The sequence below is a fragment of the Cryptomeria japonica genome, chromosome 3, assembly GCF_030272615.1.
Source record: "Cryptomeria japonica chromosome 3, Sugi_1.0, whole genome shotgun sequence".
Classification (NCBI taxonomy): domain Eukaryota; kingdom Viridiplantae; phylum Streptophyta; class Pinopsida; order Cupressales; family Cupressaceae; genus Cryptomeria; species Cryptomeria japonica.
In genome coordinates, this window is record NC_081407.1 from 159,962,851 (window position 1) to 160,034,939 (window position 72,089).

The window sequence follows — 72,089 nt, forward strand, 5'->3', positions numbered from 1 at the left end:
GATATTCCAAACCCTAGAAGAGAGATACACTCTAATCACGTTGATAACGAACAATCTCCTCAAAGTTCTAGACAAATAATCCCTGAATTTCTTCTTAGAGAGGAACATATAGGAGATGAAGAGGAACCTTCCACACTTGAGGTGGAAGAAATCGCCCAAATTTATGCTAGACTAGAGCCAGAAGTCCAGAGGGTGGTTTCCTTCAGGGACTTCTATTAGTCTAAGACTAATGAAGGGGGAAGGAGAAAACCTATGAGTAAAGACCTCAAAGATAAAGTCAACAAAATGTCTCTACCATGCTTTGATGGGTCAGGGAAGGATATCGCCCAAGCTTGGGTCCAAAACTAGATACATACCTTTCATGCAACCCATGACTGAAGGAGATGCTATAAAATTTGCCATACTCCATTTAATCAGAACAACCCATAATTGGTGGAATAACGGTCTCATTACCCTAGGACACAAAATTGTCTCCACCTATAACGAGTTTACCCAAAAGCTCATCAGCTAGTTTGACCAGAAAGACTCCAAATGGTACTTCCAAGAGTTAACACACCTTAAGCAATTAGGAACCATTGAAGACTATATAGACCAATTCCAAAACCTATCAATAATGGTCTGTGACCTATCCCAAAGAAGACTTACTTACATGTTTTTAGAAGGCTTGAAAGAATCCATTAAAAAATTTGTAAAACCCTTGGAACCACAAAATTTAGTAGAGGTCATTAAGAAAACTAGGAGGGTCGATTTTAGTGCTCCCAAGAACACCTCCATCAAAACACCACATAGGAATGAGGGACCACCAGGAGAGGCCTTGTCGCTTTTGCAAGAAATCTTGGAGTTTGAATCACCAATGTAAGGAGAGAGTGGAACTCATGGAGAAGGGGTTAGGTTTCAAATGCAAGGCCCCATGGAGAAAAGGCCATGAATGTAAAAGGGGATAGTTAAATAACACAAAAGAAATATGGGATGAGGAAAGACCCTATAAAAGGGCCAGGTTTGAAAACAACAAACCAAGTACCTTGGTAGTCATCACTCAAGGAAGTGAGAATAGATGCTTCAAACTCAAAGGGACTATCAAAGGACATAAAGTAATCGCATTGGTAGACACAGGAGCCTCACATGATTTCATTAGCAAACACTTAGAAACAAAGAGAAGGTTAAAAACTCAAGAGTTTGGAGGGTTTGAAGTGATCATGGGCAACAGAGTCATAGACAGGTGCACTAAAATTATACCTCAATTGGAACTCACTCTGGGGGGCATACAATTAAGAGGAACTTCTTTGTGGTGAACCTTGAAAATGAAATAATTTTGGGGATGCCATGGATAAACTCATTGGGACGGTTCACCATGGGTAGTCCAAATCAGGAAATATGCTTCCAACATGAAGGAAGAGAAATAAAATTGAAAGGGATTCCCGATGGCTCTCCAAAGATAGTATCATGTAATAAAATGGAGAAAATCCTTAGGCATGATCAAGGAGAGTGGGTCACCCAATGTATGGTCTTGGACAAATCTCTGAGCGAAGGTCAAATCGTTCTTAGCGAGATACAACCCATCCTCATGAGACACAAAAAGGTCTTTGAAGACATTCATCTGGGTTTACCACCAAAAAGGGGATTTGAACACTATTGAATTAGAAGAAGGAGCAAAACCTGTCATTACCACTCATTACCACCACCCCCACAAATTCAAAGTGGAGATTGAAAAAACCATAAAAGAGTTATTAGAAATGGGACATATCCAACCAAGCAGCAATTCTTTTGCTTCATCAATGGTATTGGTCAAGAAGAAAGATGGGACGATGAGAATGTGTATATATTACCAGGCCCTGAATAAAAGACTATAAAAAATAGATACCCCATTCCGAGAATTGATGAACTAATGGACAAGCTACACGGAGAAATATATTTCTCTAAAATTGATCTAAGTTCAAGTTACCATTAGATTAGAATGAGGGAAGAAGATATTCCCAAAACAACATTCACATGTCACTATGGGCATTTCGAGTTCTTGGTCCTCCCATTTGGACTCACTAACGCCCCAACCACCTTTTAGTCATGCATGAATCATAAGTTCAGGCAACAATTGAGGAAATTTCTTCTGATATTCTTTAATGGTATACTTATTTACAGCAAGACATGGGAAGAACATCTCCAACATATTGAGGAGGTATTAAATATTCTTGAGTCTAAATCATTATATGCCAAAGTCTCCAAATGTGAATTTGGGATGAAGGAAATCATCTACCTAGGACACAAAATTAGTGAGGCAAGAGTAAGTGTGGATGAAGAAAAGATCAAAGCCATCAAGGAATGGCCCACCCCTAGAACCTTAACACAATTAAGGGGATTTGTGGCGCTATGCAGCTACTATAGACATTTTGTAGAAGGTTTATCCAAGATTGCAGCACCCCTTACCGATCTAACTAAGAAAGGGGCTTTCGCGTTGAATGAGTAGGCACAACAGGTCTTTGAGAAACTTAAAATAACCATGAGCACTTGTCCAGTATTAGCCATCCTCGTTTTCTCTATACCCTTTGAACTACAATGTGATGAATTTGGGGAGGGAATTTGGGCAATACTCATGCAAAAGAAACATCCCATAGCTTTTGAGAGTCGTAAAATTACTGACGCAAAAAGACACTACTCTATCTATGACAAAGAAATGCTAGCCATAATGCATGCCTTGGCCAAATTCCGTCAATACCTTGTCTATGGGAAGTTTGGAAACCATCATAACAGTTTACACTTCTTCTTGAGCCTAAAGGATCTTAATGATAGGCAAAAAAAATGGGTGAGCAAAATACAAGCCTATGACTTTGATATAGAATATGTAAAAGAGGTGAATAACGGGGCAGCAGATGCATTGTCCCGCAGGGCCCATCTCAATACCATTACCAGCATTTCAAAAGACTGGAAGGAAGAAATCCTTAATGAATATGATGAAGATCCACAAGCAAAGGAAATCTTGGAGGGAAATCTTCTAAATGAAAATTTTAAAGTTAAAGGAAATCTCATCTTGTACAAAGGAAGGGTATACTTGACCCCTCAAACCAGATTCAAAAGAAAAATCCTCAAAGAATTCCATGATAACCCCCTAGCAAGACACCCAAGATACTATAAAACCTATAAACACATTAGGGGAAGGTAGCATGGAAAGACCAAAAAAGAGATATCCAAAAATATGTACAAGAGTGCCTAACATGTCAACGCAATAAAACTAAACTCACCCACCCCGCTGGGTTGCTTCAGCCATTACCTATTCCTAATCAAAAGTGGGAGAGTATTTCTATGGATTTCATAACTGGATTGCCAAGGACACAAGGGAAGGATAGCGTTTTTGTGGTGGTAGACAGACTCACAAAGTATGCCCATTTCCTTGCACTCTCCATAGAATACAAAGCCTACCAAATAGCAGATCTATTCTTCAGGGAAATTTTCAGACTCCACAGGCTCCCTCTGAATATTGTTACTAACAGAGATAGCAAGTTTATTAGCCAAATTTGGCAAGAACTCTTCAGAATGGCTGGGACAGTCTTGACCCCTAGTACTAGTTACCATCCTCAAATCGATGGGCAAACTGAAATACTGAACAAATGGATAGAGGGCTACCTAGGGAATTATGTTACAAGACAACAAACTAATTGGGTTAAGTGGTTACACTCAAGAGAACATCGTTACAACACGACACACCACATGTCAATAGGGATGAGTCCTTTCCAAGCCTTGTACGAATATGAAGCCACAAGCTTTGGGGAACTAATAACCCAAGAAAGCAAGGTACCAAAAGCACAAGACTTTGTTCAATAGACTAGGGACATCATGAAGACCTTGAAAGAGAATTTACAACAACCCCAAAATCAGCAAAAGATCTATGCAGACAAGAAGCGTACAGAATGGACATTCAAGATAGGAGATCTAGTGTTTCTAAGACTACAACCATATAAGCAATCTTCCCTCAAGAAGAATGGTGCTAAAAAATTGAAACCCTAGTTCTATGGACCCTAGAAGGTAATTCAAAGGATTGGAGAAGTGGCTTATGAGATCGAACTTCCCAAAAGAAATAAAATACATAATGTGTTCCATATCTCCCGACTTAAGAAGGTTCTTGAACAACACTTGGTTCTATGTAGTGAACTACCCCCCCCCCCCCCTAGATGGCGAAGGGAAACTCACGTTGTACCCAGAGATCATTCTGGATATGAGGAATAAAGAGCCTAGACCATTATCGAATACCTGATAAAATGGAGGAATCTTCCAAATAAGGATTCTACTTGGGAAAAAGAGGAAGATCTGAAAATGCTTGAGGATAAGCAAATTTGAGATGGAGGGATTGTGATAACCCTACCTCACTACCTGATGTAAGCCTTATAATGAGGTAATGAATTAAAAGACAATTATTAAAATGATGGAATTAAAACATTAAATAATATTAATATATTATTTCCAAAGAATAAATTATTATATTTTAAAGTATTACATATTATTATTTACAAAGAATAATATTAATGATGGAATGACATAGATATATTTAAATATCTTAAAATAGGCAATGATATATTTAAATATATTAAAATATGTAGATCTGTTTAATTAAGGGAAGGTCACGTGGACCACCCCTCCCCCCCCCCCCCCCAACGAGAAGTGGTGGGATGGAGGCCACAGCATAGGCTGCGACTATCGTCACACCTTTTCCCTCGAAAGGGAAGTGGTGTGATGGTAGCCTTAGCCTAGGCTCATCACACCCCTTCCCATGGAAGGGGCCCCGTGGAGGGTCACATCTATCCCTCTCCACAGGTATAAAACCCACACAACCACAAGATCAAGGGGGTACCACAAAAGATAAAGAGGCTACTACGTGGTAAGAAACGAGGGTCAGAAGCTACGATAGCAGGTTACAGGTAAGTTGTATGAATATTTTATTATATATGTTAATAAATATATAGAATGAAAATGATATTACATATGTTAATAAATACTGAATACCTTAATACATATATTAATGGATATAGTAATAGTGTAATACATATGTTAATGAATGATTTTCAGATATTAATGAAAATGTATAGACGTGTGTTAAGAAATATATATCAATGAATAGTAGGAATATAAATTAATAAATGTAGACATTTGATAATGGACATTTTCATTATATATATTATGGAATACATGTCAAGTTAGGAATATGTAAATATAAATGGAAATTAGCAATCAATTATGAAGATGTGTTATAAATGTGATTATATGATGGAGGCTATAGGGAGGAAACTCCCTTAGCCTAATGGAGGGATTATGACAATCCTTGGTAGGCAGTATATATTGAATGTCTATATGCATATAAATGGCTTGGTTGACTAAGTTCATCCAAGAAGAGACGGATCTGGTCGGTCCCCTCTGGTAGACTTGGATGATGAGATGCATCATCCAAGGCAAGGAATTGACATATGGTCATTCTTTGGATGGCTTGGGTGTAATAAATTACACCCAAGATAGGAATCGAATTAACCTTTGATTTCTTGGATAGCTTGGGTGTAAGAAATTACATCCAAGACAGGAATCGAATTAACCTTCGATTTCTAGATGACTTGGAACAAAGATGGGTTCGAAGAAGGCGAGTTTCATAACCACCTAAGGACATGTCTCAGTACTGCACTTGTATCCTTTTTTTAAAATAAGAATTGAGATTAGCATTAATTAAGTAATTCAAGTTTATTGTAGATTAGAATTAGCTATATATATGCATATTTGTTGTATCTCTAACAATCTATTTTGCAGGAGAATGGTCTCTAAATAGTAGGGACATTATAGTCTAAGGGTAAAAGTACTAACTTGTGTCTCACTTTTATAAAAGAAAAGGCTAACAACAACAACAAAAAGTTCAACTTCAATGGCACAAAAGTGATATTTCTATTTGGTATTTAAAGGTGATGTAAACTAATGAAATGTGTAAAACTGGATGAAGTTTATGCCTATTATTTTTAAAACAAAATTGGAACAAGAATTGAAATGTTTTTTTAATTATTAAAGTCAATTTTTTAATTCTTGAAAAATACTGCAAATTAGGGGTTTCACCTCCCACCACAAAACTATATGTAAATAGTCTTGTTTTCCTCTGATTTTGAAATATGTGTTAGATGGCGTCTATAACCAGTGCAGAAGAAAAAAATCTGATTTCGATCTATGTTTTCACCGTTATAACAATTCAAAGTCAAACTTTTCCGAATCAATAGTTTTCGTCTCCCACCAAATTTTCCCTATCGAAACTATAGCAATCCCCCCAAAAATTATATATTCTTGAAGATGATTCTCTCCTCTAGTGTTATGTATAATTTTTAGATTTTTTTTATATGATTTACTATTTTTTTTGTTTTTCCGAATCAAAGTCTTCTCGAATGTTAATATATCTACTTATAGTATTTTGTAATTTTCATATACTAAGTCTAATTGAAATTCTATAAAAATTATATGTCAACGTTCCTCACTCCGAGCTCTCAAAAAGGGTTTAAAATACATTTTGTATGACCTTTCATTGAATCATCCCTTATCCTTAAGAAAAAAATCATCTCCTTTGGAAATAATCACCTCCTTGATAAAAAATCACCTCCTTCGAAAAAATTGCCTCCTTCCTTGAAAAAAATCAACTTCCTACAAAAAAAATTCAAGATTTCATAAATTGTTTTTTGCTTTTTGTTTTTAAAAAATTAAAAAATCACCTCATTCATATATGAGGGAAAGGGTGGCGGTCGCTTCCCCACATGACCACTCACGAAGGATTCCGCCGTTTCGGGGACTCGGTCAAATCCCACTAGGTCAAGGCTGCCTATGTGGTATCCCACATGGCAGCATACTCAGCAAAACCACATAATAGTGTTCAACTACCGATCTTCACCTTGCCTAGTTTAGAACCAGTAAAGATATACGAAACTGATGAATCTAAAGACTAGAACAAACCAAATGAACTCATTAGACGCTGTTAGTTAGAATGTCATGATTGATAACTTATTAAAAATATTTGTTGAACAAGCTGAAGAATTATATGCAAGTTAATAACATACCAAGCCAGTAAAAAAAATGGAACAGAGGCTACTTAAATTTGTATGTGAATATTTCAGCTACTTAAATTTAAGCAGAAAACACATTTAAACAGAGCCTTCAAGATATGAATAAGCTATGCAATATCATTTTTGAAACATCAAGACACTGCACACTACCCTACTTCAAATATTTGCAACTTTATTTGTGCTTACAGGAATACATATTTCCTTTCAGATCATGCCAATTGCAATTCTATTGTCAAATTGCCCGTGATTAGAGACTACACCTCTGAAAACAAAATTGATCTCTACATTTTGTTAACTGTTAATGGCATCTAGCATAAAAAATAATAATAATAATATGGAATAAACTTCAAACATAAAAAGTAAACTTCACTGACTTCAAAAATGTATAACCTATCCACCAATAAATTCTCAGCATATATAGGGGAAAGGACCCAGTAGTCGTGCACCCTAACTTCACGCTTCTCAAAATCCTACTTGGAAATTTCGAATCACTCCGATTTTTTTACAGCAGCTTACTTGGCAAGTCCCCTGCTTATAACTAAGGTTTCAGGGCCACATCATCAAATATGATGCCACATCAGCATGCTTTTTGCCAAGGTGTCCAAAACAGCCCCCAAAAAAAGTGAGACCAATAGGCGTGCAAAAAAGACCCCAATAGTTGTGCAGCCGATGTGGCATCACCTGATTGGTTACTTTTTACAATATTAGTACATTTCTTAACAACTATTGGTACATTTCCTAACAACTGTTGGTACATTTCCTAACAAAAATTGATATTTTTTGTTTCAAACAATAGGTTTTATTTGTTCAATTTTTGGAACAAAAGGTATCAACAACCCTCACAACAATTGCAACATGCTCAACTACTGGGGCCTTTCCCCTAGTTTTTTTAAATACTTAAGAGTGTCTATTGAGGATTCTGCCCAAATCCAGGTGTACTTTGGTCATATATCACTCAAAACTGAAAAACAGTCAAAGATGTAAGGTAGCAGCATGTATAGCAGAACCCTGGAGGCCCAATGGTGTCTCAATGCCAATCAACTTGAATGTTTCTCCTTTCTCACTTGGAGGTTCCAACATACAGAACTCTTGACCTTGAACCATTTCCCTGCACACAAAGATTTTATTGCCAACTACTACACCGAAGTTAATAAATCGGGCCCAATCCTCCGTAGGAAGAGACCCTAGAAACTGTAGCTTATCTTGGCTATAGTCATATTCAATCAATCCCCTACCAGACAAGCAGTAAAAGTGCCCAAATGCACTTACATAACGCCAACTGTTGAATCTATTCTCCATAGTTTTCCAGCTTCTTGTGTATGAATTGAAAACCTCAATGCTGTCGGAATATCCCATTACATAAAACTTGCCCTCAGCAAAAAGACCTATAGAGTAGGGCTCCATGTAGGTGTTCATGTCGGGGAGAACATCCCACTTGTCCTCCACATTGTAAACTGAAGCGCTACGGACTGGGTTACCAAAGTAAAAAATCCTGTCATGCCCTCCACCAACATAAATTAGTCCCCCGTCTTCATCCGCTGCCGAGGCAAATGCATTCTGCCATCTTGGCATTTTGGCACACTGCCGCCATTTCGAACAAGCAAAATCGTATAACCACACACAATTTTTTGTAGAGTCCGCAAGCAAAACCGGGATCAAAACCAGCTTTTGTTTCACGAAATGGCAGTGAAAGATGCTGTTATATTCTGTGGGAATGGGCGGTAGAATTCTACACGAGTTCTTCTCCAAGTCGTAAACCGCTACTCTGTTGCAAATGCCGTCTATTTCCTGGAGCATACAAACCCGTTGCTCAGAAATATTCAATCTTTTTCTTTCTTGATAAAAGTGGGGGCTTTTCAATGCGGCGTTCCAGCTTTTGCAGACACACCTGAGTTTGTCATGAGAATTCAATTCCACTCGCACCAGGCATTCCCACCCAAGTTCATCTGGAAGACAAGGAAAGAGAGATCCCATTGCAATTACAGCTCAAGTTGTACGTTAGTCAAAATCTGCACTTTTTAAGGATTTATGGCAGAGAAGAATCTAAATTGTGATGTCTTTTTACGCCCGATGTTCTCTATTTATATCCAGCAAGTTCAATTTTTTTTTTTTAGGTCGAAGGGGTTTCTTATGTGAAGGGGTGAGATTCTTTGTCCATTTACATAGAGTGTCATTTGTTTAAATCTTGTGGTTTATACATAGGTTATTATTTTATTTATACTTTCAAATGGACAAGGATGTGTAATATGAGAATGTGTTGTTGAAATTCATTGAAAACCTTCATAGCCATCTTTGGAGGGAGCTCTCCAAACCTTAATACATTAATGTGGCATGCTTACATGCCCACTACCTTGAAGGGGATAGTCTACCTTCCTCTTTAAACACCCATGGAGAAACTAAGTAAAAAAAAAAGTGAATGCCACATTCAATACCTACAAGAGGTTGCAACCATTGTAATATCAATGGTCATATAGATTCAAAATCTATTGGAACCTACATCTAGAGAAGTGTCCACATTAGAATAGAGAGAAAGGTTAAAAAACACTATTTCTAGCATCAAAAAACTTGATTTTATTTCATAAGTGCCTTTAAGATTTCTTGCACTTAAAAGAAGGATAGTTTCTATATTTAGGCACAAGAGAAAAACAAGCGTATATGATTATTTAGCATTAATATTTAACTCATAATTGGTAAAATGTATGTACTTGTCTACTCTTGTTCCCAAGCTAACCTCATTTGTGGATATTTGGTTGAAATTCTTGTTTTAAAAACTATTCAACACCCCAAGCCATATTTTTGGGTTGCTTCAAAATGGCCATTAATTTTCTCATTTCTAACTAATGAAGTATTGGTAGATGTTGTCCCATTAGATATATGTAGAGTTTTTTTTTTGCAACCCTTACATGTTTGTTGGTGTAAATAAATATTCATTATGGATATTATTACACTTTACTTAAGTTAACTTAGGATAATGCATCTTTTCTTAGTTTGGATTTGAGACACTTAGGGAAGTGTGCACATAGGGATATAGCTTGTAGAAGAAATTCCACCTTTTATGGTTTTATTTTGCTGTTACACTCCACATTCGGTGGGTTATCCACCTCTTGTGGAATATTATATTATTTCTCCTACCTACCCCTAGTATTTCTTACCTACCCTTGTTTCTCATTGAGCCACATGTCATGATTGTATGCTCATATATCCATATGGTCTTGCCTACATAAGCAGGTCCATATTCATTGTATTGGTTAATCCAGTTGATCATTTGCATATTGATGAGAATACAGTTTGTTCTTGTCATCTTTTGTCTCTCTTTTATAATTTTCATTGTGCCCTTGATCTTGGCAAAATCTCACATGGTATCAGAGCCATTGGGGCTTCATTGATTGGTTTTTGGAGACATCTTGGAAGGCTTCTATTTTTGGATTTGAGGAACTGCGCTTTTTGGAGGCATCTTAGAGCGTTTTTTACCTCACCATTGCGTCCAGGAGGCCATTTTCATAAAAATCAAGTATAAACTCGACCTATTTTGGCGAAAATCTAATTTTGGGTGTTGGAGGAATTTTTTGCTGAATTCGGGTGGTACGGTACGGAATTTTTGGATCTCAAAAAGAAAATATTTATTTTCTAAAAAATTTATTCTTTTTTCAGTTTTTAAAAAAAAAATTTGAAGAAAGAAAAAATATTTAGAGAAAGGGTTTCTTTTATTTTCCAAAAAAAAATATAATAAAAAAAAACCATTTTTTGGGGATCCGTAGACCCCCCCAACCCCTTGTCCCACTGTACTTTCTATAGCATGCAAGTGCTATGAAGACCGCCATCATATAGAGTCGTCAAGTCAGCCCCGCCCGTGCCTCCTATCTCCCGTAGTCAGCCCTCCACCACCGACCCCGGCAACCACCACCCCACAGCTCCCCGGTGGTAGATCTCCTGTGCAACAGTGCCCCTAGCCATTGGCAGCCACCGCTCTGGCCGCGCCGGCCACCGTGACCTCCACATCGGCCCCTCTGGCCCCACCACCACCGCCCATGCCGGCCCCCAATGGCAGCAACCCAGCTCTCCACTTCGGCAGCAGCGACCGGCAATCGAACCCCAACGGCCCAACCACCATCGACAGCAACCCGGCTCTTTGCTCCGGCAGCCATTGCCAGACCTCCGGCAATCTCTTTCCAGCTGCCGAACATTTTTCTGGCGACCGTCGACAGAGCCTGTCTGCCTGCCACGTCACCCACCTTCACTTGCCATGTCACTGGCAAGTCCAATCACTTGCCATTTTTTTGCACAGTTAGCACCCAGTCAGTGCCCAGTCAACATTTTTTGAAAATCTTTTAGACCCCTTTCCTTTGAGCAATTTGGATTTTTGAACTTTGGAGGCTCATAACTTGCTCAATTTTGCTCCTTTTTGGGTGCAATTTTCTTTTATTTGGGCTAATTTTTGATGCTCTTCACAATGGTGTGGTTATTTTTTTATTTTCGTACACAGAGTTTTCAGAATTTTTGGATTCTCTCAGCAGTACCTGTCCAATCCTCATTTCTACAACTTCAAAGGCTTCATTTGAGCTCACATGGCCTCCTTTTTGATGTGCCATTGTTTTTTAAAGTGGATTTTTTTTGTCTACTTTTATAGTCGATGATTAGTTTCCAGAGATTTTGAGTGGAAACTATACTTTTAGATATTGGTCTTATTTGGCCTAATCAGTACTTGTAATTTGCTTGAATCTTAGTTTAGATCTGTTGCATTATTAGTTTGTGTCTCTTTTGGCCTTATTGAAGCAGTTGTAAAATTGAAATCAAAAGTCCACTTTGCCATTTTTTGCAAGTGGCCCATTGTACACACACTAAGTATAAAGTGCCAAATTATCACTTTTGGGGGGGTTCTTTGATTGAGTAAATTTTTTTTTTTTTTTTTGGGGGGGGGGGGTGTCTTGTGTGATTGTGCCTCTCTTTCCTTGTGCTCTTTCATTTTTGTTGCAATGAGTCCTTATAAATTTCCACCTTTAACTCCATATAATTATGCCTCATGGAAAATTAAAGTATGGAGCAAATTAATGAAAAAAGGTCTCACACATTACATAGATGGAACAATAGCAGTACCAACTGATCCTAAGGTTGATCCTAATGCTCAGTTAGAATGGCTCACTAAGAATTGCATGGCTCTTGAAATTTTGCGTATGTATCAGATGACCTCATTTTTCACATTGAGAAGCGTACTACAATCAAAGAGGCTTGGGATATGTTTCAGAAATTGTATGGTCAAATTGATAAAAACAAAGGTTACAAGATTGACAATGAGCTCACCAACTTGGATCCCAAGACTTTTGATACAATCCAAGATTATGTCACCAAAGAAAATGAGCTAAGAGAAAAGCTTAAGGATTGTGGAATTGACAAAAATGGATGCTCAATTGATATTCAACTTGTTGGACAAGCTTGCACTAGAATATGCAGCATTTGTGTCTAGCTTCCAAACTCATCGTTTGACAGTGGGGAGTTCCTACATTATGCCTTCATTTGATGCTTTCATTGAAATGTTAATATTGGAACAATCTAAGTTGTTGAACATGGGGCTTCTCAAGTCTTCAAAATCCAAGGCTTTGGTGGCTAATCAAGAGAATCAAGGAGGTCAAGGCAAAGATTCCAACAAGAAGAAGAAGCAATCTAAGTCAAAGCCACAGCAGGAAAAAGGACAATTATCCTCTCCATCACAAGGTGATTTTTCATACTCTTCCAAGAAGGGGATTCCACCTAAGAAGGATAAACCAACTCGTGCATGTTGCAAGAAGTATGGTCATGATGAGCATCGATGCCACACCAAGCAAGTTGATAAGTTGACAAATCTTCTTAAGAAAAACAATATCAACTTTCCATCTGCCTACACAAAGAAGGATTCATCTCCTTCCTCTTCCTCACAGTCTAAGGGAAAAGGGAAAGCATTTGTGGAAACAACAGGTTCTTCACAGCAGTGGATACTTGACTCGGGTGCCTCCTATCACATGGGTTCTACAAAGGAGCAATTTTCTTCATTGGAGCCATCTAAGGTACCTCACATTTACATAGGTGATGATACACAAGTAGAGGTTGAAGGGAAAGGTTCAATTGATATGGATGATGGAACATTTGAGAATGTTCTTTATGTTCCTAACTTGTCTACCATGCTTTTCTCTATCTACCAAATCACTCACTATGAGAATGGGAAAAAGGTTGAGTTTACACCTGATTCAGTTGTGGTAAAGGAACTTGATGATGATGCCTTGGTAGCAGTAGGACAAGTCAATGACAACTCAAGGCTTTATTCATTCTCCCACTTTGGGCCAAGTTCTCCTTCTAGGGCCTTGCTTACTCATTCAAATTCAGAAAGTAAGCTATGGCATGAGCGGTTTGGTCACCTCAACTACCGCTATCTTTAGTAGCTCAACACTAAAGACATGGTCATAGTTCTACCTCGAATCAGTTTTCCAGAGGGTGTATATTTAGGTTGTTCCATGGGCAACCATCCCGAGGAGAAGTTTGATAAGGGGAAAGCTTGGAGAGCTTTGGAAGTTCTTCAACTTGTTCACAGCGATGTAGCAGGTCCATTTCCAACACCTTCATTTAGTAAGGCCTGCTATGTCCTCACCTTCATTGATGACTACTCCTGCTTCACTTGGGTCTACTTTCTCATTCATAAGAGTGAAGTATTTGATAGATTTTAGGACTTCAAGACTCGTGTGGAGAAGCAATCTAGGAAAGTGGTCAAGATTCTTTGTACAAATAATGGAAGGGAATATGTGAACAAAAGATTTGAGGATTTTTGTACATTTGAGGGGATTGATCTTCAGCATTATGTTGCATACACTCCATAGCAGAACAGAGTTGCAAAATGAAAGAATAGAACTTTCAAAGAAATGGCTAGCTATATGATACATGCACATTCTCTTGATCTTGCCTTTTGGGAAGAGGCTATCAATTGTGCCACACACATCCAAAATCGCATTCCTCACACATCTTTGCAAGGTATTACTCCTTTTGAGGCTTGGGATGGTAGGAAACCGATTGTGAAATATTTCAGAGTCTTTGGGTGTCCCGCATGGGCTCGCATACCTCTACAAAAACGCAAGGCATTGGAACCTCAGAATCAGCCTTGCATATTTGTTGGATATCCTGAGGGTGTTAAGGCATATAGACTGATGGATCCTTAGACACAGGAGGTGTTCATTGAGAGGAGTGTTCATTTTGAGGAAAGCTCTCCTAGCTTAGCCTCTCTACCTCCTCCACCTTCCTCCATTGTGGATAGTGATGCTAGTGATTCATATGGTGAGACTCCTTCAACTCTGACTTGCAGGGTTACACCTCTGCAGGGTCCACTTGCAGTTGCGGAGCCTCATTCTCCACCTCCACCTAGACCTCGTTGGGCTCGCCAAACACTTGAGTCAGCGGGATCTCTTGTTGGGGATCCTACAGATACACAGAGGACTTGATCACCGCATCAGGATCTTCCACATGCATTCATTACTACAGCTTCTGATCCATAGACATTTCAGGAAGCATCAGGGGTTCCTGAGTGGGACCAAGCTATGGAGGAAGAGTATAGTTCCTTGATGAGGAACAACACATGGGATTTAGTCCATCTCCCTAAGGGGAGAAAGATGGTTTGATGTAAGTGGATCTATCAAACCAAATTTGCAGCAGATGGTAGTGTGGATAAGTATAAGGCTCATCTTGCTACGAAAGGTTTCTCTTAGGTTCCAGGTGTTGACTATACTGAGACCTTTGCACCCGTAGGCAAGATGAACTCCACTTGCTTGACACTTTCTATTGTTGTAGCTCATGGTTGGGTTGTACATCAGATGGATGTGAAGAGTGTTTTTCTTCATAGGGATTTTGATGAGGAGATTTATATGGAGCAGCCACAAGGTTTCATCCAAGATACTTCCTTGGTTTGCAGACTAAGGAAATCTCTCTATGGCCTTAAGCAGGCCCTCAAGGATTGGTATGCCAAGATGGATTCCTTTCTTCTCTCCGTAGGGTTCACCAGGTGTCATTTTGATCCGAATGTCTACAGTTTGCGATAGGATGACTCTCACTTGATACTTGTTCTCTATGTTGATGATTTGATCATTACAGGGAGCATCACATCCATCATTAGTAGGGTCAAATTTTCTTTGCATGACAAATTTGCTATGACTGAATTGGGTCTTTTGCACTACTTTTTTGAGAAATGTATTTCACATTCACCTTCTGGGATTACACTATCGCTACCCAAGTATACTCTTGATCTACTTGCATGCTTTCATATGCCTAATTGTAAGCTTGCCCTGACTCCCTTTCTTTTAGGAGTCAAGCTTGAGGGTCAGTGTTCTACTCCATGAGTTGATGCCACATTGTATCGTCTGCTTGTGGGTAGTCTCATCTACTTGACTCATACACGTCCCGATATTTCATTTGCAGTTGGCATGGTTTCCTGCTTCATGTAGGAACCACATGAGCTTCATTGGAAAGCTGCCAAACGCATCCTTCATTACATCCAGGGTACACATCACTATGGGATTCACTATGCAGCAGGCATAGGACTTTGCTTGGTTGGTTACACAGACTCCGATTGGGTTGGCGATCTTGATGATCGTAAGTTTACTTCAGGTTACAGTTTTCACCTTGGTTTAGGCCCCATTTGTTGGCAGAGCAAGAACCAACATGCTATTGCTCTCTCTTCAACTGAGGCTAAGTATTGAGGAGCAGGTAATGTAGGGACTGAGACCATTTGGCTTTAGCAGATTCTCACAAAGTTTGGGTTCACCACTCCATGGCCGATAGTTCTACATTGCGACAATTAGAGTGCTATTGCAATCTCAAAGAACCCGATCCAACACCAACGGACCAAACACATCGAGATCCATATGCACTATTTCCGAGAGTTGATTTAGGAGTAGGTCATTGATTTGTAGTATTGTCCTACAACGAAGCAGGTTGCAGAAATATTCACCAAACCTTGCACCAAGAGTAAGTTCCAGCAGTTGCGAGCTCTCTTGGGGGTGCGGGATGTCTCATTAGGGGGGGTCAGCTGACTTCTCCTTCCTCTCTTATGTGCGAGAATTTTTCCTCTTTGAGGTTTTCTCCTTCTTCTTTGAGAGTCTTTTGTACATTCATCTCTCTTTTGGGGGGGATTATTTTCACACTAGGTTTTCTCCCTTTCTCCATTTGTGAGAGATTGCATTGCATAGTTTTTCTTGCATTTGCATATTGTACATGGGTACCTATCATGGTCTTGTAGCCGAGACCCATCTTGCATTGTTGACTTGAGTCTTCATTCCCCTAAGTTGAACTTAAGTGGGGGTGTTGGTGTAAATAAATATTCATTATGGATATTATTAATCCTTACTTAAGTTAACTTAGGATAATGCATCTCTTCGTAGTTTGGATTTGAGACACTTAGGGAAGTGTGCACATAGGGATATACCTTGTAGGAGAAATTCCACCTTTTGTGGTCTTATTTTTCTTTTACACTCCACATTCAGTGGGTCATCCACCTCTTATGGAATATTATATTATTTTTCCTACCTGCCCCTAGTATTTCTTACCTACCCTTATTTCTCATTGAGCCACATGTCATGATTGTGTGCTCGTATATCCATATGGCCTTGCCTATATAAGCAGGTCCATATTCATTGTATTGGTTAATCTAGTTGATCATTTGCATATTGATGAGAATACAGTTTGTTCTTGTCATTCTTTTGTCTCTCTTTTCTACTTTTCATTGTGCCCTTGATCTTGACAAAATCTCACAATGTTCAAGAGAAACAATGTTTTTCTATAGATAGGAAAATAAGTACCACTTAGTCAAGGAAGGTTTGCCACTTCATTTTGCATGCCCATGATGTCACATTCAAAAAATGTTGGGTCCCTAATCTTAAATAAAGGAAGATGCTCAACAGAAGAACTATGATCATTCCCCTCGAGTAGAGGAGAAATAGCATTGATGCACCAACTGCATCTAGTTCAAGTACTTTGACAATTCAAGCATCTTCAAATACATATTGACAAATAAATTTAGGTTTTTGGCTAGAGTGATGTTGGGTTGGGTGGTATGCATGTCATTCAATATGGAGTCATCACTCATTTGTGTGTCTTCATAGCTTCCGAGAACCAAAATTCTCCATATTTGAAAGGTGTGATTTATAAAAAGATTTGAAAATGTGTTCGATCCATGACAAAGTGAATCACAACTTTTGATATAAGAATGTGGGGCAAAAAATTAATTGTGGTCATCTATGTGAAATTTCCAATTGTGACAAGGGTGATTACACAACCATTGCAACAATTATGAAACCAATAACTTGTTGCAAGCAGTGGTTGTATCCCAACTTTTCTTTCAAAATTTGAGTTCTTATGTATAAAACTCTTATCTCTTCAATTCTTATGTAGTTGATTCTTATACCTTTTGTTCATTTGATTAGAAGAGTCATATAGTAAGTCAATTCCTCTTATTAAGTAAAATTTGAGATATGGTGGAGTGGAATTTCTACACCTATTTAAGAGATTGCCGTTTGCAAAGCATTGATGGAGGAAAGAGGTGGGGAGTGTGGGTTAATATAGCTGCTAGCTTGTGTCATCTAAAGTAAACAAAATCTGAGGTTGTTATAGTGAAAATAAATCAAATTCTACATTAAAAAAACTTTGACAGACTTGTTTGACTTACTGTTTTTGCTTCAATGGTTCAGCAGGTTGAAACTATCTTCCTTCATTTCAGAAAGTTAAGGAAGCCATTGACGAAAACTTATTTGGTCTCCTAGCTCTGGACATTTGAATAAGGATGTTAAGGACATTTCCTTCAAATCTATCTTCTCTTGAAACTGTTGTACCACTCAAGAGTCCCCTCTTCTGGCATCTTTGTTATTGACTGAGTAATATATTTTGATGAATCAAATCATCTTTGGTCAATGAAATTCTGAAATCCCATGCTCTATAGAAATGTTGGTGGAATTTAAGCGTTTATCATCTATATTCTAAATTTGCATTGTGAAAAAACTATTTTGCATCTGTAAATTTCATATGTTCTATGCAATTTACTAGCGCAGGTAATTCATTTAAGGCTAGTTCATCCTTCCCCTTGTTCTAAAACAATCTTATTATGCATAATTAACAATTTATCAAGGTTGGCACTTCCAAATGATTGATTATGCATTATAAGGTTTGATATTAAAACTGGAAGCATGCCATCTTTCAAATCACATTTTTATATAAAAAATTGTTTTTAAGGTTATCTTTGCAAAAAAAAAAAAAAAATTTATTGTATTAAAAAATATTTTTATGTTGAAGTTATCAACTTAACAATATGGTTTAATTAAAAGTTTAAGTTTTCAATTTTAAGAAATATGGTGGAATGAATTGTAAGTACAAAGATAAAAATGAATAAATTAAGTAATTTTTTTTTCAATTCTTTTTTATACGAATCTAAAATTTCAAATGATTGAAAAGTGTCAGAAAATTTTTCCAAACTGATGGAACAATTTTTAATCCTACAGCTCTAATAAGTATTGGGGAAAAGATTTTACTTAACCCTGTTGGCTTCATGAGTCCCCTTAAATACAGTAACTACTACATTAAAATAGGAAAATTATTATCTTATTTTTCATAATTAAAAATTTGTATGTGAATATTTCAGCTACTTAAATTTAAGCAGAAAACACATTTAAACAGACCCTTCAAGATATGAATAAGCTATGCAATATCATTTTTGAAAACATCAAGACACTGCACACTAACCTACTTCAAAAATTTGCAACTTTATTTGTCCTTACAGGAATACATATTTCCTTTCAGATCATGCCACATTGCAATGCTATTGTCAAATTGCCCGTGATTAGAGACTACACCTTTGAAGACCATATGGATCTCTACATTTTGTTAACTGTTAATGGCATCTAGCATAAAAATTAATAATAATAATATGGAATAAACTTCAAACATAAAAAGTAAACTTCACTGACTTCAAAAATGTATAACCTATCCACCAATATGTTCTCAGCTTATATAGTTTTTTTATATACTTGAGAGTTACTGTAGTTAATGAGTGTCTATTGAGGATTCTGCACAAATCCAGGTGTGATTTGGTCACATATCACTCAAAACTGAAAAACAGTCAAAGATGTAAGGTAGCAGCATGTATAGCAGAACCCTGGAGGCCCAATGGTGTCTCAATGCCAATCAACTTGAATGTTTCTCCTTTCTCACTTGGAGGTTCCAACATACAGAACTCTTGACCTTGAACCATTTCCCTGCACACAAAGATTTTATTGCCAACTACTACACCAAAGTTAATAAATCGGGCCCAATCCTCCGTTGGAAAAGACCCTAGAAACTGTAGCTTATCTTGGCTATAGTCGTATTCAATCAATCCCCTACCAGACAAGCAGTAAAAGCGCTCAAATGCACTTACATAACGCCAACTTTTGAATCTATTCTCCATAGTTTTCCAGCTTCTTGTGTATGAATCGAAAACCTCAATGCTGTCGGAATATCCCATTACATAAAACTTGCCCTCAGCAAAAAGACCTATAGAGTAGGGCTCCATGTAGGTGTTCATGTCGGGGAGAACATCCCACTTGTCCTCCTCCACATTGTAAACTGAAGCGCTACGGACTGGGTTACCAAAGTAAAAAATCCTGTCATGCCCTCCACCAACATAAATTAGTCCCCCGTCTTCATCCGCTGCCGAGGCAAATGCATTCTGCCATCTTGGCATTTTGGCACCCTGCCGCCATTTCGAACAAGCAAAATCGTATAACCACACACAATTTTTTGTGGAGTCCGCAAGCAAAACCGGGATCAAAACCAGCTTTTGTTTCACGAAATGGCAGTGAAAGATGCTGTTATATTCTGTGGGAATGGGCGGTAGAATTTTACACGAGTTCTTCTCCAGGTCGTAAACCGCTACTCTGTTGCAAATGCCGTCTATTTCCTGGAGCATACAAACCCGTTGCTCAGAAATATTCAATCTTTTTCTTTCTTGATAAAAGTGGGGGCTTTTCAATGCGGCGTTCCAGCTTTTGCAGACACACCTGAGTTTGTCATGAGAATTCAATTCCAGTCTCACCAGGCATTCCCACCCAAGTTCATCTGGAAGACCAGGAAAGAGAGATCCCATTGCAGTTACAGCTCAAGTTATACGTTAGTCAAAATCTGCACTTTTTAAGGATTTATGACAGAGAAGAATCTAAATTGTGATGTCTTTTTACGCCCGATGTTCTCTATTTATATCCAGCAAGTTCAATTTTTTTTTATGTCGAAGGGGTTTCTTATGTGAAGGGGTGCGATTCTTTGTCCATTATAGAACGCCTATCCATGTAATTAACCGCTAGTTTGTAATAATAGCAACGTGTTGGGAATGTGAAGCCCCTATGAAATCCACCTGTTATTGACTTAATTCAAAAAGCTGAAATTTATTTATCGAAATAAATTTAATTAAGGATAAGAATATTAATGTTCTTAAATAAATATCTTTTACATATGTAATATCACTTATAATGTTATACATATCTAGTAAATTAATATAATGTAAGTTCAATATTAAATTAAGGAAAGAATAAATAAATTTAAATTGTACATATAATATTTATTTTTATTTTTTATTTTTAATTTGATAGGTAATGGGTTGAAGCCTATAAGGTGTACATACCCTACCCCCTTGTAAGATTTGAACTTGTGACCTCTCTTTCAAGAGCACAAGTTCTCCACCACTAGGCCAACTCAAGTTGTACTTATAATATTTATTTAGATTTAATATTATAGATTAAATATTTGTAAATATTAAAGATTAAGTATGTAAATATCAAATGCGCATTAGTATATATTAGATATTAAATTATGTATATTAATATATTAATTGAAAATCCTCAAATGTTGACGCATAAATTTGTTGCCATTGTAGAAGGCAGAAGTCTTTTGATTATATACTCTTATTCTAAATATTAATATAGACTTGTAATATCTTTAGTGGTGGATATTTCCCTTAAAACATTTGTCCATGTACATAGAGTGTCATTTGTTTAAATCTTGTGGTTTATACATAGGTTATTATTTTATTTATACTTTCAAATGAACAAGGATGTGTAATATGAGAATGTGTTGATGAAATTCATTGAAAACCTTCATAGCCATCTTTGGAGGAAACTCTCCAAACCTTAATACATCAATGTGGCATGCTTACATGCCCAGTACCTTGAAGGGGATAGTCCACCTTCCTCTTTAAACACCCATGGAGAAACTAATTAAAAAAAAAGTGAATGCCACATTCAATACCTACAAGAGGTTGCAACCATTGTAATATCAATGGTCATATAGATTCAAAATCTATTGGAACCTACGTCTAGAGAAGTTTCCACATTAGAATAGAGAGAAAGGTTAAAAAACACTATTTCTACCATCAAAGAACTTGATTTTATTTCATAAGTGACTTTAAGATCTCTTGCACTTAAAAGAAGGATAGTTTCTATATTTAGGCACAAGAGAAAAATGAGCGTATATGATTATTTAGCATTGATATTTAACTCGTAATTGTTAAAATATATGTGCTTGTCTACTCTTGTTCCCAAGCAAACCTCATTTATGGAGATTTGGTTGAAATCCTTGTTTTAAATACTATTCAACACCCCAAGCCATATTTTTGGGTTGCTTCAAAATGGCCATTAATTTTCTCATTTCTAACTAATGAATTATTGGTAGATGTTTTCCCATTAGATATATGTAGAGTTTTTTTTTTTTTCATCCCTTACATGTTCAAGAGAAACAATGTTTTTCTATAGATAGGAGAATAAGCACCACTTAGTCAAGGAAGGTTTGCCACTTCATTTTGCATGCCCATGAGGTCACATTCAAAAAATATTGGGTCCCTAATCTTAAATAAAGGAAGATACTCAACAAAAGAACTATGATCATTCCCCTTGAGTAGAGGAGAAATAGCATTGATGCACCAACTGCATCTAATTCAAATACTTTGACAATTCAAGTATCTTCAAATATATATTGACAAAGAAATTAAGGATAAGAATATTAGTCTTTTTAAATAAATATCTTTTATATATGTAATATCACTTATAATGTTATAGATATCTAATAAATTAATATAATGTAAGTTCAATTTTAAATTAAGCAAAGAATAAATAAATTTAAATTGTACATATAATATTTATTTAGATTTAATATTATAGATTAAATATTTGTAAATATTAAAGATTAAATATGTAAATATTAAATGTGTATTAGTATATTTTAGATATTAAATTATGGATATTAATACTAAAAAAGATGGCAAGGGATTAAGAGAATATGTAAAAAAGCATAGAACGGTAGTATAACCTATACTTTGAAGGAATGTCAATTACATATTCATAATACCGCTACAACTATTATCTCCAATGAAGCCTTGATGATGTGGGGTTGATGGAGGAATTAGCAATAATTTTTCATTTCATTGGCCCAAGATCTGATAGGAAAAATATTAAGGCTTGGATCTTTGACAATCGGAGGACAATGCTAATTATCAAATTTCTCCCTGAAGATTTCTTCGTCACTTTTTTTGTTTCAATAGAAGAGAGAGAGAGTGTGCTACAAGGCGGCTTAGGGAAAGGGGTCCATATCCATTGTATATGCAAAAATGGCATCCCAATTTTAATCTGATCAAGTTAGCCCCTTATGAGTTATGACAAACCAATTTGGATAAGTCTTTATAATTTTCCATTGGAATACTGGTAGGAGGATTGTTTGGAGAAGATTGGGTGTTCATTGGGCACCCTAATGGAAATCGATATTGAGATTGTTGAAGGAGATTCTTAATTTTTTTCTTGACTTCAAATAGCTATAGTGAGACAAATTCCAAAAGAAATTGTCCTTTGTGTTGATAGTGATCACTAATTTCAATCAATTGAAGTTGAGAAGGAAAATTTTTTATGCCTAAAGTACAAGAGGAGAAATTATCATGAGGATGGATGCAATAAGAAATCTAAGACTATCAAAGTCTAGAAAGAAAAAATGCAAAACCCTAATTTTGGCCTTTCAGTGGTGGAGAAACAACTGTTAGCAAAGACAAATGACACAAGTGAAGAAGTCAGCTCCCATAAATCCAAAGCTAACTGTTTGGAACAAATAAGCACTAAGACAAGAAAAGATACTATTAATGTTGATATCCTCCCAAGGAAAAATCAGATTGCAATTAGAACCGAAAGGAAAAGTAAGGAAGACAATCACCCTAAGCAATCTCAATCTATAATAGAGAATAAAAGAAAGGGAGTCACAACTGAAAGTGATCATTGTGATAAGAATGAGATTAAAGTGGAAGAGAAAGAGGATGACGCAAATGGATGGGGTGAATTAGATTATGATGATCTAAGAATCATAGATCAAAGATACATAAGTCAGTCCACATTGAAATCTCTTGTTATTGCAAAAACTGAAAAAAGGTAAAGGAAGTCTGAAAAAAAATTGAAGAAGCAGTTGAAAAGATATCCATTAGTATAAGAAAATTTATAACTAAATCTTAGGGAGGAGCCTCCCTTGGATAACAATAAATGTTAGGGGCTTAAATTCCCCTAACAAACAACACTATATTAAGCATCACTTAGAAAATATTTTAGTAGATATAGTCATGTTTCAAGAAAAAAAATAGATAATTCAAAGGCCAAAAAATTTGTCAAGTACTGTAAGACCTAATCTAGGTTGTTTCATGAGGCATTTGAATTGACACATGGGCTGGGAATCCTTTGCAAAGATATTTATCTATCAATCAAGCTCGTGGAATCTCAATCGAATTGGATGATGTGTTAGGTATTTAGTATTAATCTTAATATGCATTTTTCTTGTTCAACACATATTTCCCTACCAAAACAAAAGATAAGCTAGCTACTTGGAAATTAATAACAAATAAAATCAAGGATGCAAATGGCCAATCCTTTGTTCTTGGTTGAGACTTTAATCCCATTCTGGATCTTGGCAAGGAGAGTGAAGATCTTAAAAAACTAACTGATCAATCCAAGATTTTGGGGATTTTTTTGGAGGAAATGGGAGTGATTGATTTCCCTACAATGAACAATACCTTCACTTAAACGAATAGAAGAATTGGGTTCAAAAATATTTCTGAGAGACTTGAAGATTTCTAATCTCTCTATACTAGTTAGGTAGTACAATGCACATAGAATAAAAGATTCTTCCCCTCTCAGCGTTGGACCATTTTCCAACTAATTTGGTTTTAAAAGTGGATGAGAAACCCACCTGCTCTTCTTTGAAGTTAAAGAACATGTAGTGGAGGGACATTAAGATTCTTAGGAACCTATAATAATGGTGGATAGAATGATAGGTAGATGGTACAATTGTAAATTCTAAAACAAAGAAAACAAACAAATAGAAATTACAGAAATAAAGATATCATAATTTAGATTAAAAAAACCGAGTGCCTTGTTTTCAAAGACTGCACACACCCAAATTCTTTATTGTAGCTAAGGAAAAATAATACAACGCTTTTGAATATATAGATTACTACCTGCTTGAAAAAGAAAAGTCTCTAAATAAAGAATGACAACTTACTGCTACAAACAACAGCTTATTACATGCATTGTTCGAACTATTTTATACATCAAAAATCTAAACTAAGATCTAGCTGACTAAAAATATTAACAAAAAATTAGTCCAAATTATATCTAATAAAGAATGAAAAAATCTTTGACTCCAATCTTGACAGTGAATGAGGCAGTGAAATGAACTCCTCACTAGAGCTGCATGATTGCAACATCAATTGTCTACCTACTCCCCCTTGATGCTGAGAGTCACAATCTAATCTTGAAACTTTGACTAATTAAATCTTTGCAACTTGATGTGACCTTGTTAATACAAGATAATTCAATGTGACAAAGTCGAAACCCATGCAACTCATTGTGCAGCTTATTTTTCTCATCCATGAGAGATCACAAAGCCTTCCCTTCCTTTAGCTATCATGGAGAAGACTCATGATACTTCAATGTGCCAATCATAGCAAGCAGTCATCAGCTACTTGACTTGAACATACAAAATGTGTCCAATCACTTCTTATGTTCACATGCGAACATTTCTAAGGCTTATACAACCTTCTAAACATATTCATTAACTTTTGCCAACAAGATCAACCGATCCAACCATAATCAATCTACATACAACCTTTCTTAGATTGTTCATTCATCTCTCTATTCCAACATGACTTTTCACAATTATTCTTCAACCCACAAATTGAACAAGGGTGAAGATCCCAACAATTCTCTGCTCTATTTCCTTCTCTATGACAATGCGAACATTGAATTCTTTCAAGTGATTTGCACGAGCTTATAACACTAGCAATATCAAATCTCTCTTTCTTACAATATCTGAGACCTTCATTCTTTGGTCTTAACTAGCTTAATGGGCTCTCTTATTCCTTGCTCATGCTTTTCTAGTCCTCTTCCTTTGTAACCCATTTTTTGCATCATCTTCCAACCAACATTATTTTCAAAACAACCTTTGTCATTACAAATCACACCTGAATATTTACACATATCGTTACCTTCAAATTGACCATCTTCACCTAAACAAACTTTAGGTACACCATCCATATCAACTGAAGGACACAAATAACTTGTATCACATGTGGCATCACACACTATTGGTTTTGATTTCAAAATCTCATTTTCTTTTTCTAACTATTTTTACTTATTTTCCAGGTCTTCATTCATCTTCTTGATTTTCTACAATTCCTTTTCAAGATTATCATTTTCATGAAAACTTTCATAGACATCTCTTCTCAATTGCTTTACAATTTCTATCAATTCTGAATTACACTTTTTCAATTTCATCAATTCATCTTTCAAACAATATTTTTCACATATTAAACTTACATTTTCTTTCTTCACCTTTTTACCAATCTTGCCCACCTAATACTTCACTTGATTGTAACTGCACAATTTGCCAAGATCTCACAAATTTCCTTCACTTGTTTGGTTGACTTCAGACATGCATGTAAATTGCCTTCTAACTACAACAATATTCAATCTTCTAAATTTTTTTGTTTTGGTTTTTGATCGATAAACTGCAAAGCCAGATAATTATATTAAAATTTGTCTAGATACATAGCAAGTATTCTGTATTAATCCATGCTAAAAGAAAAAAACAGAGTCCCCTTAGGAAACTAAATTCCACCTCTAATAAGGTCTAGATAGACAAGCGAGATTTTCATAAAAATATGAAAAAGAGACTTCTGATAGTCTCTATAGTCTATTGCTAAAGGCCATTCTACATATCTACATATCTAAATTCCTATCTGTGTCATGGATTTGACCAGCCCTAAGTTGGAGCTGTAGCCTGAGTATGTCCGCTACCACGTGGTCGACCCCTTCTTCTTCCTGGCATAGCCCACCTCCCATGACGATGGACCCTTCGATGACCATCCCTTTTGTTTGCAGCATTCACCCGCTCCTGCTACTCAATTTTTGGCAGAAGAAATCCATTCAATATTGCAAAATCCACAAATTCCTCCTCCCTATCTTTATTGTCAAGTTCATCCGACAAGAGCCTCCAATTTAGGAACCTAATTGCCATAGCTGCAAATGCCTTGTGATGCCTTAAAGCGGGACCTTTGAGATCCAGAAGAAATGGGTAGTAATTAATTACTTCCCCGGGGACAGAGAAGAGAACCATATCTCCAGGGTGTGGTATACCAGAATCAAGAAGCGCTCGATTGAGGACAGTTTCCAAGCCTCCCAGGACACCTTGGCTAAATAATGGTCTTGTAATTGAAAAAACCTCCTCTTTAGCTACTTGGTTATCCAGGAGAGATGCCACAAACCTTGAGAAAATGAAAGTGTTATCCCTCGGATACTTATTCCTTCTCAGATGCCCGCTTCCTAAAATTAACTTAACTGTGAGGATTATTTTCAAACCTGATCAAATTTTTTTACTAGGGCAGCTGACATAAACTTCACCATAACTTTGACTAGGCAAACTTTAAGGTCGTAACCTTTATTTCGTCAACTGGCAATTGAAAAAATTCATGACAACAGTCTCCTTTTCAAACTGATGACAACTAAAATCTTCTATAAACCCTCTTTTGTTTGTGGTATTTTCTCTCCTCTCTAACGGTTGTTGCAAATACAGCGACTGCATTATCAAATTTTTCTTTGACAGGTTTTTATAGATATGGAAGAGGTCTACATGCCTTCAATCTTCTTTGCTTCAATCCTCTACTACACTCTTAACACAAAATAATCATCAACATCCTTATGGTGGCTTCAACAAGATGCCCTTTCACGAACCTTCACCTCTCACAAATTTTGCACACTTCGGTGGTGGAAAAACTTACAACAATTTGACTTTCACGAACCTTCACCTCTCACAATTTTTGAACACTTCGGTGGTGGAAAAACTTACAGCAATTTTATTCAAAACTTCAACAATCCCTGGATCTTCTACTATGCTCTGATATGTAAATTAGAAATCTAAACTAAGATACTACAACTATCACCGAACAAGCTAATTGAATAATTGCATGCACAACATGCTTTATTTGCTAGAAAAAACAAACTGGCTGACTAAAAATACTTTGAAATATTTTAGTTTAGTGCGATGGTCATATATAGTCTAGTGCATTGAACATCCCATTATAAATGAGGCTCCTAATATTTGGTTGGTATTAGATCTAGGACACTACAAACGAGAATATGTAAGTTTATAAATTGATATTTAAGACAATCTTATTAAAAATATTTCAAAAAATAAATTGATTAAATTTCTAAATTCATTTAAGAAAATCTATACTATTCTGAAAAATTCATATTACTATACTATAAAATTAGGAACAATTATATTCTATCATTTCAACATATTCTAAATAGATTTATGTTTTTATAATAAATATTATAAAATAATATCTATCAATATTATAAATTATAATACAATATAATATATATTACTAAAATTTATTATTTTTTTATGATTTATTAATAATGTGAAATGCCATATATAAAATTTTATTAAAAAATAGCATGTCAATAAATGTAATCCAATGATTTTTTTAAACTTTCATATATGATGTAAAATGAAAAAATGTCCATATAGAGAGTCAAATTACAAGCCCACTAATATCATTCGTTTGAAGATTCATGATAATCTTATGTTAACTTTTAGTTTTCTCTTGTATACTGAAAGTTCAAAACTCAATATGTTGACCATGCACTACACATGGCATCAATATGGTAATTGAAAGCACATGGAAAAGCCAAGCTTGAACATGTAGATTGAATTACAGTCACAAAAACTGATAACGATGGAATTATATAAATATCCAATAGGATATTATTGACTTATCCTATTGACTTGTAACTGGAACTTAGACAAAAGATATATGAAGTTTAACTTCATTAGATTTGCACAAATTAATTTTAATTTAATGTACAAAATCATCAATATTATAAAGAAAATTTGTGATTTATTTCACAATAATTAATACAAAGAAAATTTGTGAATTAGATTTATTTTTCTTAATGTTGAATATAAAGTTGTATAAAAGATGAAGATTAGAAAATATCTTATCTTGTATAATACAATTTTATTTTGAATGAAAGAAAAAGAGAATCAATAATATCATCCACAAATATCAAGTATTTTGTATTCGAAGATTTGCTGAAGTACAACATCCAAATTAAAACTAAAAACATAAATGCACAACAATTTGTTAATAAGTTTAAAGCACGACTCGGTAGAAAGTCTCTCAAGTACTTGGCATTGATTACATTGAGATATTCAAGTATCTTTCAATAAAATTAACTCCATTTGCTTGACTCTTTCTATTACCATTGTTTATGTTTAGGCTAGGTATTAGACAAAGGGTGTTGAATGTTTATGTTTCATACAAATATTATGCACTTCAAATCACCTTTATTTTTTTAATAATCTCATCATTGGCAAGAGTTATCCATCCATTATTTTGTGGTGAAATTTTCTTTATAGGACATATGTTTCATGATTAACTTGGGCCTTTTGCATTTCTTTCTTAACATTGAGGTCACTTTGTCCTATTTTGGGATTATTTTTAGACAATGCTAGTTTTCTCTTGATCTCTTGCATTCTCTTAGCTAAAAAATTGTAATCCTTCATCTACTCATTTTTTCTATAGCCAATCTTGAGGCCAAGTAATGTATTCCATTAGTTGATGTCACTTTATTATGTCAAATTATTGTTGACGTCATTAGCTCACACTTGTACTAATATTTCCCATGTTATTGGCATGGTTTATAACTTGACACAAGAACCATATGAGAGTCTAAAAATATATTATGGATATTTATTATATTCAATGCACACAGCGGAATGAGGTTCAATATTATATGGATAGAGATTGATTTGGTAAGGCATAAAAACTTAGAATTTGCATGCAATTTTGATGATCACAAGGTCATATATGGCTTCATATTTCATCTTGTGTTTTCTTTCATTGTTCAAGAAATAAGTTCTATTTTATTGCTCTATGCTCCATAGATGCTTACTATTGGGACCTAGTTAATACGACGACAAATAATATCTATCTATAATAGATTCTAACTATATTTGGTATTCTTCTTTGATGAGCTTTAGTCATTCATTGTGAGAGCTAGAGTGGCATTCATATATCCCAAGTAATTGAGTGCACAATTATTAAACCAAGCACATCAAGTTTCACGAGTATACATGATCATTTATAATTAATATTCAACTTATGAATGTTAAAATAGATATTCTTTTTTATTCTTATTCCTAAGCTAACCTCATTTATCAAGAGTTGGTTGAAAACCTTGTTTCAAAAATCATTCAACACGCCAAGCCATATTTTTGAGGTTGTTTCAAGATGGTCATTAATTTTCTCATTTCTAAGAAGTGTAGATTGAAGTTTGTTGTTGCATGCAGTGGAGCGTAGTTGTGTTCTCGATTGGAATCAGATTATTTGTGGGTTAGATTCTCAAATGATGGTGACTTTGTTGAATGAGCATTGGTTTGATGAGGTTAATTGGCATTTAGCTATGGTGATTAGGTGGATTCTTTGACTGTGCAATTCTTTGGAATCTGTTACTTTTTTCTATATTCCTAGGGAGTGGAATGGAGTTGCTAATTGTTTTCCCAAATGGGCTTCCAATCATAGGCAAGGCTAGAATATAGTGGATAGGGGGCAGTTATCTTAAATGCCTCATGTGTTGGATACTTTAGTAGATGTTGGCAGGGTTGTGTAGTTTTTTCTCTGCTTGAATTAATTTTGAAACTATCTTCCTTCAATTGAGAAAGTTAAGGAAACCATTTAATCTGAAATATAAGATTGCTCTTGGGCATACTGCAACTTATTTGCTCCCTTGGCTCTGGATGTTAAAGACATGGTTTGAAATGATTGGAATTCATGAAAAGGGGGTGACATTTGATAAGGATGGTTGTTGTAACTGAGAAAGGTGTTTCCTGATCACTAACATTGGATGGTGAGCTAATGCCCCACTGCTTGAATCAAAGACACTATATCCCATAAATACATGATAAGTTGATCGGTATGAGATCTTTTGCATTACCTATTATCTTAGCTCTAACAATGATTATGTTGGTTAAAAAATTCTATATCCCCTTGTTTTTTTAAAAATAGATCTTGAAGCACTTCCAATTAATCTTTCTATTATTCAAAAAATAGATTCTAATTAATAAAGTAGCTGCTTCATTAAAATGGAGAAAGCATTATCTTTTTTCATAATTAAAAATTTGTATGAGAACATTCCAACTGCTTAAAAATTTAAGCATAGAACACATTTAAGCAACTCGATGAAAATATGATAAACCACAACTTCAAGGCACTCTTCCAAATATTTGTAACATATTTTCTTTTAAATCATGCCAACATTGCAATGTTGTCGTCATTTTTCTTAACAAGAAACACTGCAACAGTAAGATACAAAATTGAATAAAATAAAGACAGAAACCCATCACAAACATTATATGCATAATGCCATGCAAAGAGGACACACAAATGAAACAATATTTTAAAGATTCACATTTTGAATAGCCATTTGTAAGTCATCTAAGACACTACCAGTTAGAATATTATGATTGCAAAACTGATAACTCATAAATGATATATCAGATTTTTATTTGTAAAAAGATTTGTTGAACAAGCTCAGCTATATTCAAATTCATAACATACCAAAACTAGTTTAAAAAAAAAAGCAGATGTTACAAACATACAAACTTTACCCTCCAGACCATATTGATCTCTTCATTTTGTTAACAGTATCTAATATAGAAATTAATAATAATATAGAATAAACTTCAAACATACAAAGTAAACTTCACTGACTTCAAAAACATATAACCTATCCACCAGCGTAAATAATTTTTTGAATACTTAAAAAGTTACTGTAAATGAGTGTCTATTGAGGTCCCTGTGTGATAAATCATATATTACCGGGCCTCAGCAAATCTCAAAAACAGTCAAAGATCCAGGGTAGCAACATGTATAGTAGAACCCTGGAGCTCCGATGGTCCCAAAGTGTTAATCAACTTGAATGTTCCTCCTCTCTCACTTGGAGGTTCGATCATCCAGTAATGTTGACCTTGAATGATATTCCGTTTGCTCACAAAGATTTTATTGCTAACCACTACAGCGAAGTCAATAGATCGAGCCCAATCAATAGATCGGGCCCAATCTTGCGTGAGAATAGGCCCTAGAGAGTGGAGCTCATCTTGGGTATAGTCATATTCAATCAATCCCCTACCAGACAAACAATAAAAGCGCCCAGATACACATACATAACACCAACTGTTGAATCTGTTCTCCATAGTTTTCCAGCTTCTCGTGTAGGAATCAAAAACGTCAAAGGTGCCATACCCAGAATATCCCATTACATAAAACTTGCCGTCAGCAAAAACACCTCTAATGGAGGACTCCATTGAGGTATTCATGTTGGGGAGAACATCCCATTTGTCCTCCTCCACGTTGTAAACAAAAGCGCTACGGGACAGCCTACGGAAAATGCAACCCTGTGCAAACCCTCCACCAATATAAATCAGTCCCCCGTGTTCATCTGCTGCGGAGGCAAATCCATTCAACCATTTTGGCATTTTCGCACCCTGTCGCCATTTCAAACAAGCAAAATCGTACAACCACACATAACTTCTTGCAGTGTCGAGAAAAAAATCCGGGATCAAAACCAGTTTTTGTTTCACAAAATGGCAGTGAAAGGTGTTCTTAATTTCTGCCGGAATGGGCGGTAGAAATTTAAAGGAGTTCTTCTCCAGGTCGTAAACCGCTACTCTGTTGCAAATGTCATCTATTTTCAGCAGCATACAAATCCATTGCTCGGAAATATTCAATCTTTTTCTTTGTTGATAAAAGTGGGGGCTTTTCAAAGCGGCGTTCCAGCTTTTGCAGACACACCTGAGATTGTGATGAGAGTTCAGCTTCACTCTCAGCAGACATTCCCACCCAATTTCATCTGGAAGACCAGGAAAAAGAGATCCCATTGCAATTACAGCAAGTTGTATGTTAACTCCAAATTTGTACATTTTAGGATTTATAGCACAGAAGTGTTGAATCTCAAATTGCATGTTTTATTTACATCCGATCTTCTTTATTTATACCTAAGCATGAAGTTCAAATTATATTTTTGGGGGTTTTCTTTTTAGTTTGCCGACACAATGTTATGAGTTTTTTATTTTATTTTAAAACTTCTTATTTATTTAAATAATTAAATATTATTTTTAGGTCCCAGAGGTTTCTTATGTGAAGGGGTGAGATTCTAGAAAGCTTATTCATAATTAATGTAAGGAAAAAAAAATAACATAAGATTGAGACTCAAAATATTGTCAAGAAGGATAAAAAAGGACTATAGTCTACCATGTTCATACAAGCAACAGAAGACAATGCATCATGCACCAACTGAGTACAACATAACATTAGCAAGCTAGCTGAGTACAACAACAGTTAATAGAATGAACTCGTTCGGTTGTACTAAGTAACAAAATTAAATAAGAGTATTACATAGCCGCATCACATATGATTGAATCATGGATAAACAACTGAATAATAGAGCAACAGCTAGAAAAGAAACTAGCCATAACACAGCTGGGAGAAAAGCAATGAGCTGAGATGTTGATTCAGAAGGAAAGGCCTTAGACCTTGAACAATGCAGATCTTCTGATTCCTAAGCAGTTGGGTCACTTGGCATTTGATGCTACGAATTTGAAAAACCAACTTTAAATTCTTCTTGGAGTCCTCTTGAAGATGAGAGAAAAGAGATGTCAGACAATAAAATATGTCAAAGTAAAACTTTAAAACTACAAATTCCTGATGATCGTGAGGATTATTAAATATTTCTTTACATCTGATTCTCCATAAATGCAACAAAATAACATGACGATCTCCATCAACAATAACATTATTATCAAGTCTGACCCCAAGCAAGGCCTCGATCCAACTAAGATTATGTTCAAAAATGGTTGGAACTCCTTAAAAACAGAATTCCATAGTTTCTTAACAAACTGGCAACCCCCAAAAATGTGTTTAATATCTTCCTGTCCATGGCAAAAAGGGCAATTAAAAGGTTGGACCATTATACAATTGAACCGGCTCCCAATGGGCAGTTTGCAATGTAGTATCTTCCAAGCCATTAATTGGCCCTCAACATTGATTTTTTATTTTCATATTCGAGCAGAACTTTTTGCCCAAAATCTTTCACTAAATTTGCAATTTCATTTAATGTTGAGTCGAAATTTCAAAGGCAAATCATGAAGCAACTGTAAGTAAATCTTTTTTAAGGGAAAAAATGGGAAAAGATAAGTTGATAACCATAGGTAGTCTTTGAAAAAATTACATTGAATAGGAGTACATAGCTTCATAGATACCTCAAGTGGCACCAAGGATTGAACACAAATCACAAATGGTCTGAATTTGTTACTTAGATTGAATTGAGATTTAAAAATATGCCAAGGTAACCAATTCAAGACAGTAAAATCCCAAAGGTCCCCAATTGTATTGATCTCTTTCTTATGCAAGGAATAAGATTGTTTTAAAAAGCTTAAAGCTAATGGCTGCCCATGGTACAAGATATGTTTGTTCCACCAAATAGACAAAGAGGAAAAATTGAACCCATGTTGAAGTGAAGCATCTTTCCACCTTAGAAGTTGACAAGTACATTGCCAAGCCTTTCAAATGGACTGAAAAGAAGGAGAGGCTTTAATGGAGAAAAAACATGCATAAAGGATTTTATCTAACCAGCCCATGGCCTGTCGTTTGCCTTTAATTGAGGCAAGGTTAATTCTATTTCATATAAGTATTTTCCATGGTTCATCTCCTTTTATAGCTCTTATAATCCATTTTGTTGCTAAACAAATCCCTTGAGTTTTTGGGTCAATTAACTCGAACCCTCCTTTACATCTACGTTGAATGCAATGAGTCCAAGAAGTGGCAATAAAATCATTGTTGCCATCCATTTAGTCCATAAAAACCATCGAATAATTCTGATTAAGTCCTCATAACCTTTGTTGGAAGGCATCCAACATGAGGAGTAATAAACATGAGTAGCAAGGAAGATTTTATTGGCAACCTGGATTTTTCTTGCTAGAGAAAGGATTATTGCCCTAGTTAAAAAGCTTAGATTTAACTCTATTGAGATACCAACTCCACATATCAGAAAGAGGAACCCTAAGACCAAATGGTATCCTAAGATACCTCACAATTTCCCCATGTTTAATCTATTTCCCTTCTTGAGATATCCAATGAGGAATAGGCCCAACTTATATCATCAAAAATTCAGTCTTATCATGAGCAAGCTTGAATCCAAAAATAACACAATACAGCTCTAAGATATCGATCGTGTTGGAAATATCCTTTTTTTGAGTTTTGCAAAAATAAATAACTATCATCAACATAATGGGAATTAATAACAACAACATATAGAGGGATGGAAATTCCTGAAATGAGCTTCATTTTATGGGCACTTTGAAACATATAACCCAATGCATCAACTGTAAGCACATATAAATATGGAGCTAAAGGACATCCTAGATGAATATATCTCTAAAGAGGAAAGGGATCAATCATCATATTATTGATAATAATTTGTGCATTGACATCTTGAAACAACATTTGAATATGACCTTAAATTTTAGCATCGAACCCCAACCATTGAAGCATGCTAAGGAAGAGATTCCACTTAATCCTGTCATATGCCTTATCAAAATCAAGTTTGATAAGAACAATATTTTGATTAGTTTGTTGGGCCTATTCATAATTTTCCCAAACCAAAATCAGTTTATCAAGAATATACCTTGTAACAATAAAACATGTTTGTTTAGTTCAAACAATCCCTACACCACAAGCTTTATCCTAATGGCTAAGGGCTTCGCTATGATTTATAAGAAGTATTGAGAAGCATTATAGGATGTCCAACCGGAGATAGTATCCTCCTTTTTCCCTTTGGGAAGGAGCTTGATTATGCCTCCATTAATAATTGGGCCTAAAGATCCCTTGTTAAAGGCTTCTAGATAGACACCATTAAAATCATCCTTATTGTGTGTAACAGGCTAATCTTAAGCATAAAATGTAAAAACAACAATGCAACTTTGCAACTTTCCAAAAATAAATGAAAGATGACAAAATATATGTTTTACTATTTTTAGAAAGAACGAGATTTTTTTTTTTGAAATGAAATAAAGTATAGAAGGAAATAATGCTGAAAACAACTTGAAACGTAATATTTAAACATTATTTCATTTAACTTAAGGAAGAATTAAAAATTTAATCTACTTTAAGTTTACCAGATAATTGTGTCTCAGATTATGTCATGAGTTCTTTGACAGATGCCATCGAAAGAAGGGAAAATATCATCGGGGCGATTTTTCGCCCAACCACGGACCATAAAAGTCCCCCGGTGTCATTCCATAAGCAAGAACCCAACCCTTCGCAAATAAATGAAGAGATAATTTCAATGTCATCTGAGCCCTAGTGGTGTCCCTACATAATTCCCTAATCAATCATACACCAAGGTATCCCCTACTAGTATGATTTTTGATTGGGCGTGTATCTGGGTACATGTCTGACTGAAAACTATACTCAATAGTTACACCTTGGCCAAGTTTCTAGTTGGGGTGCATCACAAATTTTTTCGTGAATTCAAATACACCCCACTCGGCATAGTCTATGTCTTTTTCAATTATCATCAGTCTCTCGTGCTCTGCACTTTGACTGTGATAAATAGACAAAGTTATTGTTGGCTTAGGAGACTCATTCAACCAGTTAAGGTATTACTTGCCTACTTGCAAGTAGTCTACTCGGTGAGTTTACCTGGGAGATAGGATTGGTCAGCTGAAACACCCATTAATGTATGTTGTTTAGTTTTCTTCCAAAGGCAGCAATCTGATGTTTCATAGTTACGTAATTATTTATTTCAAGTTCCACATAACGTATTATGACTGCTCTTGGTTTAATTTTAGTCTTGAAGGTATAAGAAGATGTATGTTTTTAGTCTCAAAATTTCATGAGTAGCCATTTAATATAGCAAGCACTAATTTCTCAGTTTCTTCCAATCATTGAAAGGGCCTTCCCAACTATTGTTCTAATTTCTCGTTTTAAAAATAACCTAAAAAAGTCTACCCATTTAATATCATAAATTTTATCTGAGTTAAGGATCAATGGACTGACTGAAATTATTCAAATGTTCAATGTTCTTTCCCTCAAGTTCAAAAATAATTATCTTGTTCCTTCTTTTCTTTACAATGCAAAGATACATGAAGCACAATCTTTTCTTCATTGTTTTTCACACACAGAGTCTTGGAAAGCATAAACTCTTATTTGCATTGAACAAATAATATAAATCTCCTTCCAAATGTTTTTTCAACATGTAAAGATAAAGAATTAATCCTTCTAACCTACCAAGTAAAACAAAGATTTTGCATTAAATATATACTTTTTTTTTTCAGACATACAGAACTAGGAATTAAACAACTTAATTTCTCCTTGAACTCTTTTCTAACACTCAAGACTAAGAAGAAAATGACTCTTTATTTTCACTTAATAAAGACTATATTTTATCACATGAATCTTTTAAAATTTGAGAATAAAACCTCAAACGTAGTTGTATACACCTAAAAATGGTCTAAAGATAATTAATTAAATAAATAATTATTTAATTAATCCCCCTTCCCAATTTAATTGAATTCATTAGCAATTTGATTAAATTCCCCATTCACCTGCTTATTAATAAATCTAAGGATTTATTTAATAAGTTCATTTCAATAGTCCCCTTTGATTAATTAATCTAAATTGATTAATCCTCCCCCCATTTAATTCATTCTTCTAATTCCCTAATTAATTAAAACAAATCAATTTATGAGTTGTTGAAAGTTAATTAGCCTTTTCCTATTTTTTGAATTTTTAAATTCAAATTCCCCACATGCCTCCTAACTTCTAACCACCTAACCTAACCACCCCCTAACCTAACCTATTCCACCTAATCCTAGGTTTAACTAACCATATCCTATCTTGTACATCCTAACCTCCTTATCCTAACCTCCTATGGGTTGGATATTCTCCCCTTGAGACACATGGCACTTATGCCACATGTATCCTCCCTTGGACACTTGCCCTCTTGTAAGCAAGATTCCTTAACACTTGTCACCACAGAGATGACAAGTGTTCCTCCCTCCAACCTCTTCCACTTTGACCCTTGATATCTTCAGACTCAATCTTGACTTTTGATTCCTACCACCTCACCCCTAGCCTTGGAAATCCTATAAATATCCCCCATTTTGGAGCACAATGGATCCCATCTCAAGCATCGTTATTATAGGCATATCATTTCTAGCATTCTAGTTTAGCATTGTTATCATTTATTGCATCTTAAATATAGATTAATTTGATCACCTTCTCATATAATTTATTAATCATATAGCATAATCAGTCTCTCATCTAGCTTAATTTCATCTATCATTTAGCATAGTCAATGCATATCATTAGCATAATTAGCTTCTTGGATCAATCTATATTAATCATGCATTTATCTAGCTTGTACATCATATCATTTTAAATCCTTCGTCTTGGTGTAGTCAAGTCACTAGGATTGCTCATCTAGATCTGAGAGCAAATCCACACTGACATCTCTTAGGAGGTGATAGGTCTCTTTGCCATGGTTTATCTTTCATTTGATTTCAATTTTCTAACCATGCTTGTAATGATCTATTGAGTGTTTGTGTTGTAGTTGCAGGTACCCTACTTCACACTCACAACATTTTGGCACCCACCGTGGGGCAGGAAATCTCATTTCTTGGCCTCTTGCATCTTCAAATCTTCAATATCACGGATTGTTGATCATACTATCTTCAGAATCTTGTATGAGTACCTTTTCAGTACCGTACAAGTTTATTTGTGCACTCTTATGGGTATGTGGGAATACTCATACTACTAGGTGAGAAAACTTGTATGAGTTTTTGTTTCTATTTTTTCATAAACAGAGTTCATTTTAGGGTTTTTATGCTTAAATTTGGCTATTACTAATGCTAACCCTGGTCTGATTCTAAGTTTTCTAGTAGCCTAACTGGTTTTTACAGAACGTTTGTCCAAGATTACGCTTGCCAAAGAAATTCAATCGCTCAAAACAACATGATTGCTAATATATTGGTTTTGCAGGTTGCCTAAGGAAAATCAACCAAACTTTATGTCTTCTTAAAGTATTCTAGGCACACTTAATTTGCTTTTGGTAAATGAACAATCTTGTTTTCTATGGTTGATAAGTTGTCTAAAAGGTAGGAGAGTATGCTCTTGTCCGTATGGACAATCAGAAATCCTAACCCTTGACGTGCTTCTAGTTTGAGACTTGAATACCTTTAGCGGGTCTGTCACAATTGGAAAAAGTAATCACCCTGTGAGAACGACCCAAGTGAGTACAACTAGACCTAAGCTTTCTAACTCACTCTAAAAAATAGGCCTCTCAATATTAAAGTCTCGGAGGATGGGATTATTTGAGTTTTCTCTTTTGAGATCTCTCATACCGTAAATTTAGTAGGGCCTCATGGTCTCAATCATGCTTGTGTGACTACTTCTTGTTTCGGTACCTTGTTGGGCTATGTGTCTAAATCGCACTTGTGTGACTGCAAGGGGTAAATTCCAAATGGAAATCCTTACTAGAAACCCTAAGATAGAAGCTACCTGGTTCACCTCTGAAAGGGGGATAATCTTTGTGCAAGAGATATAGTAACTCTCCCAAGACACTTGCCATATCATGCCCCCATTAGCGTTTGGAGTCGGATAATACGGTATTGAGAATCCATTGTGTGAGACTCAACGATCATATTCTAATTTGCTATTGTGCGTGTACCTAAGTTTGTAAGCAAAGGTTTTCTCTCTCATCCAACTTCCTTAGGATTTAGCATGTTGTGCTTGAGGTCACTTATCATATCGCATGTTGGTTGTGTTTTCATCCTTGGCACTAAAAATCAAACATCTAAAAATGGAAAACATATTCAAAACATTAAACATCATTGATCAAGAATATGTCAAAGTCAAAACTTTATCTGTACTCTATCATAAATCATACAAGTTTCCTAGTTTGTCGTACGAGAAAGCTATTTCATCATTCTGTTCTGTCTAAATTGTCGTATGAGTTAGATCAGTAGAGGTTCTTTGTTATTGGTTTGTTGTATGGTTGCTTCTAAATTGTCATACAAGGTTATGTCTTTATCGTATAGGACTGTCTAAATTATCATCTGGAGCTTATTAAACTAGTGTATGAGGTTTTGTATCTGTTAATTAGAGTTGTCTTCTTGCATGTCTTTTCCAGATCTGCCATGTTTGCTTGGTCAATGTAAAGTGTGCATATACACCTAATATCTATCATCTTGTACTTAGGTTGTCTTCTTGGTTCACTTGATTAAGTAATCATATGTCAAAACGGATTCTAGAACTAGATACCCCAATAATTTTAAGTATTCATCTTCAACAAGTTCAAGATCTAAAATCTCAAAGTGCATCATCACCTTCTTTGATAAAATGATCACTAAAAACATAGTTTCTCATTAGGATCTATCATCCTCTATCATGAAACTAAAACTTTTCATCAGGATAACCTCATCCCATAACATAGGATATATCGTTCCTATTGGACTTGGTCTTATCAAAATCATCATCATTGCACTCAAAAGATCGCAAAACTTACAAACTTACAAATACTTAAATTCTCTTTTCATGTCATATCACTCTATCATATCTACATTGACAGTCGGTCACTTATCAAAACACCTTTTAGACAATTGAATCCCTGCACAACATTCAACACATGTGTATGCCCGTTTTAACTAGAGCGCAGAGGTGTAAGATTGAAGAAACGGAAATAGAAACATTTGAAATAGCTGAAGATCATAGGAACATGGTATACCAAAGTGAAATACAAGAAGAGGACATAAAAAACCAACATATCAGAGAAATCAAACAAGATCCTAAATTTGATTAATTTATGGAGAAAATATTGGAGGCGGAAAAAGAAAAATACTTCCTAATGTTAGCAAAATTTGGTGCTACACTCCCTCAAGATTTTGATGTGAGCAATTTAGGACAAAGGGGAAGTGACCCTTTCCATGATAATGAACGACATGAGGAGTTTTATGGTCACAAAAAGGATGACACATCAATTCCTGATAACACAAGAACTAATGAGGAAACTTTCATTCCCAAAAAGGATGACATAGAAATTCTCAACAATGCCAAATCTAATGAGGGCACAAGAAAGAGTTGGGATGATATAAGAAGATATCAAGATCATACTAGAACACAAACCTATGGTTATGCAAATAATAAATCATGTGGATAATCCTCTCACAGTTCTTACACAACAAATACAAACGCTGCAAACACGAATTCAAGATATGCAGAGACGAACTGTTAGAAGATATTCGCTTCAATAAATCTATCCTTACCCATTCGACATAAATCTAAACATGATACCATTTCCTACAGGTTGTGAAACTCCTAGATATGACAAATATAATGGAAGCATTGATCCCCAGGATCATATAAGAGAATTTTGCATGATGAGGATGGAGTTTGCACATGAGGATACATACCTGATGAAGTTATTTTCAAAGAGCTTAAGTGGACTAGCTATGGAATGGTTCTCCAAAATTCCACCTGGAATTAGGTTATTCATAGAATTGGTGGATTAGTTTGTTTCACAATACTCTTACAACATACTGTTGGCATATGTGTAGAGTTTGATGACATGATAGGATTGTATGTTGTCATTAATGTCAATATGTTGAAGTATGAACCGGTATATTGAAGAACGCAAACTGGCAAGAGAACTGGTATGATGATATGAAGTGAACCGGTATATGCGAAAAGGTGAACCGGTATGTTGGAATGTGAACCAGTATATGCAAAAAAAATTTTGAGGTTTCATTTGATATGACTACCGGTTGGAAGTCTCGGCTTCAGGGTTTCCGGTTGATGCATTCCAAGTCTGTGAGATTCGAATGACAACATCCTATGATGAGTTAGCATTGAAATGAAGATCAAATAGTGTTACCATGTCAGCCTTGTGCACATGAAGGATTTTATTGAGGATCTTGCATAAATAAGATTGATTCTATCTACCTCGGGAATATGCAAAATCTGAGTAAACGGTGGAGAGCGCGTGATGGGTTATCAACTTCCAGAAGCGGCAAAGAATGAACGATGCAGAATGTCTTGAGGTTTGTTCAAGATTGGTTTACCCTATGTAATGTGTTTAAATGGTTAGGATTGGACCAACTGTATTGTTAACCTAGATGCTTAGGGTTTTAGGTTTTTGCCACCGACCTAATTGTTGTCTATAAGGTTGATGATGATTCTCATTTGAAGTTGTTGGCAAATGAATGTGTGTGAAGTGATTATTGCTAGACTGGAGCAGTGAGTACAGATCTGCAGAGTGTGATTGCATATGTAAAGAAACTAAAGTGGATATGCCTTGGCATTGAGTGTTGTTATCAGATCAGTGTATTACCTATTGACTACTAACCATTTCAGCAAATAGAAAATCCCTTTACCAGGTAGCTTTAACAGGCTTTTTGTAAATCCTTTAATAGGGTGACTCAAAATCATTGAGTTCTTTAAATCCTCTGACAAGGTAACCTTTAACAGGGTTTTAACCTCTAACTGGGTATTTAGCCATCCCTTAACTGGGTGATTCCTAGCAGGATCGATTCTTGGCAAAACCTATTGTAAAGTCCTTAACCAGACTAGGCTCCTAATAGAGAGGACTTCAGAAGATTTCAAGAACAACTTGTGGGTATTCATCCCCACTGTGGTTTTTCCCAGTTGGGTTTCCATGTGAAAAATAAGTGTTTCATGTGTGATGCTTTTTCATGTGATGTTTTAGTGTTTTCTGTTAAGCGGTAATGCAAGCTGATCCAGTGGTCATTATATTTCTGATGTATTTACTTGTTTAAGTATATGGGTGAAGTGGAAATGAGATATTAGGTTTTGTGAAGATCTAAGTGTTACCGGTTTATGACTTTTATAGTCACTGTGTTTTACTAGTATTGCCTTGATTTAGATCAGTGATAGTTTTTTCTAGTTAGTGCAGTATTTGTAGTTTCAGTTGTTTAAGAAGTTTTTGTGTGTACTGATTCACCCCCCCCCCCCTCTCAGTACCTATTGGGTATTTATTGTTCATCATTATTCATCAATTGGTATCAGAGCGTCCTCCAGGTCCTCTGTGTTGTAAGCTTAACCGCTTGAGGAAAAGGTCCTATTCTAATGATGAAGAGGGAAGGTCCTAAGTTCAACAGAGATAACTTTAAGATATGGGTATGTGCACCAAGTTGTGGTACCAGAAGGGGGTCTTAAGATGCCACTTTTTTTCTGAAATCAGCAAAGTCTAAACTTCAACGACAAATTGAAGATAGTTACACTCAAAATTTGAAGATGAAACAAGAACAAGAGTCAGAGTGCTTCGAGTCTACTTTCTAAACTACTATTTTTTTTTTTAAATGGTGGAGATTAAGGGCTTCAAAAAGGGGGGCCACAACAAGTGGTCCTGTCTTTATGCAAAAAACATAACATAGCGTCTGTTGTGGCCCCCCTTAAATGTTAACTTTTTTTTTGAATTTTTAAAATCGCTTCACTAAGAAATTAGCTAACACCTTGTAGTTTATGCCAGATTTTTCAACTAATTTTTTAATTAGTATATGATTTTTTACTAATTTTCGAAGTGGACACATCCTGAAAAACAGAAATTTGAGTGTGCTCCCCCCTAAAATAATTGAAAACTAATGAAAAATGAAAACTTTTTTTTTAAAATTATGTAGAATGGAGTATAGTTTCTAAAAATGTAAGTTTTTTCAAAATCTGATGAACGTGTAAAAATCTATACCCAAAATAGTGCATGTTGGTTTTTGACAAAAAACGGACACACTGACAAAAGAAATTATAGATGAAAGACTTAACGAAATCAAAATTTGAAATAAATTACATTGTTGGATAGCTAAGAGGGAGCTCAAGTTTACCACAGTATTTTTTTTAACTTCATTGAAACACGTGCAAACCTGATAGAGAGCACGACCAAAAATATGTCAAAATTTTCAATGTTCTAATAAAAACACGTCTCTAGCCTGAAATGGTCGTCCAAACCTTTGGGTTGGATGCCCAAGGAAAATCCAACCCGTAGGTTTGGTTTTTCCCAAAGCGGGCCATTTGGCGCGTGCCAAATATGGCGCTCGCCCTATTTGGCGTGCGCCAAATGTGATGAATGGATTTTTCCATTTGGTGCACGCCAAATGCAAAAATCCTTTCATCACATTTGGTGCACGCCAAATAGGGAGAGCGCCAAATGTCTACATAGAAACCCCCATCTCATAGTTCCATCTCTCTCTACGAACTAGATCTCATATTCTCTCTCTCCCCTTGCCTCTTCTCGAGCTCTTCATTCTTATAGATACATACTCTTCTTTGTCCCTCCCCTCTCTAGCTCTCACAATTCCCTTATTCTCCTATCCCTCAACCTATCTCCCTCTTCATCCTTACACCCATCTAATTCCCTCTCTCTCCTCTTTCCCTCAGTTTCTTCCTCACTGCCTCCTCTCTCTAGGTCCTAAGGGGTTATAGGACACCATATGACCCCTTGGGACACAATATGACCCCTAATGACACCTAAGGGGTCATGTGGTGTCCTAAGGAGTAATAAGACACCATATGACCTCTTAGGTTACCATAGGACCCATAACGACAACATATTCTATCCTAAGTTGTCATAGGACACCATATGACCCCTTAGGACACCATACAACCCATAACGACACCATATGGTGTCTTAATGGGTCATAGGACACCATATGACCCCTTAGGTGTCATTAGGGGTCATATTGTGTCCTAAGGGGTTATATGGTGTCCTATGACCCCTTAGGACACCATATGACCCCTTAGTACACCATATGGTGTCAGTATGGTGTCCTATGACCCCTTAGGACACCATATGAGCCCCTAGTACACCATATGGGGTCAATATGGTCTTATCGTGTACAATGATCCCTTAGGACACCATATGACCCCTTAGGACACCATACGGCCCATAATGACAACATAAGGTGTCCTAAGGGGTCATATGGTGTCTTAAGGGGTCATAACACACCATATGACTCGTTGAGGCACAATATGATCCCTAACGACACCTAAGGGGTCATATGGTGTCCTATGACCCCATAGGACACCATATGACCCCTTAGGACACCATACGACCCATAACAACACCATATTGTGTCCTAAGGGGTCATATGGTGTCCTAAGTAGTCATAGGACACCATATGACCCCTTCCGACACCATACAACACATAACGATACCATATTGTGTCCTAATGGGTCATATGATGTCTTAAGGGGTCATAGGACACTAGATGACCCCTTAGGACACCATGTGACCCCTTAGAACACCATATAGTGTTGTTATGGGTCATATGGTGTCCTAAGGGGTCATATGGTATCCTAACGGGTTATATAATGTCCTATGGCCCCTTAGGATACCACATAACCCCTTACGTGTCGTTAGGGTTCACATTGTGTCTTAAGGGGTCATATGGTGTCCTATGACCCCTTAGGACATTATATCACCCCTTAGGACACCATATGGTGTCATTATGGGTGGTATGGTGTCCTAAGTGGTCATTAGGTGTCTTATGATCCCATAGCACATCATATGAAACATAATGACAATATAAGGTGTCCTAAGGGGTCATATTGTGTCTTAAGGGGTCATAACACACCATACGACCCGTTAAGACACAATATGATCCCTAACGATACCTAAGGGGTCATCTGGTGTCCTATGACCCCATATGACCCCCTAGGACACCATATGACCCATAACAACACCATATTATGTCCTAAGGGGTCATATGGTGTCCTAAGGGGTCATAGGACACCATATGACCCCTTACGACACCATGTGACCCCTTACGACACCATGTGACCCCTTAGAACACCATATAGTGTTGTTATGTGTCATATGGTGTCCTGAGGGGTCATATGGTGTCCTAACAGATCATATAGTGTCATATGACCCCTTAGGATACCATATAACCCCTTACGTGTCTCTAGGGCTCACATTGTGTCCTAAGGGGTCATATGGTGTCCTATGACCCCTTAGAACACTATATGACCCCTTAGAATACCATATGGTGTCATTATGTGTCGTATGGTGTCCTAAGGGGTCATATGTTGTTCTATGGCCCCATAGGACACCATATGACCCCTTAGGACACCATACAACCCATAACGACACCATATTGTGTCCTAAGGGGGCATATGGTGTCCTAAGGGGTCATATGGTGTCCCAAGGGGTCATCCAACACCATATGACCCCTTAGGACACCATACGACCCATAATGACACCATATTGTGTCCTAAGGGGTCATAGAATACTATATGACCCCTTACGACACTATACGACCCATAACGACACCATATTGTGTCCTAAGGGGTCATATGGTGTCCCAAGGGGTCCTATGACACCAGATGACCCCTTAGGACACCATGTGACCCCTTGAAACACCATATAGTGTCATTATGGGTCATATGGTTTCCTAATGGGTCATATGGTGTCCTAACGGGTCATATAGTGTCTTATGACCCCTTAGGACACCATATAACCCCTTATGTCGTTAGGGTTCACAATGTGTCCTAAGGGGTCATATGGTGTCATATGACCCCTTAGGACACTATATGACCCCTTAGGACACCATATGGTGTCATTATGGGTCGTATGGTGTCCTAAGGGGTCATATGGTGTCTCAACGGGTCATAACACACCATTTGACCCGTTAAGACACAATATGATCTGTAACGACACCTAAGGGGTCATATAGTGTCCTATGGCCCCATAGGACACCATATGACCCCTTAGCACACCATATGACCCATAACGACACGTTATTGTGTCCTAAGGGGTCAAACAGTTTCCCAAGGGGTCATAGGACACCATATGGCCCCTTAGGACACCATATGACCCATAACGACACCATATTGTGTCCTAAGGGGTCATATGGTGTCTTAAGGGGTCATAGGATACCTATGACCCCTTAAGACACCATATGACCCCTTAGGACACAATATGGTGTCGTTATGGGTCATATGGTGTCCTAAGGGGCCATATGGTGTCCTAACGGGTCATATAGTGTCCTATGACCCCTTAGGATACCATATAACTCCTTACATGTCGTTAGGGTTCCCATTGTGTCCTAAGAGGTCATATGGTGTCCTATGACCCCTTAGGACACCATATGGTGTCATTATGGGTTATATGGTGTCCTAAGGGGTCATATGGTGTCCTAAGGGGTAATAACACACCATATGACTTGTTAAGACACAATATGATCCAAGTCATGGAAGCTCTTATCATGGAAGCTCTTATCAGCAGTCTATCTGATATTGAGTTTATATATGTTCAGGATAAAGACAATCCCAAAGATGTATGGGATACTCTGGAGTCTATCTATGGTGGTTATGAGCATGTGAAGCAAGCTAAGGAAGAAAGCCTTAGAGGAAAATTTGAAGACATGCAGATGGTTGAAGGAGAGTCATTTGACAATATGGGATAAGGATTAAAACTGTTGTTGGAGACATCAAGAGTGCAAAAGGTACAATGGATGATTCCACCATTGTTAGCAAAGTTTTGAGATCCTTATTACCGGTCTATGCAATAAGGGTTGCGGCTATTCAAGAGTTGAGATCTATTGACAAGACAAAGGTATCCCTAGATTCCATCATTGCTAAGTCGACCACATATGAGCTAAACAGTTATGATGGTAGTGTTCAGAAGACCGATTCAGCCTTTAGAGCATCTACTGCACTATCTAGAAAGGGTAAAGAAGCTAGTACCAGCTGTGAATCTAGACAAAGCAGGGATATGGATGTTGAGGAGGTCCTGATGGAATTTGAAGCTCTTCTTGCCAAGAGACTTCCTAAGGGAACTAGAAAATACAGAGGTAAGCTCCCTTTGAAATGCTTTTCTTGCAATAGGATAGGACACATTGTTGTCAACTGTCCTAATAGTGATAATAAGGACAAACCAGAGAAGTTTAAAAAGTTCAAAGGAGGAAATAGGAGAAACGATCTTATTGCAGTTTATGAAGGTGTCACTGATGATGAATCAAAAGATGAAGAAAGCAAAGACATAGTATTTGTAGCTATTAAGGAAGATGTATCAGACAAGAAGGCTCTTGTCTCCCACTTTGATAATTCTAATGAGTGGATTATTGATAGTGGATGTTCTCACCACATGACTGGTGACTGGAAAAATTTTCTCTGGAAGAGTATGATGGAGGTGTAGTCTGATTTGGTAATGATGCACCATGTATGGTGTTGGGTCTCAAATCAACAGATTGGATAAGTTCTAAGGAAATGCCAACTCCTATGATCAAACCCTCCAATTGACTTCGCCAACTTATAGAGTGAACCTATTTGGTTACTAACTCTCTCACTTTAGGCTCTGCAGAACCTAGGTGGGTATACCTATTCACTAGTTGTTTTCAATGACTAGTGCCTTTTATAGAAGATTAAGTATCTTGATCTGGCTTCCTCCTATCTCAGAATGGCATAAGTTCCTAGGATGGAGATATAGCAGATGAGTTCAAGATTGTTGTTGCAGAAGCTATTCGATCCTTGTGCTTAGAATTTTATATGTATACACTGTTGCCAACTTACTCTATGCTTCCTACTCAATTACTCCTATTAAAAAAATATGCGATGAATATGGTGATAAGTTGTAACTTATAAATGGCCAGTGCCTTCTTTGCTGTCTGGGCTACAGAGTCTTTATATTTCCCTAGGACTTACTGTGTGAACTTGTGAGACAGTTTTTAAACCCACCCCTTTATGGATCTGTCAATTACTATTTCTTGTGAGATCAATTGAATGCCTATATCATAAGTTGCTTGAATGAATTTAACCCTACCTTTAAGGGACCATCCAAGTAAGCACTGCAAAGAACAATTATAATTTGCAAGCAGAACTTTTATTTGAACCTTATAACATACAACATAAATTTCACTCAAAGAATATGAATAACATTATCTCCTTTAGATAATATCACAAGTAACTGCCAACAACAAAATAAGATAATCCATAGCACATATGCAAAGAAAAGACGATTGGTTGTGTTATGTATCCATCAAAATTTGTATAACAGGAAACTTACAAGCTGTCATCTATTACTGTCTTCTTCCTCCGATCTCTCTTGAAAAGAAATTACAAGAAACCTCTCTCATATATATATGAGAGCAAAAGATATCTATGAAAAGACGTGTCTTTTCAAAATACTAATTGTCAATTTGAACACTCCTAACAAACTGAAGTAAAAAGAGATTAAGCATCCCTAAATGATGAATGTAATCATCTTCTTTAAAAGTCTTGATCTTGATGCTTTGTTTATTTAATTCTTCTCCCTGTGAAAGGTATTCAAATATCATCTGGTTGACGGTAGGGGCCATGTCTTTGCTTTGATCCAATCTTGATAGAGCCCGATCCTTGACGCTTATAAGTTCACTCCGCCATTCCTCCATTGGAGCTTTTAATTCCTTCGCGGGAAGTACTGTTCAACTGAAATGATTGTGAATCAAGTTTTCGATGAAACCCTTGTCTTCAGTTGAATGCTTTAATCTTTCATCGAAAGTTCAATTTCCTCGATATCACCTTATCGGTGAATGGCCCTTGTCGAAAAACCATCTTCTAGTCTCCTTGAAGTCATCCTTTCTTCAATGAAATCTTTATCGATGAGTTATTCTTGAGTTTCATCGAAATCATATTTTGATGAGTTTTACTCTTCGGTGAAAGTTCACGCGAGCCCTCCGAAATCCTTTTTCTTCAATGTCCTTCTTTTATCGATGAAACCCCTCTGTTTTTATCGACATATTGTTGTCGATAAGATTTGTCCTTCGACGAATGTTTTTTAAGTCTCCTCGGCACTTTTATTCCCTCGACTTCACCTTTTGTTGGCCTTTCGTTTTTCGATGAAACTGGAATATCGATGAGTAGTCTCTTTCATTTACTGAAAGAGATATTTTGCCGAAGTCATCTTAACTTATTGTTTTACACTTTATTCTTTATGTCGATGAAACTATTCTTTCGGTGAAACTCTTTCTGAGATGCTCGACATGATATTTTTGGCCGATAATCTTTTAGCTCTCACGCCTTTGGGAAGATTTTTAAGTTCAAACATATTGTTCAACAATGGCTCTGACTGAGGATGGAGGCATATTGTGTATGTCTTTAAGAATTCAAAATCTCTGGTTAGCGAGGATACATTTTGACAAGTTATGGTATTTACAATGGAAGTGGATCCTAATCTACTGTACATATAACAGAATATATCAAGAAAAGAAGTTTTTCAAGAATTGTCCATGTACTGGCAATTCTTGGATCTCCCCTATTGTATTTTGGAGAAGGGAGGAATCTTCTCCTTTTTTATCCATAATCACATATGGTCCGATCCATAAAGCCTCAAATTTGCCATGCTTGCCTTTGTCTTGACTCCTGGCATTCCACATTAAAACCCAATCACCCACACAAAATTTCCTATCTGCTGTCCTCTTGTCATACAACCTCTTCATCTGATTTTGAATTTTGATATTCTTCTTCTGAGCCTCTTCTCTTACTTCATCAAGCTCCACTAACTGCATCATCCTCTCTTGTGAGGGATCTTCAATATCTATCCCTTCTTGAGTCATGAATCTATGTACAAGCAAGAGATTGTCCAGAGGCAATCTGGCTCTTTTGCCATAAACCAACTCAAATGGAGACTTTCTCGTAGATTTCTTCACTGTTATTCTATTTGCCCATAATGCACAACTCAACTTTGAATCCCATGCCTCCTTGTTGTGTCCTAGCATCTTTTTAATGATCTTTAGGGTGTTCTTGTTGCTTGATTCAGCTTGCCCATTTCCTTGAGGGTGGTAAGGAGAAGAATGAGATATTTTGATCCCATATTCTTCACAAAAAGTGTTGAATTCTTCAGACCTAAAGGACATACCATTGTCTGAGATGATCTTTGCAGGAACACAGAATCTAGTGATAATGTTCTCCATTATGAATTTTATTACCACTTTGCTAGTAGCTTGTCTAGTGGGTATTGCCTTACCCACTTGGTAAAATAGTCTGTGGCGACCAATATCCATCTGTGTCCTCTGCTGGATTCTTCTGATATCTCTCCTATGAAATCTATTCCCCATTGCTGAAATGGTTCTTCAGCTATCATTGGTCTTAATGGGAGTGACCCTTGATATTTCATTTTGCCTGAAAATTTTTGACAAGCTTCACATTTTCTGACATATCTGTAAGAATCATTGAAAACACATGGCCAAAAGTATCCAGATCTCAATATCTTATGTGCAGTAGTCCTAGCCGAAAAATGACCACCACAAACCCCATCATGCATTTCTTGAAGAATTTTCTTTGCTTGGTAATCATCTAGACATAATAATAATATCCCATCTCTGTTTTTCCAATACAAGTCTCCATTGACAATCACATATTTTGTAGATTTCAACTTTAAAGTTCTTCTCTGATTATCAGTCATACCATCCAGACATTTCAAGTGCTTAAGGTAATACATGATATCAATGTACCATGCTGTATTCTCAATGCTAAAGTTGGCTTCTTCCAACCCTACTTGATTTACACAAGACTCCCCAATCTCAGTTCTTGTCATGAGTTTGGCCAATCCTTGACCTTTGATAACTCGTGAAATTTTGAGTTCAATGTTGAACTCTTGTATTTGGTTGATCCACTTACATCTTCTGCCCATGACCTCAGTTTGTCTGAAGATATCTTTCATTGCTGCATTGGGAACATATGCTATAACTTCAGCCCCTACTAAGTATGGTCTAAACTGTTTTACTGATTTGACCAAGGCATAAGCTTTCTTTTCATTCAACTCATATTTTATTTCTGAGGGGCTCAAAGACTTGCTAAAATATGCAATGGGTTGCTCATACCCTTCTTGATTCTTCTACAGCAATACTGCCGCTATTGTGTGACAGGAGGCGAATGAGAATATTATAAAAGGCTTGCTAAAATCTGGAGAGATTAGTACTGGTGCTTCAGAAATTGCTCTTTTGATTGCTATAAAGGAGTCGATTGCTTCCTCAGTCCAATCTATTTGGGCTTCTTTCTTTAACATCCTTACTATAGGTTTTATTATGTCTGCAAAATTTAAAATAAACCTTCTTACAAAATTTATTTGTCCCAAGAATGATTGGATGGCCTTGATGGTTTGGGGAATGGGAATCTCATTGATAGCTGCCACCCTTTCAGGGTCAATTCTTACCCCTTCCTTGGATACTATGTGTCCAAGTAACTTTCCTTTTTCGACACCAAAGTGGCATTTTTTAGGATTCAGGGAAATCCCATACTCTAAGGCTTTCTTGAATATCTTTTCAAGGTGCTCACAATGATCATCAGCTTTCTTTGAGTATGCAGTTAAGTCATCTTGGTATACTACCATGATTACATCAATCAGTTCTGCAAAAGCCACATCCATTGCCCTCTGAAATGTAGCACCAACATTAGTCAATCCGAATGGCATTCGTGCATAGACATAAGTGCCCCATGGAGTTGTAAAGGCTGTCTTATATTTTTTAGTTTCTTTAACTTTCACCTGATTATAACCTGAAAACCCATCCATCATAGACAATAACTCACACCCTGTCACCTTCTGCAACATGTTATCCATATTTGGCAATGGATAATTGTCCTTTAAAGATGATATGTTTAGGTTTCTAAAGTCTACACACAATCTAATATCCCCATTCTTCTTTCTGATTGGCACCAAGTTAGAGACCCATGTGGAATATCTACAGGGTTCAATAATCCCTGCGTCTTTCATTTTTATGATCTCTTCCCTCATTTTTGGTAACAGTGTTGGATTAATAGGTCTCTGCTTTTGTCTGAATGGTTTAGCTTCTAGCTTAAGTGGTATCTCATGCTGAAAAAGATCTTCCCTATAAGCTTTGAGATCTTCATAAGACCACGTGAACACGTGTTTATACCTCCTTAGCAATGTTATCAGATGTTGCCTCATGGTAGGAGTTAATCGTTTCCCAATGAAAACATTTCTAGGAGTTTCTTCACTTCCTAAATTGACTTGTTCCACATCACTTTCTTTAACAGTTGATCCTTTAGTCTCAATCACATCCTGAGTATTGAAAGCCCTTTCTAATGCTACTAGGCCTTTTGGTAATTTGTTTGACTTCAGTTGTATGATTTCATGTCCAAATAAAGTTTCTTTACCTTCAGTCTTTTCCACAAAGTCATTGAAATTTATTGCCCGAGTCTGATAGTGATCCACACACTGTAAGAATTTCAGCAGGTCTGCATCATCTTGAAACACTTGCCAATTATATAAGTTGTCAGGAACAGATGGTCTTACTTTCATCTCTACTTTAGATATCCCAATTAGTGTTATATCATCATCCTTCAATGCAATACTGGCCAAAAAGTCTGCCATAATGTTCTTTGATCTGTCTATCTAGTTTATATGAAAAGCATCAAAAAGTTCTATAGTATCCCAGACAGCATTTCTATACTGTTTCAATCTTAAGTGCTTTGAAGTATACTTCTCCTTTACTTGTGAGACTATTAACTCTGAGTCACCAAACACGCTGAGTAATCTAATTCCATGTTTAACTGCTATATTAAGACCAGTGAGTAAGGCTTCATACTCTGCAATGTTATTTGTGCACTCAAATAACAATTTGAAAGAATATTTGTAGGTTTCCCCTGTGGGTGAAATAAATAGGATTCCAACCCCACTCCCTTCCTTGCTACAAGACCCATCAAAGAAAATTTTCCACACTTGATCCTCCTTTCCAGCTAGACCTGGTTCAATGGGGATCCACTCGTCAACCTTAGGTTTTGTCAACTGCACTCGGAAATTGTTCATATCAGTTTGCAAAAAGCATATTTGATTTGTTGATTCTTCCATGTCTTCTATGATATATGTGGATCGGGGTCCCCTATCAATTTTTACCTCCTGTCCATTGATTGGAATCGTAGCATATGATAAATCTAACTGCACATACCCACCAATCATGTTCGACCATTGCCTAGATAGCAACATACCATAGTTTGGAGGGACATCCACCACTGTAATATCTGTTTTGTACGATGCTTCTGGACAAGCTGCCAATTTGAATTTTACATCCTTCATGATACCAACCACTGGGACCGACCTGTTGTCCATGGCATAACACTTCCCAAAGGTAGTATCAACTTCCAATCCAAGCTCTTTCATCACTCCAACAGGCATAACATTTATGGTTGCTCCTGAGTCGATCATACAATTCTTCACTTTCTTATTGTTTACCACCAAAGTGAGATAAAATGGGTCTACCTGTGTTGGGTTTTTGGTTATGGTGGACCCTAAATATATAACTGGGGTCATTTGTTCATTATTGTCACCTTTTGGAACCTCTTGTTTCTGTTCATTCACCTTTTCCTTTTGGACACCTGAAATCATCTCAAGAGTCTTTTCTCTATATTCAAGAAACTTCATTATTTCCATCAATGGAACAGAAACTTTTAATTGTGTTAATGCATTTGAAATATCAAATGAAGTGGAGTGTTTTGCTAAAGGAAATTTTGCTATTTCTTCCTTTTGAACATTGAGACCCCTTATATTATTCTTTGGTACAACTTCCTTAATCTTAGCTACTTTATTTGTTTTCTTGGGTGTCTCATCAGTTTCTTTTATAAAAAGACTAGCAAGTTTACCTTGCTCTGGATTCACCATTCTATTCCTCAAATCGTAAGTCCTTTTTGCTTGTGCAACGGCATAAGCTGTAATTCTTCTTTTTTCTTCTTCAGTGGGGATTCTGAGCTTAACACCTTCACCTATGTTGGTGATTACGGGTAACACAGAGCATTGATCAATGTTCATGGAATCTGATCCTCCTTCTTTTGCAAAGGATACCATGTTAACAGTCGGGTCGCCCATATGCTCTTCATAACCATTCTCTTCCTCCTGCAATCCTCTTGCTACAACACACAAAGGAGGAGCATGTGGTATATTGGAGGCATAACACCACATGTCATCATCTTGAGCATAGTTTACTGTTCTTTTCAAGGGATCTGGGACTTGTTGGTTGTCTTTGTGGTTCCTGTCTACTGGTTTTCCATCTTTCCATGTAGTGTTATAGGGCATGTCATGCAACCTAGGCCTTTCAGGACGATAGTATTGTTGCTTCTCTATTTTGTTTACCCTCACAGATAAATCTTTTAGAGCATTCAAAACTTTGTCAAGCTTATCCTCATCCTTATTAGTTTTGGGTGCTTTAGGATTGTACAACCTTGCATCTTCTCTTTTTCCCACTTTACCAGCGGCCTTCCTGTTATTTTCTATAACAATGGCAGCTTTCATAACATCCCAGAGGTCTCTAGGATTTCTGGTTCTCAGCTCATAGTTTGTTTTACTATCATAAGCATTGATGTAGTATAGAATGCTTACCTCAGGTACCGGCTTCATCCTATTGGGAATTTTGTTTAGAACCCTGTTAAATCTTTTGTTAAAATCTACCACTGATTCATTTTGCTCCTTCTTGATGCTGATGATCTCATGCAAAGCAAATTCAGGGTTGTTATGGTCTCCATACTGTTCAAGGAATAAGCTTTTGAATTCTGCAAGACTTCTAATGGATGCATCATGCAACGCTCTAAACCAATCTCTTGCATCTTCTGTTAATGACTGCATAAATAACCTGATCTTAACATCTTCATACGGTAAGCCAAAATCCTCTATTACTGCATCAAAAGCCTTACAATGAGCTTCCCCTGTAATTGCATTACTTCTAGTAAATCTTGGTATTGCAGTCGTGATTTCATTCAGGATACAATATGGGTACACCATTATTCCTGAGAAATCAAACTACCTCATTCATTCCATATTCATTAGCCCATGCCCCCCATGAGGATTCCTAAATTTTTGGTTCATGTTATCATATAAGGGCATTTGATTTTGACAAGGAAAAGGGTATTGGTTCTGGTATTGATATTGAAATTGATCAGGGGGTGGATATTGGTTATAAAATTGACCTTGAAGCGAAAACTGGTTATGAGCAGTAAAGTTATTATGTAAATTTGGCTGGACTGGTGATGCACTCGATTGCACATGATCATTCCTTTTGTCACAAAACAAGGGGTTCTCATAAACCTTAAAATCATTACTCTTTTTTTTACTCACTCCCTGATCTGTCTGAGCATATTTTTTTATGTAATTGTTTACATCTTGATTAAAGTCATCCTCACCAACATTTATGCCTAATTTAGCACATAGCTCAAAACATTCCTGAGTCCTTCCAGAATCTCTCATTTCAGCAGCTGCCTCCATCATCTTTCTAGTTAAATCTATAAATCTATCTGCAGGATCTGCCATACCTGATCCCAATGAAGGCGATGTGTTTTGTCTGGATCGTGCTTCATGATATTCAAAACTAGGGGGAATTTGATATCACCCTTTTTGGGCTCTATATGCTGCAACCAAATCCTCGTTTACTGGGCTTGAAGTAGTTGCTTTATCTTGTTCTCTTAAAGGTGAATGTTGGTTGTTTTCATACTTATACTGATTGTACCTTTCTCTCATGAATTCATTCATGGATTCTTCTTTGTTTTTGTTCTTTAGTTGAGAGAAATCTAACTGGGATAAAGGTTGTCCTTTTGTGATTGATCTCCCTTCGTCCATAGATATTCCTCTCCCCTTTTTTTAATTCAGAGTCGCCACCTCTCTTCTTAAGAGGAAAGTTTTTTCTTTCTTCTGAGTTCTCTCCCACAACAAAGTCTTAATAATTCATCCCCAGCAGAGTCGCCAATCTGTTGGGTCTCAAATCAACAGATTGGATAAGTTCTAAGGAAATGCCAACTCCTATGATCAAACCCTCCAATTGACTTCGCCAACTTATAGAGTGAACCTATTTGGTTACTAACTCTCTCACTTTAGGCTCTGCAGAACCTAGGTGGGTATACCTATTCACTAGTTGTTTTCAATGACTAGTGCCTTTTATAGCAGATTAAGTATCTTGATCTGGCTTCCTCCTATCTCAAAATGGCATAAGTTCCTAGGATGGAGATATAGCAGATGAGTTCAAGATTGTTGTTGCAGAAGCTATTCGATCCTTGTGCTTAGAATTTTATATATATACACTGTTGCCAACTTACTCTATGCTTCCTACTCAATTACTCCTATTAAAAAAAAATGCGATGAATATGGTGATAAGTTGTAACTTATAAATGGCCAGTGCCTTCTTTGTTGTCTGGGCTATAGAGTCTTTATATTTCCTTAGGACTTACTGTGTGAACTTGTGAGACAGTTTTTAAACCCACCCCTTTATGGATCTGTCAGTTACTATTTCTTGTGAGATCAATTGAATGCCTATATCATAAGTTGCTTGAATGAATTTAACCCTTCCTTTAAGGGACCATCCAAGTAAGCACTGCAAAGAACAATTATAATTTGCAAGCAGAACTTTTATTTCAACCTTATAACATACAACATAAATTTCACTCAAAGAATATGAATAACCTTATCTCCTTTAGATAATATCACAAGTAACTGCCAACAACAAAATAAGATAATCCATAGCACATATGCAAAGAAAAGATGATTGGTTGTGTTATGTATCCGTCAAAATTTGTATAACAGGAAACTTACAAGCTGTCATATATTACTGTCTTCTTCCTCCGATCTCTCTTGAAAAGAAATTACAAGAAACCTCTCTCATATATATATGAGAGCAAAAGATATCTATGAAAAGACGTGTCTTTTCAAAATACTAATTGTCAATTTGAACACTCCTACCAAACTAAAGTAAAAAGAGATTAAGCATCCCTAAACGATGAATGTAATCATCTTCTTTAAAAGTCTTGATCTTGATGCTCTTTTTCTTTAATTCTTCTCCCTGTGAAAGGTATTCGAATATCATCTAGTTGACGGTAGGGGCCATGTCTTTGCTTTGATCCAATCTTGACAGAGCCCGATCCTTGACGCTAATAAGTTCACTCCCCTATTCCTCCACTGGAGCTTTTAATTCCTTCGCGGGAAGTACTGTTCAACTGAAATGATTGTGAATCGAGTTTTCGATGAAACCCTTGTCTTCAGTTGAATGCTTTAATCTTTCATCGAAAGTTCACTTTCCTCGATATCACCTTATCGGTGAATGGCCCTTGTTGAAAAACCATCTTCTAGTCTCCCCGAAGTCATCCTTTCTTCGATGAAATCTTTATCGATGAGTTATTCGTGAGTTTCATCGAAATCATATTTTGATGAGTTTTACTCTTCGGTGAAAGTTCACGCGAGCCCTCCAAAATCCTTTTTCTTTGATGTCCTTCTTTTATCGATGAAACCCCTCTGTTTTTATCGACATATTGTTGTCGATAAGATTTGTCCTTCGACGAATGTTTTTTAAGTCTCCTCGACACTTTTATTCCCTTGACTTCACCTTTTGTTGGCCTTTCGCTTTTTGATGAAACTGGAATATCGATGAGTGGTCTCTTTCATTTACCGAAAGAAATATTTTGCTGAAGTCATCTTAACTTATTGTTTTACACTTTATGCTTTATGTCGATGAAACTATTCTTTAGGTGAAACTCTTTCTGAGATGCTCGACATGATATTTTTGGCCGATAATCTTTTAGCTCTCACGCCTTTGGGAAGATTTTTAAGTTCAAACATATTGTTCAACATATGGTAAAAGGCAAAGGGTCCATCTCTCTAAATGGAAAAAGCAGTGCTGATAATGTGTATTGGGTAGAAGGTCTCAAGCATAACCTTTTGAGTGTTTCCTAGTTGAATGGTAAAGGACTCACTCTGGAATTCAAAGATGGAGTGTACAAAATAAAAGGAAAGAGTGGTGAACTGATGACCACCAGTATGCAGACCAAAGGTAACTTATTTTATTAAATACAAATGTCAGTCAATGTCTAATGGCTAAGTTTGATGATAGTTAGATATGGCATAGGAGACTCTGCCATGTAAATTTTGATAATATTGTGAAGGCCAGTAAGATCAAGGCTGAACAAACCGGAGAATCCTTTGTGCAGAGAATGTCAACTAGGGAAAATGTCTTCCTCAACCTTCAAAGGTAAATCTTTCACAACAGATAATTTACTTGATCTTGTACATACTGATTTGTGTGGTCCTATGAAAAGTAGGAGTGTTCAGGGAGATAGGTACTTTTTGATTCTTACTAATGATTGCTCAAGAATGATGTGGGTCACATTCTTGAAAGACAAGTCTGAAGCTTTTGGAAAGTTCAAAGCCTTCAAGGCATTAGTTGAAAAGGAAAGCGGTAAGAGAATCAAATGCCTTAGAACTGACCAAGGAGGTGAGTTCACTTCTGGAGAATTCAATAAGTAATGTAAAGCAAATGGCATCAAGAGGCAACTATTTGGCCCCCGGACTCCACAGAAAAATGTCCTAGCAGAAAGGAACAACCAGACTGTAGTTGAAGCAGCCAGAACGATGTTGATTCAAGGGAAGGTTGCTCACACTTTTTGGAGAGAAGCGGTGAGCACTGCAGTCTACACTATGAACCTGGTACTCATCAAGAAAGGTAAGGATAAAACTCCTTATGAGTATTGGACTAGTAAGACTCCAGTAGTAAGCTACTTTAGAGTGTTTGGTAGCAAGTGTTATATCAAGAGAAGTGAATACCAAAGCAAGTTTGATGCAAAATGTGATGAGGGAATACTCTTAGGGTATTCCACCAAGAGCGAAGCTCTGAAGTGTTTTAACAATAGGACTCAGAGAATTGTTGAAAGTATCAATGTTAGAGTTGATGAAACCTCTGAGAAACTTGAGGAATTCAGTAGCGAGCAAGCGGTAGATGAACCGGATGTAACCTTTTGGGAACCGGTTGAAAAACAACCAAGTACAAGTAACAGTGCTCCTACACCAGTAGATGCTGATGAAGATGAGGATGAAGAAGAAAAGCAAGAGGAATCAGCTAAGATCATTCCTAGGTATGTAAAGTTGCATCATGATCCAAGGCAGATCATAGGAGATAAGGATGCAGGAATTATTACAAGAAGAAAGGTCAGAGAAAATTCTTGCATGATTTCTAAATTTGAGCCCAAAACATTTAAAGAGGCACACAAAGATGGAGATTGGATTAAGGCTATGGAAGAGGAACTTGACCATATAGAAAAGAATGGTACATGGTCTTGGGTACCTAGACCTGAGCACAAAAATTTTATTGGCACCAAATGGGTTTTTAGAAACAAGTTGAATGAAGATGGCACAGTGGTAAGAAACAAAGCAAGACTGGTATGTAAGGGATATGCTCAAGAAGAAGGAGAAGACTATGGAGAAACCTTTTCTCCAGTAGCTAGATTGGAAGGAGTTTGAATGATACATGCATATGTAGCCTTAAAGGGATTCAAAGTGTATCAGATGGATGTGAAATCTGCATTCCTAAATGGAATACTTGAAGAGGAAGTGCATATAGAGAAACTAAATGGGTTTTCCCTATCAGAAGACAGTGATATGGTATGTAGGCTACATAAAGCCTTGTATGGATTGAAGCAAGCACCTAGAGTATGGTATGAATGTTTACACTCCCATCTTGTGAAGATTGGATTTGAAAGAACAAGTGAAGATAGCAATATCTATCTGAAGTCAAAAGGAGATTAGATTCTGATTTGTGAAGTGTTTGTTGATGACATAATTTTTGGTGGAGATGACAAGATGAGCCATGCATTTGCAGATGAAATGAAGAAGGAATTCGAGATGTCACTAATCAGAGAGATTAAGTTCTTCATTGGACTACAGATTCAACAAATGAAAGATGGTATCTTTATCACTCAGTCCAAGTATGTCAAAGAGGTGTTGAAGACCTTTGGCATGGAAGACAACAAACTGGTTGGTACACCTATGATGACCGGTTGTAAATTGTCAAAAGAAGATGACTCGGCATTGGTGAATTAGAAGGAATACCGGTCAATGATTGGTAAGTTGCACTATGTAGTACACAGTAGACCAGACATTGCACATACAGTGGGCATTGTTGCACATTTTCAGAAAAGTCCAAGAGAATCCCACTTGGTAGCAGTCAAGCAGATTCTTAGATATCTAAAGGGAACTATAGATTATGGATTGTGGTATCCATATAGTAATGATTTCAATCTCAAAGTATTTACAGATGTCAAATAGGCTGGTAATGTGGATGACCAGAAGAGCACAACCGGTGGTGCATTCTTTCTCGGTGGTAGACTAGTCTCATGGATGAGTAAGAAGCAGAGTTGTATCTCTCAGTCTATAGCAGAAGTAGAATATGTTGCAATATTTATGAACTGCACTCAGACAATTTGGATGAAGCATGTATTAAGTGGTTTAAAAGTCCCTGTATCTAAACTGGTGAGCATATTTTGTGATAACACAAGTGCAATTAATATTTCCAAGAATCTGGTAATGCATGCTAGAACCAAGCACTTTGAGCTCAAGTATCATTTCTTGAGGGAGAAAGTTCAAAACAAAGAGGTTGTATTGGAACATGTTTCCAGTAAGGAGCAGTTAGCCGATATATTCACCAAGCCTCTACCAAAGGCTACATTTACCTATTTAAGAGGTGAATTAGGGGTGTTGCCCCTTCAAGAGGTGAAATAAAGGTATGTGCTCCACATCAGTCAGGTATTGCATTGTCAAAAAAAATCAGGATTGATGTGTTTAAGGATGCTACTCCTCAGGGGGAGCACCATAATGGAACAAGGATGTTTGTGCCTCAACTTTGGCATTGTTGTCAAAGAAGGAGAAGATGTGAACCAGAGAACATATTTGCAGTTTTGAAGACATATTATATGGAAGACAATGTAGAGATATCTTTGTGTATTGCCATCCACTAGTACATTCGGAGCTGATTTTCGATGGCCATTTGTCGGATTTTCAACGAATTTTCATCGGAGTGTCGACAAAATCCACCGTTGAAAACTCAGCATCGGATTGGTCAATGATGCCATGCCCATTAGAAATTCGACAATCCAATGGACTCTACCGATGGTCAAAGAAGTTGCCAGTCGAAAGCTTGGTATTCGTCGTAATTCAGACGATGACCATTTTTATAAAAAAAAGTAATAATTATCATCGATATTAAAAAAAATAATACCTAAGAAAAACCCTTTTGGTTTCTAATTTGGCATTACTTTACTATTCACTTAAGCGATGGGTCCATTTATCATAAAAGTTTTCTCCCCTTGTCATTTACCTAGGCGGTCCCTTTAAATATTTTATTCTTGTTCGCTTTTAATCTGCCTTTTTTAATGTCCGTCAAGCCTTATAAGTATCATGTGATTCGCGACCAAAAAGTGCCCAAAACTTAGTATCCGCCAAGTAGCGAAAGGCGAAGGTGGACCCGGCATATAGGTTTGGACCAAAGCTAAACACTAATCAAGTTTCATCTGATCAAACGGACAACGTGGTTTCGTGAGATTAAGCTAAACGTGTTTTAACCTTCGCGAAGTGGTGAAAGGGTTTGGTAGGTCCCAGAGATAAGCGGTCTTCTTTGGTTAAAGAATGATCGGGTTGGAAAAAGATCAATGGCTTCTCATTGTTTCATGACCGAGAGATGCACGAGCTATACCTTCAGTGAAATAGCGAAAAGGTGGAGGGTCCCGCTAAGAGTGGTAGTAAATGTGGTAACCCCAGTTGGCGATGACATGGCGGTGAAAAGGCACTGATTTGGTAGTATGCAATGGGTCCGGGCAAGGTTGTCATAAAAAGAGTAAACAACGAGCAAGTTCTTGAGATCTAACGGCTCATGTGAATTCGTGAAGATAAGATGCTAGCAAGTTAGTCATTGCGAAGTAGCAAAAAGGCCGATGGGCCCAAGGGACAAGCATGGCATGAAGTTAAAAGCAGATCAGGTCTATTTTGATCTAACGGTTCTCGTGGTTTCGTGGCTGCAAGCCAAACAAAGAATAATGTTCGCGAAGTCATGAAAGATAGGTGGAAATCACATGGAGGAGTGACATGGCATAACAGCTGCCGCTTTTTGTAGAGCTTTTTGTAGAGCTTGGAAAAAGATCAATGGCTTCTCATTGTTTCGTGGCCAGGAGATGCACAAGCTATACCTTCAGTGAAATAGCGAAAAGGTGGAGGGTCTCGCTAAAAGTGGTAGTAAATGTGGTAACCCCAGTTGGTGATGACATGGCGGTGACAAGGCACTGAGTTGGTGGTATGCAGTGGGTTCGGGCAAGGTTGTCATAAAAAGAGTAAACAACGAGCAAGTTCTTGAGATCTAACGGCTCGCGTGAATTCGCGAAGATAAGATGGTAGCAAGTTAGTCATTACGAAGTAGGGAAAAGGTCGATGGGCCCAAGGGAGAGGCATGGTATGAAGTTAAAAGCAAATCAGGTCTATTTTGATCTAACGGTTCTCATGGTTTCATGGCTGCAAGCCAAATGAAGAATAATGTTCGTGAAGTTGTGAAAGATAGGTGGAAATCACATGGAGGAGTGACGTGACACATGGTTTAGAAAAGTGGTTGAGGGCCTGCCTAGGTGTAACCAGCAGTTATGTGGGAATAGTAAAAGGGAACATGTGGCGGATTAAGGGTGGAACCAAAAGGAGTTTCCAAGGCTAATGGCCGACTGCCATGTGGCATTTATTAATTGGATAACAAGCGGGGTAAGTAACTCCCGGATAAAGGGCCCACTTAAAAGGCATTCATCTCAAGATTGATCCAACAATTCTCATTGTTTCGTGACCCGAAGATGCCCGTAGCTTAACCTCTGTGAAATGGTGAAAACCATTAGCCGTCAAGATGAGGCATGGTTAGTTAAAAGGATTGATGGTCCCGGTTGGAGTTAAAGGCTGGGTGATTTGAGTTTGATCTAATGCTTGGCGCGGCCTTGCGAAGGAAAAGTGTACGACTGTTAAACTCTGCGAAGTGGCGAAAAGGAGGTAGGGCTCGACACTAAAGCAAAGAGATTAAACGGAGATAAAGGCGATGTAAGTTCTTAAGATCCAATGGCCAGCGTTGTTTCATGAAAGAAAAGAGCACGGGTTTTATGTTCTATGAAGTAGTGAAAGAGCGAAACGGGGGAAAGACTTAGAGAAATTATGACCCGTTGGAGCCAGTTTTGAATTCGATTTGATGAATTTAATTCTGAAAAGAAAGTCGAAGCATGCAGAGTTAATTTCTAAAAACTTAAATGCCAACTTGCCCTTTTCAGTTCGTATCAACTTGATTGCTAAGTATTGTTTCATCGAAGTTTGTTGCAGAGCGAATTGTTGCAGAGCAATTTTATTCAGGCGAATAATCAGGTTTCTTGTGCTTTTCTTGATAACTCTTAGTTTGTCCTCAATACTGCTATGTGAATTACTTCATTAGAGGTCTATGCTAGCTTCTAGTGGTATAATTGTTTGACCAGAATGGCACCCAGAAGAGAATTTATAGGGAAAGTGAATTACCAGGACCAAAATATCTGTGATGATTTTTTAGAGCAATTAACCATGTCCACCAATGTTGGGGCTAAGGCCAAAGAGCTAGTACCTAAGAGCCCTCGTCTAAAAATTGGAGATGGCCTTTATGATAAGGGTAATTGGTTGAGGGACCCTGAAATAGGATTGTTAGGCTTAGGACTCTTCAAAGTTGGTTTTGGGTAGAGGAATTCCCTAGCTCCTTTGAATGGCATATGGGAGCAGGATGTAGAAAAGCTTGTGGTCCTAGGTGTTTTTATGGATGTAGATTTGTTAGCCCCGATTGCACAGAATTATGACTCTGTGGAAAGATGCATCAGGAACATAAAGGGATCAGTCTTGATTGAGATAAATGAAGATGAATTCAAGAAAGTGTTTAAACTCAGTGAGTCCTCCAATTTGTTAGAACCTATTGACTTTGAGTCGTTAGCCCAGGTTTACAACACACAAAAGGATCATCTTAGAAGTGGCCCATTGAAAGAATTCTTTGTAAAGATAGGGGGGTTAACAGTTGTAGGCCCCAACACAATGGAACGATTCTCTCTCAACCTACTCACTCTGAGAGCTAAGTGTATGTATTGGGCATTATGCCAGATTTTTGGAGAGGATGCTGAAAATAATATGCCAACCCATTATATGTTAATGATTGCACAAATTCTAAACCCCTCCCTAGCAATAACATTTGATTATGCCTTATACCTTGCTGATGCAATTCATAAAGGGCTAGTAGGAATAAAAAATGGTAAGGTGGATAGGCCATTTGGATGGTACTCCATGTTAATCCATATGTTTTTGTTCAAAGGGGCTGATTATTTTGGAAAGGAGATGGACCTAATTAAGGTCAAGGATAAAGAGGAGATGCTAGTGCAATTGTGGAGTACTGTTCTATCTTGGGATAGAGAAGATGCAAGTTATTTAAATTTTGATAGATGCTTTGCATCTAAAATTAGGATTCTTCTATGCAAAGAAAACCCTAGAATTCCTAAGGCTCTTTTGGAGTTTCTCAGACCAAAGGAGTTTGCAGAGGATATCAAGATTGTTTAGATTGTTTGGATTTAGAGGCACCCCCTTTTTACTACCCTATCAGGTCCCATTGAAGATAGGGATTGTAGAAGTCTTGAGACAAATTGGGGGAGTATAAGAAGTAGAGCTAACCAATAGAGGTAAAGGGACTATTTTCCCAACTATTACCATGGCTCACCATTTTGTGATCACTAAGGGTGGATGGAGATTTTTTGAAGAATTCTTTAAGCCATATAGGTTGTCTACTGCAGTGTCAAGATGTGCAGACCCCGAGGTTTTTTTCAATGGCATGTTCAAAAAACAAGCAGTGTGCTAAGGTAGGCCACATCAATTTCAGTTCCCTGAAGATCTGATTAGAAATGAATTCAGCTTAGATGAGCAAGAACTGAGGAAGGAGAAGTGGGTGGCATATAAGAAAGCCCTTGATTTTATCCATCAATTTGACACTGGCTATGACCCCCTTTCTAGCTTCAATCCATTTGAGGAGAAAATAAAATTCCTGATTCTTTATTTGAAGATCTAATGCAAACCTTAAAAGAAAAGAGGGAGGCCATAATGCAAAATGATCCTGATAAGGCTAAGATGGTATTGGCTAAGCCTGCCTTTGCTAGAGATATCCCACATGGTGACTATGTAATGCACAAAATGTCAAAGTACACTGTGATAATGCCAGTGACGGGTGAGCCTTCCACTTCAAAAGGGAAGAGGAAAATTGAAGATGTCATTGACATCCAGGATTCCATTAAGAAGCAGAGAGTGGGAAAGGAAATTGAAACTAATGAGCCTCAATATTCTCCATCTCAGTCTCCTATCCACATTGGAGATGAACAAGTTGTGGCTAAACAATTATTGCAGGTAGGGAGTCTCAGTGAGATTTCCTATACCTATGAGGAGACCCAAGAGGGGATGCACGAAGAACCACCTAATGCTGAAATGGATTTGACTGATGGTGAGTTAAAGGGCCAAGAAATGGACCTTACTATTAAGCAAGCTAGTGAAGAATTCCTAGCTGACAGTAATTTTGTCACATCAGGAGCTTTTATACAGTTTCTATGGAAGCAAAATATTGATCAATTCAAGAATAGATGTGAACAGAGGAAAAGTGAACAACCTCTTAAAATTACAACTCGGGTAGAAGAAGAGGTTAAGCAAGAAATGATGGAGGAGTTCAAAGTAATCACCCCTAAGAAAGGAAGAGAAATGGTAGCAAAGGTTGGTGTGTTGATTCTCCCTGAATGGGATATATCTGATGCCTTAGTGCTTGATGTAGTGAGGAAAGAAACAAAGCCTATGGAAAGAGTGACATTCAGCAAAGATAATGCTTCTCTTTTCATGTGGTCTTTAAAGAAGGATGAAAACAAAAGAAGGAAGGATGCATCAGATTCTAGCCTCTTAGGAGGCATGATAGTTAAAAGAGTCCAAGACACAGGGGTAGTGGAAGCTACAAGCATAGTCCTAGAGACTGCAAAATTTAGTGTTGTGGTGGCAGAGAAAGAGGCACAAGAAAAGGCTAATCTCCAATTGAAGTTGGAGACTATTTTAAAAGCTTACAATGATGCTAAAGAAGGAATAGCCAATAGAGACAGCATAGTTGCTAGACTCCAAAGTCAACTGAAAGGTCAATATCATCCCAGTGAATCTTCTACACTCACGATAGCCTCCTCTCTAGCAAGACCCCCTCCTACTAGTCCCATCATTGAATATCCCCCTTCTCCTATGCCTTCTAGTTCCCAATTACCTGAAAATGTCCAACATGAGTTGGAAAAATTGAAACAAGCTCAGACATTGTATGCAAACAAATATGAGGAGAAGGTGAAAGCCACCATCTTGAAGTTTATAGACTCAGTCAAAACCTCCAATGTATACATAAATATGAAGAGGATTCTTGAGATTTTGATCAAATTGAGAGAAGAAGAAGCCACTTTGGAACCAATCCTGAATAAGTGGGTGCCTAGAGGTAAAGAGTTAGAGCTCATGTGTTCTTCCCATGCAGATGCAGAAGAGAATGACAATCTAAGGTCCACATGTGAGTTTATAAAAGAGATGAATATTCTTTCAGTGGAAGGAGCAGGTATAAAAATAAAAGCCCAACTTTATAGGAAAGAATATGCAAATCATAAATTTGAAATATTTCCAAGAGGTTTCATTGGTCCTATCTAGCTAAAGGAAGAGAAGACTTGGTTAAAGGAGGTGGACCACAATTTGTCCCTAAGGATGAATCAGATTATTAGCACTGATGACACATCCTTATTTGTCCCAACAATTGAGGAAATTAAAAAAGTGAAATCTCATTATGGTTTCATAGAAACAGAGATTGGGCATTTACGAGTCACTTGGAAGCGGCTAGAAGATATGAAACAGAAGATTGCGAGTTTTACTTGGCCTACTGATGATGTGTATCAGGAGTGGAAAGATAAGTATATGGGACAAAAAGAAGATGCTCGGGAGCAGTTACAGGAGGTTGTAACGGAACAACAAGCAGAGGAAGCCGCAGATGCTGAAAAGGACTTATAACCACTTCTTGAAAACGACCAGTTGTTTGTAACAAACTTTCTTTTGAAGGGTCCAAAGCTTGTATGCATCCATACTATTATAAATGGATACCAGGGCTCCTAAAAAAATGATCGCAAGTAATTGTAAGAAAACACTGCAGAAATTTATCTAAGCTTTTTTCTAGTCTTATGGAGAATACTCTGAGTTTTGTAATATTTTCTCCAAATTAATATCAATATATAGACTAGAAATAGTGTATATACATAAATGTGCATAGCAGTCATAGGGCAACTCATGTCAAATGTGAAACTCAATACAATAAATAATCTTAGTTTGTAGCCCTATAGCATCATAATGCAGTCCTTGACCAAGTATGCATACAAGAAACATCTAGTTCTATTAAGGCACAAGCATCAAAGTCAGAGGTTATGACAACTAGTGAAAAACATCAAGAACAAAAAGTTTAGTCTCAAGAATTAGGAGTTGTAATAAAAAAACTTACAAGGACGAGGTATATTCATAACTTTTGTAGTCCCACCTTGGATATCAACACTAGAAGCAACTCATATTATTTGTGTAAAGATAAGACGATATGGGAGTTCATGATACCTAGCAACTCATGGTGTTGTTGTTCGTGTTGGCTCTGTTGGACCCTGCAATTAAGATTCAATAAGATTAACTATGCAACATAATGAAAGATTGAAAAGTGTGTTACCTTGTTGAGCTTCGCTTGTGTTACTGTGAATTTTGCTTGCATTGTTTGATTAAAAAAAAAACGTTTGCAATTTATTAATATTTTGAGACAATATGGGAGTTTACATGAGATACTTACAATTTGTGTAGCAAGTTTTATGTAACCACCAGAGCCAAGTTTGTGTTGCCCATGCTTTTCTTGCCTTTCCTTGGTTGCCTTTGATGTGTCACTCAGTCTATAAAAAGTTTGAAATATGTTAGATTATATAAATATAAAGAGTAATTAATTAGTACATAATTACATTCTTAATAGTATCTCGTACCTTCTTCTGGCGTCTACTAGTGTATTTCCTTTTTTCCTTTCAATTCTCTCCTTGGCATCCAAAATTAGGTCCTTCCACTCCCTCTTTGGAATCATGGGGGGATGCTCGTACTTTAGGTTCCTCTCCAAATGGGTCCTGTATTGGTCTCTCACATACTTTAGATATGTGCCAGCTTTTTCAAGGAGCTTGTTTTTGTCAAAGGTGTCATTTCCAAACCACTCAACCATTTGGTTCATCTTTTAACCTTTTTTCTTGGTCATTCCACCTTTTAAAGCAAAAACAAACATATTAAATTCAAAAATGAACCGAAGCTACATTTATTACACTTCAAGAAATGGATCAAAGGAAAAGTATTCTAGCAATGATATGAAATCAAAAGTGGATATGTTGGTATTTTGGTATGGTTTTGTCATTGATTTCAACACCTGCTAAATACACCTACTTTGGAGATACAGCAACATTCACCGACAAATAGTAACTGTGCAAATAGTTACCGGTATATGGTTAACCGACTGGATATAATGTTCACTAGTATCTGCATTGACATGGAAGACACTTGGGAATGTCGAAGCCATCATGTGGACACTTTACTTTGAAGTAATAATCATTGGTATATTCTCATTTGCATATTTACTTTTACTGGCAAATAGGTCTAGGTTATCTAGGGTTACACTGGTAGGTTTATCTTTTCCAGATCAGCATGGCACACTATGAAGTTGATTTATTATTGTTGTAAATGCATTAAGCCGACATGTTCAATCGGTTATTGCATCGGATATTGTATTGTTTGTAAAAAAATTTTATTGTAATATCTTGTAGAGCCGACCTATTAAAGTTGGTCTTAGGGTAAGGTATAAATGTAAGATCTTATTTGTAAGATCAAGTGTGGAATGTGAAAAAGATTTAAGGAAGGGTATATGCGAGATCAAGCAGGGATATACACAAAGACATCATTTGAAGGTGAAGTTAGGTTTTTGTAGAAGCATATCAGCATTACACCGGTATTGAATCTAGCATATGAAGATGCTATTTTTTGTAGTACATTTTCATTGGATTTAACCATCCAACTGTAGTTAGTGTGACTCCCATTTGTGATTAAGCAGTGAGCTCTAGGCTATTGGCCTTTCTGCATGTGCAGACCCTTCTTTGTACACTTACTATCTGCAGTAGTATCATCTGATTGTGGGTAAGGTTTCCCACCATGGTTTTTCCCCTTACAGGGTTTTCCACGTACAAATATTGGTGTCATGTGTTGTGGATGACTTTATGTTTATGTTTCATGCATTGATTCTTACCGGTATAGAAATTTTCTATTAACACTGTTTACCGGCATACTCAACTGTCTTACCGGTATTAAGCATTAAGTTGGTTAATAAGATTTTGGTTTGAATTTATTAGACAACTAATTCACCCCCTCCCCCCTCTTAGTTGTCTCTGGGACCTACAATTGGTATCAGAGCATAGTCCTCTTTTTGCAAAAGTTTAACAACTTGAGGAGATCCAATGTCTACTAATTATTTCAGAAAGGATAGTCCTAAACTTGATGGAACCAATTATGGGATATGGAAAATCAGAATGGAGACACATCTGAATTGCATTGGTAAAGACATCTGGGAAGTTACTAAGAATGGTTATACTGTTGTTGTAGTTGGTCAGACTGCTCCCATTACTTTAGCTAAAGATGAAGAAAATGATTGCAAAGCAAGAGAAGCACTTTTGAGCGCATTATCAGATCAACAAATCATGGGATTATCAGATAGATCCACTGCAAAAGCTATTTGGGATCATTTGGAAACACTGAATGAAGGGGATTCCATAGTCAAAATTGCAAAAATTGAAAGCTTCCGAGTCAGGTATGAACATCTGAAAATGGAAGAAGATGAAAGGATTTCTTCTTTTATGGAAAGAATAAATGAAATTGTTTTGGGTATCAAATGTTGTGAAGGAACCTTGAGTGAAGATGAGATTGTTTCAAAAATATTAAGAGGTTTGCCACCAGCATATAAAATGAAGGTTACTGCTATAAATGAGTTGAGAACAATGCCTAATACATCAGTAACTAGGGATACATTGATTGGAAAACTTTCAGCTTTTGAAATTGAGGAATTTGGTCCTGTTACTACTATAAAAACTGATTTGGCCTTCAAAGCATCAACATCATCTACTCCATCTTTTGACAAATCAAACTAGAGAGCCTTTTATGCAAGAGAACTTGAAGAAACCGGGAAGGAGAATGAAGAGCTTGAAGAACTTGAAGTGCTATTTGCAAGAAAAATGCCAAAAGGTCCAATTGGAAGTAAGTATGAAGGTTAAGCACCCTTTAAATGTTTCAACTGCAATAAGATTGGTCATATGGCTTCAAGATGCCCTGATAGACATGCTAGACTAAGAGAAGAAGCTAGAAGGACATACAAACCTAATCCTGAATATCAGAGATACAAATTTAAGAAAAACAAAAATAAATCTTGTTACATTGTTGATGAAGGTGTGACTGATGATTCTGATGAGGATCTAGTAGACAATGGATGGGTCTTTGTTGCTATAACCAAAGATCAACTGATACCTATTGCTCAACCGGTAGAACAAGCCCTAGCAGCTAAAGTTGAATCAAAGGATGAATGGATTATTGACTCAAGATGCTTACATCACATGACTGGAGACAAAGGTAAATTCTTGAACTTTCAAGAATACAATGGAGGTTTAGTAAGATTTGGAGATGACAAAGCCTGTTCAATCAAAGGTAAGGGTTCAATATCTCTTGATGGTAAACATAACACTGACAATGTCTACTATGTTGAAGGATTAAAACATAATCTTTTAAGTGTTGGTCAATTAGTTGAGAAAGGTTTTCAGTTACAATTTAAAAATGGAAAATGCAAAATCATGAATAGAACTAGTTTAGAAATTGCAACCGATAATCAGACTAGAGGTAATATCTTTCACTTGAATAACAGTGAAAAGGCATGCTTAATTCCACATATAGATGAAAGTTGACTATGGCATAAAAGACTATGTCATGTAAATTTTGATTGCACGGTAAAAATCAGTACTTCTAAGGCAGTTAGAGATCTACCTAAAATTGTGAAACCTCATAATACAATTTGCAAGGAATGTCAATTTGGAAAACAAGTTAGAGCTAGTTTCAAAAGTATTCCAGAAAAATCCAATAATGCTCTTGATTTAATTCACACTGATTTATGTGGTCTAGCTAGAACCAAAAGTTTACAAGGTGATGGATATTTCATGCTAATTATTGATGATTATTCTAGAATGTGTTGGGTTACTTTTCTCAGAGAAAAGTCAGAAGCACTTGGGAAGTTCAAACTATTCAAAGCAATGGTTGAAAATGAAACTGGTAAGAAAATTAAATGTCTAAGATTAGATCAAGGAGGAGAATTCACATCTAGAGATTTTAATACATTCTGTGAAGTAAATGGAATCAAAAGACAATTATCAGCACCTCAGACACCACAATAGAATAAATAGTCACATAAATAGTCACATAGCTAATAAATAATCCATATTAAAAGGTGCATCATGAATTAATTATG

The 72,089-nt window shown here is 36.7% G+C and overlaps 3 protein-coding genes across 3 annotated transcripts; all 3 read right to left on the minus strand.

The window, feature by feature from the left end:
* Positions 1-8,036: 8,036 nt before the first annotated feature.
* LOC131030999 (F-box/kelch-repeat protein At1g15670-like) lies at positions 8,037-9,038 on the minus strand. Its single transcript, XM_057961997.2, has one exon. The coding sequence runs from the start codon at positions 9,036-9,038 to the stop codon at positions 8,037-8,039; it is 1,002 nt and encodes a 333-aa protein (XP_057817980.2).
* Positions 9,039-19,179: 10,141 nt separating this feature from the next.
* On the minus strand, positions 19,180-20,184 carry LOC131030998 (F-box/kelch-repeat protein At1g15670-like). The gene has a single exon (XM_057961996.2). It carries the CDS (start codon positions 20,182-20,184, stop codon positions 19,180-19,182), a length of 1,005 nt encoding a protein of 334 aa, XP_057817979.2.
* Positions 20,185-31,523: 11,339 nt separating this feature from the next.
* On the minus strand, positions 31,524-32,597 carry LOC131030997 (F-box/kelch-repeat protein At1g55270-like). Its single transcript, XM_057961995.2, has one exon. It carries the CDS (start codon positions 32,595-32,597, stop codon positions 31,524-31,526), a length of 1,074 nt encoding a protein of 357 aa, XP_057817978.2.
* Between the last annotated feature and the right edge of the window lie 39,492 nt (positions 32,598-72,089).

Coding starts and splice junctions, on each gene's coding strand:
- LOC131030997 (XM_057961995.2), bottom strand. CDS start 32,597: ATGTACAAATTTGGAGTTAACATACAACTTGCTGTAATTGCAATGGGA.
- LOC131030998 (XM_057961996.2), bottom strand. CDS start 20,184: ATGGGATCTCTCTTTCCTGGTCTTCCAGATGAACTTGGGTGGGAATGC.
- LOC131030999 (XM_057961997.2), bottom strand. CDS start 9,038: ATGGGATCTCTCTTTCCTTGTCTTCCAGATGAACTTGGGTGGGAATGC.